The 72,089-nt window shown below is 39.3% G+C and overlaps 1 protein-coding gene across 2 annotated transcripts; it reads right to left on the bottom strand.

Annotated features, from left to right (window-relative positions):
* Positions 1-16,521: 16,521 nt before the first annotated feature.
* CPSF6 (cleavage and polyadenylation specific factor 6) lies at positions 16,522-43,133 on the bottom strand. 2 transcript variants are annotated; one of them, XM_074902888.1, is made up of 10 exons: positions 42,998-43,133; positions 34,506-34,715; positions 32,487-32,590; positions 31,621-31,766; positions 30,731-30,904; positions 29,095-29,599; positions 26,676-26,791; positions 26,189-26,342; positions 25,071-25,262; positions 16,522-17,565 (listed from the first exon to the last, which is right to left on the bottom strand). In XM_074902888.1, exons 1-9 carry the CDS (start codon positions 43,055-43,057, stop codon positions 25,076-25,078), a joined length of 1,656 nt encoding a protein of 551 aa, XP_074758989.1. In that variant the 5' UTR covers positions 43,058-43,133; the 3' UTR covers positions 16,522-17,565; positions 25,071-25,075. The 2 variants fall into 2 exon arrangements, with proteins under 2 accessions (XP_074758989.1, XP_074758988.1); XM_074902887.1 differs by having other exon boundaries at positions 25,071-25,265.
* Positions 43,134-72,089: the final 28,956 nt, after the last annotated feature.

Genomic DNA, 72,089 nt, shown 5'->3' on the forward strand with positions numbered 1-72,089 from the left:
CACCACGGTTACTGCCCTAAGGGTGAACATGCAGACACTGGGAATGGCCAAAAAAAAATACTCTGCTAAAGATAACCTTGTCTGTTTTTGCTGGCTCCTGCCTGTATGGGTGCGGGTGGCCCAGCTGCACAGGCATCTCACAGGATGCGGACTAGTGGGTGGGCTGTGGCAGGCAGGCTGTGCTCTGCAGCAGCAGCTCCTATCATGCTTTGAAGCTGTCAAAAGCTGTTGTAGGCAGAGCTGCTCTCACAGGTGGCCCCAAGGGTGATTTTGGCCATTGCAGATGTATCCAAACAGACCTGCTCACCTTGCTCCTGCTGCCTAGCACGCTCCTATGGAGCTTCTCGCTGCATGAATAGCTGCTCACTGAGCCAGGAGCAGAAGTTTTGGTGAAAGACCATGTTCAGGGCTTTGCCTTTCCCTTCTTATGACTTACCTGCCCTGTTCTGTCCTACAGACATGCCACTGTGTCTGCATCAGGGCAGTAGGAAGGAGGAGGGATGGTGACAGTGATTCTCATTTAAAAGGTGAATGTCCCAGGGCCAACTCGTGGATTGCTCCCCAGAATCAGAGCCCGTGAGCACTTCCCTCCAAAGGAACAATCCGTTACCACTGGCCACTACTTGTCTCTAGGTCCCACAGCTGTGCCTCTGCCTGGCCGCCTGTCTTGCTCTCCACTCCCACTTGCTCCACAGCTTCACCTGCCTGCTCCGCTCCAGCAGTGCAGCCACTGCAGACAGACCTCAAGCAAAGGAAGGAGCTACAGCAAGTAAAAGCAGTGCGGTTAGGGTCTTAGGAGGTACGATGAGATGGGCTGCTTCTAGGAAAGGCTTCCTGATGACCACAGCTCAATTAGACTGTGCAAGCATGGCAGGGAAAGAGACAAGCTGTAGAAAATACCTGCAGTTTGTGCCTGCTGAGACAGACTAACCCAATGGGACCCTAACCTCTTTCATGCGGACCTACTCACTTTTACAAAGCTTGTTAAATGGTTAAATGGAAATTCCACCCCATGTGCCCCCTGGACCCAGAGTCCCATGCTGTGTCCCCAAAAGTTATTTGGTCCAAGATGCTTCATAGTTGCTGCCAGTTCACACCTCTCAGACCTTCCCCAGGGCAGCCAAGGGTAGGAGGAAAAATGCAGGGATTAGCCAAGCCTTGACGTTGCCAGCGTAGCGCACACAGCCTCTTAACACAGGGACTGCAGGCTCTCCTGCACGTGTCTCATCTCTTAATTGTCTCCTACCCCCTTTTGGTTCCTCTGCTCTGCAGCAACCAGGAATGCAACCTCTTCACAGAAATTTCCTGATATTTAAAACATCACTCCAAAATTGTCACATTTCTTATACAGTGTGGAAAGCCATAGGAGGACAGAGTAGCATTATCTCAGAATAATTTTGTTTAAACTGTCACAATACCCACTGAAGAGAGCTGGCTATCTAAATTCTGCTGCTCAGATTTGTTAGGAAATCACTATCAAAATCCTGGCCTTACTGCACAGTTCCTGCTCATCATAAATCTACTGCCATTAACCACCTAACAAAAATAGCCTTAGGAGATAAAGAAAACAGAATTGACATAATTACTATGTTATCCTCTGGCTCTGCAAAGGTGGTTCTTCTAGTCAGGTGCTGAAGTATGGCAATACATCATTTGCTTATCAATATGAGCACCCTCGTCACGCTGCTCTTACACAGCATTGGGAGCAATGCTAGGTTTATCAGGGCTTGGGATGCAAGGGGGCCAGGGAGCCAGTTGCTAGTAAATGAGATGGAGCATCATGCAGGAGTAACAGGGGGAAGAAGCAGCACATGCAGCCTCCTTAACACCCATGATGAATTAACCCTCATCCAAGATCTCCCCAAATGTTGAAGCATGAAAACCTCTCTATGCTAGCCACCAGCACCTACGTATTATTCATGTTTTGATAGTGGAATTAATATGGAGAAGTGGGTTTTACAGCTAATCTGGAGCCCTGAGGTTCAGATCATGCAAGTTTTTATTTCAGCAGGTATAAGGAAGCTGAACTACCACAAGCAGATCTACTTTTTAATTACATTCAGAGCTGGTTACTTTTGACTAGACTATGAAATTCAGATCTGCTAAATTCATTTCAGAAGTGCTGCCGAGAAACAGTATGCCTGCATACAACCTTATTTGATTTGCTTTATTAGGGCACCTTTCACAGGTAATTGCAGACACTTTAATAGGTAGGCTGGAAAACTGTCGTGTTTAGCAACCTCTAAGAGATCAGACTTTCACAGCATCCCACTTCAAATCGCAACTCTATTAGAGAACAGCAGCTTTTAATACTGCCCCTAGACTCCATCTTCCATGCTAAGCCCCTTGACAATACTGACTGCATCACGATATCAGCTAGGTCACTTTAACAACTGTGAGTTGTACTTTTTTTTTGAGGATTAATGTTGCCTCATAGTCAATCAAGTAGCCTGGGAGACCTGGGTTCTCATCTGATCTCTGCTGGGGGCAATAAGTAACTAAGCAAAGGGACACCTAAATACCGTAACTATCCAGTAAAGGTCTCAATATCTTCATGATAACTGTAGCTAAAACCTTCTTAGTCTTCAAACATAGATTTGTTATCCTCATTATTTTTGTCCTCTTATAAACAAGTTGACTGTAATAACCAGAACGGTGCTGTCACCAACAGGGAAAACCCCAAAACCTTAAGACTCTTGTGCCTTGCAGTCCACAATTAGTATTTCTAAATAACAACGCAGAAATGCATAGCTTTCTGTTGGACAAACAGAAATACTCACCATTACTGCCTCATTTCCCTGCCAGTAGTCTGCCAACTGCAGATGTACCGACCCTGGCTGATCTGCTTGTTTTACTGCTGAGTAACAAATGGAGTGCCTGAAGCCATGCTTTGAACTTCAGGGTATCACAGGATGGTTGGGGTGGGAAGATATCTCAAGGTCATCTGCTCCAAACCCTCTGCCCAGGCAGGGCCACCCAGAGCCAAGTTGTCCAGCACTACACCCATATGGCTTTCAAAGATCTCCAAGGATAGAGACTCCATAATCTCTCTGGGCAACCTGTGCCAGTGCTTGGTCACCCTCACAGTGAAAACATGTTTCCTGATGTTCAGAAGGAGCCTCCTTATTTCAGTTTGTGCCCATGACCTCACATCCTGTCAACCTGCAAACCTGTGTAATCAGAGATTGCTTCACTCCTCATCAGCTATGGCCACGAACAGGAATAAATGCCTTTAAATCACAGCCCACACCACAACAGGGAGAAACACCTTGCAAGCACAGCCCCAGTAAAAATTTGACTCCTGTTTGAACTGATGCTGCTATGAAGTCTGCTGAAACAGCAGTGTGTGGCAAGAATTTTTGCAAGGTGTCCATGAAGAATGTTCTTGTTAAGCTTCTAAGGGTGATGCCCACCAATCACCCTGCCCACACCTACTTAAATTAAAAGGAAACAAAACCCCAAACATCCTTTATCCCCCCTCTCTCCATGCCAGTCCATTACTACCATCAACACCTTCTCCCTGGCCTGTGCCTCTTTTACCTCCACTTTGCAAACAACTGCACGTTCTTATGCTGCTGTTGCCCCCAGCACTGCAATGGAAGGGAGTTGCCTTGCATGTGTTGTCCTCTATTCTTTCTGCTGGTCCCTTTGTCAGTATTTTGTGGGGAACTGCATTCCCCATGCTCCTCAACAGGGCTGGACATCCCCCAGCCTGTGCCTGTGGCCACGGGAGGGAGGGGGTGTCCTGGAGCAGGATGCACTCAGAGGTGGGTTGGTGAGCGCCAGTGCTGGGAAGCAGGGCACCACACTCCCTCTCCAGAACCATTCCTCCCTCTGTGAGCCGGGCTGGGAATAGGCTGTCAGGACATCCACCCTGACACCCACCATTCCTGTGTGGTTTGTGATGGACAGATGTGCAGTTTGCCAAGACTGTAAAATAAGTGTGATACCTTAAACAAGCTTTGTGAAGGACAAAGATATGCTACAAACCCCAGCAAAATTCTTTGGATTGCCTATGGGTTATTTCACAGTAACTACATAGCAGGAGCAATAAAACGCACAAACTCAGTGACAAGGATGTTCCTCTATAGTGTTTTAGGAATGACTACTAACAATACAATGAACTGCCAGGAACAACGAGTGGCAGGAGGCTTTCAGCCAGACATCTTTCATTGCAAAATTGCAGCAACTCCAGTTCCAGTGGTATCAGCGAAATGGAAAGAAAAGAATTTGAAGAAATAAATGTCTGCTAAAGACAAAATAAAAATAGGCTAGTATTTGTCAAAGATACAAACTCAGAATTAATAGAGGACAACAAGGATTTCATACAGGAACAACTGAATGGTCTATAAAATGGCATAGTAGAAACAACAGAATTTAAGAGCATCAAAACCTTCTCTATTGGAAATACCTGATGAGACTGCATACAACAACTGATGACAGGATCTACAGGAGGCTGTAGCAGGGAAGGCATTTTCCTTTTAATGCCCCCATACAAACCCTGTTAAGACCCCATCTGGAAAAGCGTGTGTCTGTTAAAGGAATATATATTATCTCCTGTTATATGAAAAATTAACTGAAAGGTAAATGTGCAAGAACAGGGTAGGTGAGTGTCACGGTCTGTCCTAAAGAAGACAAGAGCCTCCTTAAACAAATTTACCAAAATAAAGGCAGAGGAAGTATTAACTAGTTGTTGTGAATGCCTTAAGGGGTTAAGTACAATGTGAAGGGAAATAACTAAATAGAGAACAGTATTGGCACAAGACCAAATGAATATAAACTAGCCAAGAAGAAATTCAGGCAACAGCTTAGAAGATTTGTAACCCCTGGAGCACAGGAGTGGGACAGCCTTCCTGTAGGAAGAGCAGGAGCAAACACCCCAGACAGATCCTATGAGGCTGTAAGATAAATCTTGGAAAAGGTTGTAAGATGCAGTTAGCTGCCCCAGGATGGGACTGAACTTCACATCCCAGGTGCTATTTTTCAGTGTGTATTGCTGCTTCGCTTTCTCCTGTGGCCTTGCAATGAAGTATGCAAGGCTAGAACACACCCACCTCACTCCCAACCCCTTTAATTTGCCATGTTGGGCATGACTTGTCCTAAAGACAACTGATATGGGAGAAAGAAAAACTTCCTTTTTTTTTTTTAAACCTCATACAAAGATTTGATCACCAAGATAGTACTCACAGGCTTGAATGTTTTTACCAGCATGGAAGCACATTTTTAAAGAAAGAAAATTGGCAGAACTGAAGAAACTGGCACTGGATGCGTGCTCTATGCCTACTGAAATAAAGGAAGTCACCTTGGAGCAGTCTTCAAAGCAATCACTTTCAGAGTCACAAGTAGGTTGCGGCATAGGGCCAGTTACAAGAGAAAAATCTTTGTAGGAACAAGTGGAATGAAAAAATCTGCATAACAAGATGACATGGAAAGGACTGGAAACGGATGGGATTCTTTGATCTAGACCATGTTACTTCAGTTCCTGTCTATAGCAGAGAGCTGGGGGGGCCCTGAAGAACACACGGTGCTGAACCTGCTTCTAGCAACCTATTTTCGGGGGCTGTTGATCTGCCACTACAACATAAGTGTGAGCCCAGCCTCTGCCCAAGTGTGCAGTTTAGGTGAAACTTTATCATATGCCACTGTTGTGGAAGAAATGAGCAGGATATAAGCAGCTGGCTGCTCCTCACAAAGCAGAGTCCTTCACCTGCCAACCACCCTTACTTACATTTCACAGCCTTGGATGGCACACAGATACTGGCATATTCAATAAAGAACAACTTCCAACTCCAGACTCTGAGCAAAATTACCAGCCTCAGCCTCCTTACCCAGGTTAGGTCAATCCAAGATCTAATTCCAGAATTGTGGTTTTAAATTTGCCATTTTTTTCAAGTTAAAAACAGGAGGGAACATTTAATTTTTATTTTTTGTAAGGGGATTACACCCAATCTCACAAGGGTTGACCTTGCAGAAGTGTCATGTAAGACCTTCCTCAAACTTCTTCCACGGGAGATGCAGCTGGAGGTAGCACAAACCTGGCTTCAGCAATGAACACTGTGCCACTGTCCCTCTTGCTAGCCCCAATGGTTTTAACAGACCGTTAATTTAATTTGGTGGCAATGCTTTTGCTTTTGGAAACTTGCCAGTTTTCTAAATAAAGACTGGAATTTTTAGAAACCTTCACTTCTTCAAATAATACACCCAAGCCCCTCATAGTTAAAATTCCAAGCTAGTTATTGCTGTAATTATAACCAAAAAACGCTGAAGGAAGTGATAATGTAGAGGTTAAGAGGTTTATTTCTAGATTCATTTTGAGTAAAAGGCATAAAATTACTTTTTTTAACATTATAAATAACTGAATGGAACAGTCAATGGATAATTTAAAATTAAGAGGGCACAGTAGGGATCCCACATGACAGGAAAAAAGTTATTTTTCTGAAGTATTATACTGTTACCACTGTAAAAGAAACATCAAGAAAATTCTCCAGCTGAGATGGAATCCAGCCAGCAGATAGCTTTAATCATTATAGAGAATGTATACTTACACAGAGAAGCTCAAAATACCGCTTTTCTTATAGAGAAAAAGGCTAATCACTTTCATCTGTTTTTATAGCTGGCCTTCTCTGACCTTTTTCATTCAAAGTACTTTATGTATTAAAAAAACCTCACCACACAATTTAGACATTATTTCCAACAGTTTCTTCTGCAGGGCTCTGTTGGCCATTCTACAGCCTTCACTATTTTTGTTACCCTTACACTACAGGTCTTTGAGAAAATGGGGGCTGTGGACCTACATCTTGCAAAGATTCCAGGCTAAATTACTTAGGAAAGTGAGAACTACAGTTTTAATTACATATAGGCTCCAATTAACTTTTTGAGGTGGGAGCCCTAGTCCCTTCCAGCTTGACCCATGAATGAGGATTCTGTCTGGGATGAATGGTCTCTGTTTTCATCCTCTCCCACCAGTGTGGAGCTGTAACACATCTAGGCAGAGCCACATATTTTTATAAGCGAAGCACAGTCTGGGGATTGTGAAAGGTGGCAAGGGTAACTGCCTGTCAAGAAGCAGATCGCTGAACAGGGAAAGGGAATACCAGTGAGTTTTAGGAATCTGTTTAACCATTCTGAAATACAGTAACTCTGTAGAGCTCCCTCAGGAACCCACCCATCTTCTGCCAGGTTTTGGAGATGCATTCAACAGCCAACATTTTCTCTGCCTCTGTGGACAGTATCTTCCAGTGTTTTGAGTGTCAAAGAAAGACTTCTGAGCATTTAAGTATTTCTTTCACTCCAAGGCTATTACATAGGGAAACAGACACAAGAATTTAAGAGCGGTGCACTCAAAAGGCATTCAAAATAAAATACAGAAAGTAAGGCAAGAGACAAGGACTTATTCATGAGGTGCCAAAGCAAGGACAAAAAAAAAAAATCTTGTTTTGTGAAAAAGAGGGGAAGAAGCAACTGCTCATCATCGTAAATTTAGGGTAGTTGAGGATAATTACATCTAGTTCTGCTGACAAAGCTCAGAACTCATGAGAAGGTGGGCACGTCGGATAAATGACCAATGTGTGGATATCACAGTAATTGGACTAAAAAGGGTCACAGACATAACCCATAAGATTATGAATTAAAGAGGAGTGGAGAGGTTTTTTCATGCCACTAGATGGCAGGAGGAGACCCTTTCACACCACCTGAGCACATCCACACCATTTTGACCATATCCTTTTTGTGACAACATCTAGGGGCCTAACTTCACTTTTTACAGGATAAAAAGTGAAAGTAACTTATTAATTTACTGGCTAAAAAGAGAAAATCTATTCAATGAATACCAGTTGCTAAGTAGATTCGGGTGTTTTGGAAAAAATATTCAGCTATTTATTTTTTCAAAAACAAACACGTTTACACTGGGTCATTTCTGTAAAATTGGGAAACCTTGTTTGAGAATAAATTAATTCTATTTCCCAGTTATACAAAGGGCACAAGGTTTACAAGACTTTCAGCTACTGCAGACTGATGGAAAGAAGAGTGCTAACAATTTTCAGCAAATTTCTTTTAAAGAGATGGATAAACAGATTCAGATAATTAAAAGGGATAGCAATCTTCTACCTGTGGCAAAAAGACTTACATTGCTACAAATACAAATGGTCTGCAATTCTTTTTCACACCATCTCTCCAGGAGCAGAAAGAGCAGAGTAAGAAAGGCAGAAAACTTTTGATCAGTTCCTTGAACACCATATACTTTGTGTCTCTGTGTTAAATGTGTGAACTGACCAGCTTCTCACCGTTTTCTGTAATATTATACATTGCTACATGGATAAAAATGAGCAAGTTTCTTCTGACTCACTTCCACCTCAAACTTAACCAGTAAAAATTTATCCAGCAAAAAAACCTGCTTCATTTAGCACCAGCCTTTCTCCCTCCCTCCACGCAGGGACAGCACTGCGCCTCTCAGCTTGCAACATCCTTTAAAATAAACATGCTGCCCTCCCCTAGCTGCTACTCCATCAAACTGCTTCTGCACACTGCACAAAAGCCTCCTTTCATTTCCAGTCTAAGAAAGGAAATACATTCCTACCTCAACTCATTTTGGCCTCTGCTGCCTCTCTAAAGGTTCTCTTGTACATCTCCCAACAACTTACTTTTCTTGGATGTGAACAGGCTTATCTTCCCATTTCCAGCCATTTACTCACATTTTTCAGAAGCATTCACTTGCTTTTCATCTTGTAAGAGGTAAGAGAGAAAACAGATAAAAATTCGATGTGACCAACACATTTCCTTCCTCTTGTGTCCCAGTTAATCTGTCCATCTCTTACATGACAAACTCTCCTGAGCAGCAGTGGCCTTACTTGCTCTCATAGAGCATGAATGAGCATCAGCTCAAACTCTTCACTATGTTTGGAGTAACCTCTGTTGTTAGTCAAGATGCATTCAGAAAGATAAGTTGCATCATACTTTAACTACTTAAGGATACATCAAACCCAAGGTGTTGAATATGCAGACTACATTCCTCTAAAAAATATCCTATGCTACCAGGTGGTTATTTTTGAAAAAATGCAGAGGTGAACTCAGCAAGCATCCTTTCTCAGCTGACTACTTTATTTCTGAGCACGATGATACAGGCCTTCAAGAGGACTCAGGTGATTCCTGATGCAAAACAGTTCTGTCCCCAAAATGATTAAATCAGTGTTTCCTTGCCTGGCATATCATCATTTGTTTTAGTCTAGCATTTCAGAGTAAGTTGGGTATAAAGACACTCAGATGCCTGTATCTGGTTTTCCTGTAATAATGCCTGCAAAAAAAAGGTACCTTTGTAATCATGAGCTATGCATATACGGCTGTCTTTCTTTAGTCAGCCTGCACCGGACGAACTTACCTTTCACAGTTTCACACAGACTTCGCTTTGTTGATTTTGGCATTTTATTTGCTTTCTGCTGCTCCTCTCTTTTCCAACTTAACAAATTCCGCTGGACCAGCTACAATATTATGATGAAATGGTTTGAAGGACTAACCAGGAGAGAAGATAAAGGTAGAAACAGCACTAATATTCCTGAACCTGAGCATGTCTTCCAACCCCAAACGTAACAGGGGTCAAAAAGGACACTTCTAACTGCTTACTCAATGTCCTCTTCCCAGCAAGTGCTTAGATGTCTTTCATTTCCACTGACAAATTTCAAAACCTAAAAGACTTGCCCTGATCAGAACACTCCTCTGTTGACAGGAAATGAAGCAATATGCTGGCTTTGCAGAAGGAGAGAATTCAGCCTTCAGTGAGGCTGGGTCAGAATGGGTGCAGCAGCAGAAAGGAAGACTTTCTCTTTGCATGAAGACATCCTGAGGACTTCGCTGTCCCACTGCTGGGGCTGCAAAATCCACAGCAGACACCTACACAGGAACTCCAGAGCTACCACAGAAACAGTTCCTGCAGGCCAGAAATCTCCCTTCAACTGCAGCTGGTGTAAGACCACACTGCTGACGTAAGTGACCATTTCAGGCTCCTCTGCTAAATCTCACAAATGCCTTCCCGCCTCCCTCTCCTCCCATAAAAACAACAGTCAATATTAAGGGCCAGTGAGGTTACTCAGCCAAGTACAGCTGTGCTCAAGAACACATTTATCCTGGTGTGAGTAGTTTTAGGCATTTTTTTCTTCTTGTTTGCAGCACTCAGAGGATAGGGTAGAAGGGAAGGGTTAGCTCTCTTGTCTAAGGCCAGTCAGCCTGCAGGAAGAGGTGGCAGAGAGGAAACTTCTGCACCAGTTTCCACACTGCTGGGCACTGGATGGGGGGAACAAGCAAGGACAATTTTTCTGAAGCCTCGATTCCAGCAGGATCTCTCCCTCTAGCTCACCTCAGGTTCTGGGCCTTTCAATCTGCAGCAGCTATGGAGAGGACACTGAAAAAGGCTGGAGGGAAGGTTCTTCTACGTAGAACGGAACAAGAAACACTTCTAAAAAGCATCAACTTCCTTGTCTGTAATTCAAGGGGATTATATTTTCCCCAGAAAGCTTACATGGAAAAAACCCACCAACCCATATTCAGAATTATTACTTTCCTCGTTCTTCTGATACTTTTTCAAATCAGACCTTGATAATCTGACATCCTGGTTAGTTAACCTGTACTTGAATGCTTCCACAATGAGTTCATCCATGCACTACTAAATACTCACGTTTATGTTACACATCCTGGTTTTGGGGACAGGATGCTTTACAATTCTTTCCCATTCAGCAACAGGAATTGCTGAACACCCTAACCTAGAGGAAAATCGCAACAAGGTATTTTTAAGATAAAGTTAGCAATTATTCCCCTCCAGTGCATTTCACCCAGAGGGAAGCCTGAAGTCCCCTAAACCCCACCAGCCACAGCCTGACACTCCTTCCACCTCTGTTCAATCCTTCACTGTCAATGAAGCCAAGCTACAAGCCATGCTCATCTATTTAAAGAAACAGCTTAACTGTGAAATTCAAGCATAGTGCAGTAAATAATCAGTGGCCAAGTTAGTTTTTCTATCCTGTTGCTTGCTTTTTTGAACAATTAAAATTGGAGTAATTTAGAGTGAGTTACTTTTGTTTATTACAGGTTTACAGCACTAGCAAAAGAAACCTGGGTTCATTTACTAGTGAGCATTGTTTCCTCTACACAGACCTGTACATTTGCCCACCTTCATTCACTCAGAAATTATGTTTAAATAAAACCATCAATGTTGCGATTTTCCAAGACAATCAGATTGCAGACTTCTTGAAGCTATAAAGATTAGAAAAAACTATTTTTCCCAAATGAAAGCCATCATTCTCACATAATCTTACCACTGCCAAATGCTGGAGGCCAGTCACAGACAAAAGCTGGAGCAACACCACTGCAAAATGTCACCAGTAATGTAAGATGGTACAAGAGACACAGCTCATTTTGTGCTACAGTAAATGAACTTCAACAAAGATCACCAATTATGAACAGCTCACCATTAGTATGGCACAGTACAGCAACTCTAATGATTTTTTGTGTATAACATACAGATGTGTGTTTTATAGTGTTCTGATTCAGCAGGAGAGTAAAACATTTGGCCATGAAACCACAGTGCCAAAAGCAGCTTTAAGTCATCACAGGATGGATACTGTCATTGGTACCAGACCAAATGTCTGCATGAGATGAGCTGACAACAGTTCAGCCTGCCATACAGCTGTCTTACCACTGCTGTGTTTAAGACACACATACTTTGTAATGATTAAGACTGGTCAGATATAGTCAACTCAAGAAGCCAGATTAAAATAAAAAGGTTTATCATCATTAGTTTAATGTCTCTATATGCAAGCCCACAGCTCCAAACACTAGTACATGTTTGATTCTGAAAATGTAATTTTAAGATTCTGAAATTGCTTTCCACAGCTGGCTTTTGGTTTTTTTTTTCTTCAGTTGACACGTGGGTCACTGCATTTTACAGAAAAAAGACAGACAAAAAAAAAGGTTTGCTTAAAAAAATCTGCACTTCTCAGTGATCTTAATAAAGACCAGATGAGAAAGACAAGAGCTAGTACAGAGCTATTTCTATATTCAGAAATAATTATAGCACAGAATCTGGTTATAACTACATTTGAATGTCCACACTTAAGTTTTAATGTCTGAATATTTGAGAAGATTGACATAACAAGCACTACAAAGATATCAGACATGCTGAAATGAAGACAGACAAAAGTATTTTTTATATAAAAATGGTCTTTATTTCTTCAATACAAGGTAAACTACTATTGCAGTTTAAGACCAACACAAAAGTTGGACAGCAAATTGCTTAACAGTCTCCTAAAGGCTGGAAAAAAAGAAACCCATGAAAGCTAAAAGTTATGCAGTATTTCAAGTGTAACATCTAAAAAAGAGGAAATGATCCCTATATTTAACTAAGTACCTCTGCTGAAAATGTATTAAAATCCGCATTTGCTAGGATACCATCTTACCTTGTTGAGCAATACAGGTCTCCAAAAACTCAAGTATTCAACAGACTCTTTGGCCTGCCGGTATCAGGAAACTGTTTACATATATATATATATATATATGTATGTAAAGTCCTTTGGAGTCAAGCATTCTGACAGACATCCATTTCCTTACATTTTGCACTGCAATTCTGTGTTCCATCTCAGGCAAGCCCCCCCTATTGTATTTCAAAACTATTTCTTGAATAGTTTACTCATACATCCTTGTGCAAAATGGGAATCAGGAAATGGTATGGTACAGGAAGACAATACAGCCTTTTGTTTAGAAAGTCAGCAGTGCTGGTAATCTTCATAAAAATGTTAAGGTTTACCAAATAGGAATGTATTTCATCTTTAAAACACTTGGCTTTTTTTCCCCCCTTTCATTTATTTTAAAAAAGGACACCTGCAGTAGTAAGGAAACTGAATTTGCAATCACTTGTATTTATAAAAGCACACACATTCCTCATTTTCTTACATTTGAAGATCAAAGGAATGTCTGTTTCATAATGTAGTAATAATATGCACAGTTTAAAATATTTTCTATTACAAAATACAGTATAGAAGAGGGTGAGGCCAAAGTCTATTACTGGAATATACTCCAAAGTGTTAGCACTGAATCATGTAAAAAAAAAAAAAAAAATCACATTACATGGTAGGAATAGATGGGAATTTTTACAACTTAAATGCTCTATTTCAGGGGGATCAAAGGTATACTGTTTACTATTTTCAAGAGACTTCAGTAAAACTAGTGTATTTCCAAAGAAGCTTTAAAAGATTTAAACACAAGCGTAGATCACACCAGAACCTAGAACCCACTGCAGTAACTGGGGCTACAGAAAGGATTCAAGAACTAACAAGTATGTAACACAGACAGAATGAGATGGTTTATCATATTTTGTCCAACATGGGGAGAAAAAAAAAAATCCCATGAGAACATCAAATTGGAGGAACTGCTATGCTCCAAAACACTCCTTCATAATTCATCCTCTAAAGCTAAAATTAATCTAAAAGTACATAGCATGTCAAATTTTAATTTTGAGGGACAGGACGAGGACCAAAGCCAAAAAAAAACCCCAACACCTCAACACCCCCACCCACCCCAGGCCTGTCTGCAATATTCATTGCAAGACATCATGGCAAACAGTTGCAAGAGACAGTATTGCTGTATAAATGTGACTAATTAGCATGCTACAATCATAACGTTTAAGACTTGTGCAATTACCAGAATAATTTAAATCCTAAACAAATCCATGTTGCTTCTTTCCTATGTCAAAATGCTTATTTTGTAAAGATTTCCATTTTCTTTAAGTATATGCACACTGACCTGCACTTTCCTTCTTCAAGATCCTGAAGGATTTATATTTCAACGTAGAAGCAATTTAGTGTCTTGGATCTCTGAAGAGTACCAGTGTTAAAACATGCATGTTTATAGTTATCTTAATGAGCATTATGTTAGGAAATTTAAGGCTGTATCTCAGTTTACACAAGAACCAATGACAAATTTAAGAGGCTGTGTATAAAATTATATAAATAAAAATAGAAACAAAGTCTGTTTAACCTGTACACAGAGAGCAAGTGGATAAGAAAAGGAAATCAGGAATTAAGTAATTCTATAAAGAATGCCATGTATTTTTACTGGGAACACAGGTGACAAGTATATACAACATTTAAATCTCTGATTATCCACGTACAACTAGGAAAAACATTTACAACGGTTTGGGTATTCAACTAAACAATCAGGTAAAAAAATACCGTTAGAAAAACTAAGCCTCACCAATTTCAAAGGAACAAAACCAGAAAGCACTCACTCCTTGTTAAAAAAAAAAAAAAATCAAGCTAATGCCTAAATTTAGTAAGATATCTTGTTTAACACACAAACAACAGCTATCCAAGCTTATAAGTCACCCTGTAAATAAAAATTTGAAGTTCTGACAAACATTTCTCAAAATGTAATCAGAACTAAAATTATTGGCACAGAAAGCAAAAAGGGAATGAGAAAAAAAACAAGACTGTACAATTTCCAAAATGCTATGTTCTTCTGAAGTAGTAATTTCAACCTGTTAAAACATATAGTCCAGTAGAAATTTTACTTAAAAAAACCCCACCCTCTAATTCTGAAAAACAAACCTCCAGTAAAACAACTTTTGTTACTAAAGCACCACCCCTGCTAAGTCACTTGTTGGTTTTGTCTTTCAAAATAAAGGACATGGCCTTAAGATATTATTTTTAAGATGACTTATAAAATCAATATTTGAAAGAAAAAGTATTTCCTCACAGACTATTCTGTCCTTTCATCAGCAAAAGGAGGTGAAATACAACTGGATGAATATCAAAGAACAAAGCAGTAGCCATCATGGCATCATCGCCAGTCAGTAAGTTACCAAACTGCTATTTCCTGAATGTGCACAGGAAATTGCCAGTAATGTTTAATAAACCAAAACCTGGTAAAAATTCTACAAGAGCCAGTTATACATGATGTGCATTAAGCATATTCCTTTTTGGTGTCTATCAGGGTCTTTGGAATTTTTTTTATGTACATTTTTTTGTTTCATTAAAAAATCTAACAAATTAAATTCACAATAACAAGAGAGTATTATCTAAATTGCAACACAGTACATTTATCAGTTAAAACTAAGTATCCAGAGAACAGGCAGAAATAAGGGGCTTCATATGGGGACCTCATCTCTCAAGTCACAACGATCGCTCAGTTTAACTTACGTTACTTTCCCCCTGCTATTCCCTCCCTGCTATTTCCATTGCCAGCAATGGAAATCTATATGTGAGTGAGAAATTACACTCTGTGTAAAAAGAGCAACAGTCTCCTTAAATCTATTTCAATGTGGAGTAAAATATCAGTTCCTGCATATAACGCTTGTAAATTTACTTTTTTATTTTAAGATTTAATATATCTATGCAATGGAACATTACTTACCTGCTGCCTCTCCAGTATTAGCTATTCCCCATGTAACAGCTACAGGCAGGTTATTTCTTCCTTAAACTTATTATACACAGCAGTGAACAATGGTTTTAAGTAAAGACAAAAATTACAACAGTACTGTTTGTAACCAACACCTATTCACAAAAAAGCAGGAAATGAGTCATGACTTGTTTGATACAACTTTCAGTTTTACAAAATTTTAAAAGGCAGTTTTCATTTTCAAACAGGATTAAACAAACATGTCAAATATCTTCTCAGTAGCAAATAGTTCAATAAACACCAGTGATCCCATGCATGAAGAACTGAGGTACACAATTTAAGGAAAAAAAAAAGGGGGGGGGGGGGGGAGAGTCTGAAGATGTATGTAGCCAAGCCCAACAGCATCAACCTGGCTGCAGGAAACCTGGCTGAGTGGTAGGTGAAAGTATTAGAGCATTTCAAGCTTATGCAAAACTTTCCCAGTTTTGCACAGTCTACTGGTCCCAACTCAGTAAAGCATAAGAATCACTCATGTATGCAAATAAGGTACTTAAAGCATATGTGTACATTCCTTGAAATCAGTGGAATGTAAGCACATGCTTTAAATGCTCTGGAAAACCAAATGGATTTAAGTGCTTTCCTGAACAAGGTAACATTTTAGGTTGGCTGTAAAATCTTCAAAATCGGTAAAAAAAGAAATCAACAGTTGTCTAAGAGTTGCCTCTTAAAGCCATCTGAGGTCTTGAAACTTAACTTAAAACATTAAGTGCAACTATTTGAATAAGTAAAAATGCCAAGAATAAATCTGTCACATAACAATTTACAATAGACTAAAAGTGAGCCTTTGAGCAAGGCTGCCAAAAACTAAGGTTTTGCAGCTTATATGAACTTTCTATTCATTTACATTTCACATAATGAAATTTAAAACAAATTCTTATATTTCAGGTCAGCTTTCACTATGAGCTCCTACAATTTGTTTTTAAGTAAATTTACAAAACCTCATCTGACAGATTTCATTAGCGCCACTTTTTGCTAAAACATTTGAATATTGCCCATCGCTGAACAAGGACATAAAAGTGTACCTTCTCTTTTATATGCACGTGAATAAATCCCAAAATATTAAAAAAATACCAAACCCATAAAGTCTGAGAAATGGAAACATCTGGTTTCTTCTGGCACATTTCTAATATACAACTATGTACAGACTGCTACGGTCTTGGGGATGGGAGAGGGAACACACACAAGCACTATAAAACTGTAAACAACTGCAGGGTTTTGTTTTGTCTTTTAAACTTAACCTTTCTACCCCTTATTATGGATAGTTTAAATTCATACGAACAATTTAAGTTTACATTAACTGTAGTGTCAACCAGGATCAAGGCTGTACAAGAAAATTTTCAGCGTGCTTAAAAAACACGGGCCTGGGACCACCTGTCCTCAAAACTACAGACCACAAAGAGCTGCAGTTTTTACAGTTTTATATGTCAATTAGCAAATTCACAAGCCACCTAGATAAACACTGCTAGAAAGCAAAATAGCATTAAAGGTTTTATGTAACCACCTATTTTCATATCAAAATTGAATGTGAAAGGGCAACATTAGTATGTTTAACTCACTGAATGTAAGATTAGGTTGAGGCATATGCAAGAACTATTGCGATGTTTTTAAAGACAGCATCAATGTTTTCATTGTAACATTATCTTTAAATATTGCTGAACACAAGACTTTCCCTGAGGTGTAAACATCAAATAACTTGAACAGCTTTACACATCAGCCCCATTAAACAGTTTATTACAACACTACATCTACTGTAATCAGTGGTGCTGTGTACAGACATTATCATATGAACAGTTTAACATGAACAAACTACTATAAAAACAAGCATTTACTTGACTTTTTCCAATTGCTTGCACATTATAATTGCCAAATGTATATAACCAGTAATAAAGTTGCAAAAGCTATAAGTTTTAAATCACACAGGTTTCCCTCAAATAAAACAGTTAAGCAACATAAAAAAGTAAAAGAGCTACTGGTTACCATGTATGCAGATTTGCTTTATTCAGATCTATTCCTGTTCATTTTATCCATGAATCCTTACAGGCTCAGTTCAATCACATGAAGCAAACTGCTGGACAAGCATCTTTCCTTGAAGAATGTATCTTGTCTTGCATGCTGTTCCTCTTCCTTCAGCTGTAATGTGTCAAAATTTGTGATGTAGATTTTGCTAGTCCCCATAATACACAGAAAATTGTTGGCTTATCTATACATACACAAGTCGTGCATCTACTTCACCATAATGTAAACTATCACAAAATACCCAGAAGCAGTAGCTACTTGTGCACGAAAATGTCTTCTAATACAATAGTTAAAAATAAAATTAATCTTGTTGTACAACAAAGTTGAAAGAATATAAATTTCACAGCTGAAGTATTGAATGATAAAGGAAGAAATAGCTACTGTTCCTGTGACTGATGGAAACAGTTATATAGAACATTTCCTGAAGTACGCACTCTGTAAGAGTAAATGAACAAGCACGTAATTTTGCAACAGCTAGATTTTTACATTTTTACCTGCCCACTTACAGAAGTTTTAAGCTGATTTGACATTTAAGCAATGCACTGATTGTATAATGAAGTGGATGGCTTACAGCTCAGTAATATTTAGAAGTGCACAAAATCAGATACCAGTACTTCAAAATTTTCAGACTAGTGGCAGGCAGGATGGGTTTCACATCTAAAAATACACGCTCGCGGTTTAATCATAAGAACCCACTTTTTAAATAATACAATATAGACTTGCAGGTTTCCTTGACTACTTGCCCTAGAAAAAACCCCAAGCCCTACTTCCTACTCTCATCTGTTTTGGCAAATTAAGGAACCACACCAGAGTCAATTACTGTAAGAGTTCACAAAATACTTGGGATGGTATAATTCCATTCACTGGATTTCAGTTGAATTCCATTACAAAACAATTAGCTATTTTCATTAATAATTCACAATTCCAACATTCAATAATTTCAAAATAATTTAAATCAAACTGTTCAAAAAACCAACACATTAAATTGTTCATTTGAAAAACAAGACATTTAGAGGAGCAATTTCATGAACGTGCACCAGTACACAGCTGTCAAATATTTGTCTACTAGTATAATTTCAAAGCAGTTGGGAAAACAAAGTACTCAAAATTTGCATGAACAATTGATACATTTCTTCTTCCTTTCCTGAAAGTGACTTAATTTTTAAAAAAGTGTAACCAAGTAGGCTCTATACACTACAGTGTGCACATACACTAATCCAAACCCAAAGCAGTGACTGGAATTTCTTTTGTTATTCACAGACTTTATACCCAAGTCATGAATGTATTAACCAGTAACTACTTTTAGGGAAGTTCCTTCCCCAGGGACCAATATTTCCATAGGTATTATGTACTGTTAAAATTAATTAGTAGCGAAGTGACAAAGTGCTGTCTCCACAAGAAGTGTTCAGAGTTGCAAGCTAAATTAGCACAAACAGGGGAGAATCTCAGTTCAGTGAAGAAAGTTAAGTATGACAGCTGTGAGACTGCGTGTCAGAATTTGCTGCTCTTGTCATACAATTGCTATGGCAAGAATTATGGATCTTTATCATTTCTATGGCAACAATTAACAGATCCAAAGCATCATATATATGATTTATAATACTAGCATCGGAAAGCTTTGGTTCCTGGAAATAATTTGCTAAATTTGTAAGGGTACTTATGGAACTACAGGAACTTTAAAGAACGCACGATGAACTGGATTTATAATTAATACTTTTCATTATAGAGCTCTCAAGATGGTCATCACCACACTGAACCCTCATCTTAAAAATCACAACCAACTAAAATCCAAAGCAGTGTACATTTTGGTTGCAAGTATTCTGCCACTACATCTTGGCAAAATTGGAAGCCTTTGTGGTTCCAAAAGGAAGAAATAAATCTGTATAGATTATATGTTCAATGCTCAGCCCTTTTCAGTATTCTACAAGGAAGTAGAATATTGAAGTAAGAAACAACTTTAAAGAGAAAAAATATTAAATCTCTAGTCAGTACTTGGCAATGCTGTTTTCCATCTGCCTCAAGCTCATATAAGCTATCCTTCCCAAGCATGTGTTAGGTTTGTACAATTAAACACCATACAGCAATCAGTTTCTCAGCATTTCTATTAATAAAACCCAAATTTCAGACTGCTCTATTAAATAGTTATTTTGTGGTTTAAAAGTTAAGGGTTTATGCCAGACCATTTCACAAATGACATCCCAGAACTTAAGTGATCAAACATTTTCGTATGTATGCAAGATGCAGCTTGAGCATTTTTTTCCACAAAGACAGACTTACAACAAAACCCAATAGATTTCTTATATAAAGCATCTTGCAGTAGCAACTGATTCTTCCCTTTAATTCCAGTTATCCAAATAAGCATATAAAAAGCTTTACACAGCTTTTAGAAGTGTGAAAATCCTACAGTACTTTAAAGCTGTATGTGCAAACACATCATGTTTTGTTATAGTAATTTCTGAAATTCAATTTCTGAAATTATCAATCTCCCATGTTCACATTTCAGTAAAATGCATGATACACATTTGTCATTATATCCTAATAGCTCCTAAGAATTACTTCATGTAATTCCCCTTTATTGTATTCTATACATCAAAGAATAAATATACAAAGCAAAAATCCCACAGAAAGTATCAGCTTGAAAGCCCAAATTTGTTTTAACTTAGCCTACATTGCAGAACATCAAACCTCCAAATACTGTGATGCTTCATCTATAACACAGTGACAAAGAACAAATTTCAAGCTGGACTCTCCCTGTCTTTCTGCATGTAAGCTAAGATACATATGTGATTCTGTTCGTCATATGTGTACAGACTATTTTACCACCACTAGCACCTTCTTCCACTTGTTGCATGCTCCCCCTCTCACCCCCCATTAGAGTACTTACCTGGTATCTTTGTTTAATCTTAGTGTATAATTTAAGATCAACACCAGAACAATTCCCTGATTTTATACATAAGTTTACATGAGAAGAAAAAGAATGCTCCCAAACTAGTTTCATTCATCATAGGTCTTTCTTCTACTATCCCAGCCTGTCTATTCACCAAAAATAACTGATGAACAGAGGTGTGTTCAGAAAACTCAATCTCTAGTTTACAAAGTAAAGAGATGTGAATTACTGGCAAGTATCTTTAACATTAATATATGAGGAAGACACAAAAAAGTAGATCAGGCTGCCACAGGAAAACATAAAAATGAAGATTTTTTTTTTTTTTTTTAAAAGAAATCTTAGTTCTCAAACCACAATGAGCAAAAGGAAGAAACTAAATTTGTTCGTTCTTTGGAGAACACCGCTTCAAACCAACATTTTCACTTGCAAGTAACTTATCTGTTTCAAATGCTATAAAGTTTCTTGGGGAATGTTCACATAGCTCAAATTTGTCAGAACCACCGACTTCAAACACCAAAGAAAAAAGCAGAGGATGTGGGGAACATAAAAATGTAAGCGTGTCTGAAGACACCTCAGAAGACAACAAAATTACTGCATCATGCTCATGGAAAGAAGTTAATAAAAGTTATGCAGTTATGCATTTGAAAATGAACAACAGAACGAGATTTTCAGTTTATTTTTCTTGAAGGTGGTAATATAATTCAAAAAAGAGAAATCACTGGACATTAAAAAACAAACTATTATCTTTCTGTAAAGCACCAGAGTAGCCATAAAATAAACTTTAACCAGCACATAAGAACAGTGGCAGTGCTTGACTCTCTCAGTTCATGGTGGATTTCAAATACTGAATCAGATACACAAAGCATTCTTTCTCTGATGAATGCTAGATGCAGTAGAATAGTGCCAGCCCTACATATGTGCTTCCTCAAACCCACACATTTTCAAAAAGAGAGATTAACTAAATGGCACTTGTAATACCTGTAATACTAAGAGGGTCTAAAATAATCCTAGACAGGTACTCATACCCAGGTCTTGAACAATGCTACCATACAATCACTTAGAATTCCATTATTAACTAGAAGCTTATTACTAAAATAATTACCAAAATTATTTACTAAAATAATTACCAAAATAGGCATGTTCCTATTAATTCACAAGGTTTCTCAAAAGGCTAATTTCATATTTCACTTGATGTTTACGTGGTTGTTAATATACTATTACAGGACAATTCCTACTTATAAAAGCAAAAATATAATGAATTACTTAAACTATCAGTACTGATTTTCCTTCCTGACACCAAAAAAATTTCAGCCGTGTTAGTTCTTAGATCACTCCAAAGCTGAAACTCTCAGAGACCTGAGAGCAGTTTTTGAAGAAGCATAAGCCTCAGGCTTTAAGTTACTTTGCTTACAGTGGTTTGAGAGCAGAAAAATCAGAGAAAAAACATGAAATATGGAGTACAAAGTCTACATACATATCAACTGTTACAATGTTGTGGTTTGTCTTTGCAATTCAGTCCAAATCCAGTTTAAATAGGAAATATTCAATCAACCCAATAACAAAAACATAAAATGAAAAATTTAACATTCAGCAGTTAGATATTCAGACAGATTAAGATTGGGACAATGTATCAGCTAGAAATACATCATTGAGTATCAGTTGACTAAAAATATCTGTCTAAAAATGTCAGGACTCATGCTGATGAAGTCACATTACTGTTCTGTTTGTACACGTTAATTTTGCTGGTAATCCTTCTAAGTATCATTCTACTGGATTCTTAGTTTTCTTGAGTAATACAGGTTAGACATTTGCCTTAAATCCATTGTTCTCTTATATCTAACAGGCTTTCTACAAACAAAGGCAAGATGTTTCAAGGAAACATTCAGTTTATAGTAACTCTGAAATGGATTATCGACATACATGAGGCCTTATACAAGTGAAGACACAAAGATCTTGCAAGAATTTAATTTTAAATAATGAAGTGTACAAACAGAAGTGTAAATACCTGCTATGGTACATCTAAGCTTTTTAATAAAGTTTTATTATTATAAACACATTTAGTAAATTATTCCAATTTAAGCCATCTCTATAAATGTAATACAGTACAAACTGAATTTCACTGTATACAAAAATGTTCACAATGGACCTTTAAACTCTTCTAAACTAGATGTGTAACACTTTAAAAAAAGCCAGTACAGTATCACAGTTATGACTACAGGTACACAGTAAGTATAGGTGCCGTTCATAGGTGCAGGCACAGAGGCAATTTCATGTTATCTGGCAAAACACAGTAATATGGGGAGTAGATCTTTTCAGCACTGCTGATATATATTTTATATATTTAAGTGACTGAGACTGTTAAATCCGTTTATGAATATTAATCAATGTAAAGAACGAAACAAAAAATGTATGGCAACATATATCTTAGTGAAAATGAAACATACAAACCAGGAGGTAACTATTTCTTTTATATATGTGTGTGTATAAGTATATAAAAACAAAACTACAATAAAGGCCTTCTTCATTAAGACAGCAACAAGACAAAATGTTTACAACTTAACTTTAAAAAAATATCAAATGCTTGCATATGTGAATACTAAATTCGCCCTTTAAAACAAGTTCTTAGGACCTACTTTCTTCTTTTCACAAGGGAATCTTACCTACGCAACCCCTCTGAAAGAAAACAGAAGTGCCAGCACACAAAGTTGAAGGATGTTGCACATGTAAATCCCACCTGAACTGAGACTGAAACCGCAGTCTCATTTTAAAACTGTGCTTTGGAAGTTATAAAATGCAACCTAATGCTATTTGATATGTTTTCTTGGGGTAACGAGGTAGGGAATCTGTACATGGCACAGAAACTCTGTATCTAAATGCACAACACTAAATACACAAAAATTAAAGATAGATTAATCAAGTATGCCAAGGGTAAGAAAAAAAAATAATCTTAATTTCCAGGTCATTAACAGGTTTTAGTATGGCTTGCTCATCTCCACCAGAAGGAAAACACTCTAGAAATGCATCCATCACTCAGCTCTAGGTTTACCACCTCCTCTTAATAACAACTATTTGTAAATATCACAAATACTCATTTATCATAAAAGGTAAAAATCCAGTTCAACAAAAGAAACTACATATATTTTTCTTAAATCTGTACTTTTATGTTCTGATGTTTTACAATTAAGAACCAAAGTTACTATCGTTATGCAATTCCAGAAATATTTCTACCAGTCCTTTTTTTATGACAAAAAGTGGCATTAACAGATATATGCTGCCAACTTTATTTCAGCTGTCAAGTTTCACCTTCCTGTTTAAGCCTTTGACACCCCTTCTCTAGATCAGGTACTGCTTTGTGTGTCCCCTGTTAGTATATGAACCCAAGACAACCCACTTAATACTAGACTAGAGCATTTAGTAGCAGAATTTGTCCTCTCTCCAAGTCAGTGAACACAAAAGCCTGACTGAAAAACCTGACGTTTAACCAATACAGAATTATATTTTCACTTAGGAATATACCCCACTTACTATGATTTCTAAAAATTTTTGGTCTATTTAACTTCTGTAAATGCACTTCCATGAATAAATACTACATGCAATTCTGGAAACTAAATCTGGAGGGTAAATGTAGGAAGTGAAAGCTGGGCAGACAGGCAAGTCTGTAAGCTTTAATTTTAGTGTAGATGTAATGGGAAGTTGTTCTAAAAAGGGAAAAGACCACTGCAGAGAATCTAAAGGGTAAGGTTTTTTCCAACTGTCAGAGAGAAGGTATCATAGGTAGCTTGGATTCCCAATCCTCAAAATGGTACACTGTGTAATGTGAGGAACATTTCAATGTATTTTAAAGCTCTCAGCAGTATACTGAAAAAAGCATTATTTAGCACACTACTCTTGTAGTAGCTGTCTAGACAATTGATGCATGAGAGACTAATGAGATATGGAATAAAAGAACACATTAGTTTGTGAACAACCAGAACAGAAACAATCCTTGAGTTATACATTTGTTTACTAGTCTTTAGAAAATGACTTTACTATCTGAGGGGGGAGGAAATGAAAAATCAGGGTGATAGGGAACAACTGATCGTAAGAAGGTAATACCCAAATTTAGCTAGAAGGCAGAAGATACTGACAGGTCATATTTCATAAAATAAAGAGCAAAGTCTAGCTGTAACTCCTGAATTTGAGTAAAACTCAATGCAAAAAGGAAACAAAACACCCAAACAACACACCCATGTGTGCAAGGACAGCGACTGTATACATGTGTTCCCTAACCTGAAATAATCCACACGTGACATATGAAGGGCTAAATTCTGCAGTCCTTACACAAGTAGATTTCAAAATAAAAAGTTAGTATTTTAAAATACAACCATAAATTATGTATTATCTTCTAAGGTTACAAGGAGAGCAGACTTATTCTGGCTTACTGCTTTAAGAATTGGTTTAACTGCATTTTGTAAAAACTGCAAACATTAATACCACCTAAAATTAAAAAGGCAGCAGGCAAACTGCAGAAGATAATCACACAAATACTCCCTCCCTCCCAAGACCAGTTACCTGTCATTACTTACCTATGGTCATGTCAGATGCTGCAAGAAGAAAATGATTCAGTACATACCTCAGGACCATTTAAATGCAGACATTAATAGTGTATGGTGTAAACAATCCCAAACCTAGAGTAGTTACTTTTAGTAACTCAGTAAACAGTAAAGTTCAAGAACGTGAAACAAATGCTCACCTTCTTTAACGATGACGATATTCTCTCTCTCTGTCTCGTTCTCTGTCGCGATCTCTGTCACGATCACGATGCCTCTCTCTTTCACGGCTTCTTTCCCGATAATAGTCATCGTGACGATCTCTACTACGTGACTTGTGGCGCCTACTTTTTTCTCGTGACCTACTGTGGTCCCTCTCTCTGGATCGCTCACGTCTTCTAAAAGAAATTACTTCATTAATTTTTTCTTCAAAATACATGCCATGCACATGCCAATTTTGTATTGTTTGTGAGTATGAATTTGATCAAAAAAGGATGAGAAAAGTATCTGTTTGCTGTGATGCAGGTATGTTTTTGTATATAACATGGAAGGGAGCCACCACCTTTTATAGCAGCTAAGAACTCAGTTACTGGTAGTAAGGTGCACCCACTTTCTAATCTATCATGGAAAAGCACATGCTCAGAATGGAGGATGAGATGGCTAAAATCAGCTGGGAGAATACACCATACCTTAAACAATTCATACAACATGGCTGCTAATCTCCACACTGACTACACTACTTCTACTGTATACAAAAGGACTAGAGGCTCAGCATTTGTCCTGACACTAAAAGTTTTGAAAGAAATACCAATCTCTTATTTGTACTAGTAGAAGAGTGCATGAATTTCAAATCTACCTACTCTTAAGATTGTAGGCAAAACCATTCTGACCAACTTTTTTTCCCTCCAACTCAAGCATATTTCTGCTGTGATAAGTGTGAAGAAAACTACTTTTAAGCAAAATGAAAATTGGCAAATATCTCCAATCTTAATTTTCAATAGCAAATTTTAATAAAAATTATGCACTTAACTGATAAAGGATAATTCTATTTTGAAGTTTAAAAATTGCAGGAGTACCACATAGGAAAGGATTCTAAATAAAATTAAGAGTTAAATTTAAGCTAGTCAGATCAATTTTGAAAAGAAGGTTTATTAAAAGGCAGCTAAGTTCAGGAAACACCTATTTGGTTCTTTCACACCTTTCCTGTGCAACTCAGCAAATCACTAAGCTTCTTAGAGGACAGAGTTTCTTCTCTGTGAACTAGTCCTGCACTACACCTTCCCTTTTGTAAGTAAGGGCAGATGGAAGAGGAAAGTTTTACCTGGATCCAGAACCATAAGACTTGGACTCAATTCCGTGAAGGCAGTCCTGAAGAGAGCTAATAAGTACTTTACAGCGATCATCTGCAGACACTTTGGACTGTTTAATTAAGGAAATTGCTGTTACCAAGGTCTCTATAGCACTTCCATAGTCCCCTGAAAAAAATGTAAGATTATGATCAGAAAATTATGTAAATTAAAAATATTTTTATCTGTAATAGTATTACCATTTTGAGTTATCTTCACTCCAACAGCCATTCAGAACATTTACAGTAAAACCAAATATTAAAATACTGTCCAGATCAGTACTCAGAAGGCATTCTCAGAAACTACTTAGGGCACAGAACAAAATCAGTCATAGGTTGGTACCTAAATTCAGCCTCCTATTAGGAAAACGTGGCTTTGGGGCCGCCAGTTTCCCAACAGAAATAACTATAAACTCTTTTCGGTTGGGTAGAATAGCAAGCACATTAATCGAATTTTACTAACCAGCACTGGCATCTGATACAGCTCTTGAAATGGCACTGCTTGAGATCGCCCTATTTCTATTCATGATTTCTTCAAATTCTGCTTCACTTAGAGGTGTCCTTGCTGCATCCATTTCTCTGCAAGCAATAAAACTAGTATTTAAAAGGTTAAGAAAAGCTTCAGAAGATATCATTGCAGTTTTAACAATCCAAGTTCGCAACTTTAAGCAAAGTGACAAACAGAAAAGAAAGCAGGATCTGGGTTTGGGTTTTGTTTTTGTTAAGGACCATGTTACAGTATAAAATCCTGAAAGCTAAAGAAAAAAAAAAAACGAAAGAAGGTAAAAACCAATTAAGACATTGCTGTATAAATAGTCTTATTCTTGTTCATCCCATCTATTTTGGAAGATTCAGCAGCACTTAATATTGTGCTTTACAAATATTTATAATTTCTGTAAAGCCCTCGAAAGTATGTAAGTAGATATCCCAACTGAATGGATGTGGAAATACATGTACATAGACAATGCAACTTTTAGCAAAATTAGAGATCATTTTTACAACAATACTGGAATTAGAACTATATGATCCTGTTTCCCAGATCTTAACTAAGACCAGAATGCTGTAACTTATGAAAAGCAAGTATAGTCTATCATCTTTAAAACACTCAATTTTCTGAATGATACTTCAACATTTTACAGCTAATTTTGGTTTTTTATTTCTGGTCAAGTTCAAGTTGTTCCAATTTGATCTCCAAACCAGTCACGGTAAGGAGGAAGCAATAAAGCAGAATCCTTGTACTCATTACACTTTTTTTACTTGAATTATTAGCTACCTATACAGAGTTTCAAAAGTAAGAGACGTTAACCTACACAAAAATTTTCCCAGAAGTTTTGCAGTGTCCTATTAGCCAGTCTCTGTATCATATAGATAATTTGGAGAAATGTGTTAGAGACAAATGTTGAGACTTAAACTGGCCCACTGCTTGATATTTCTAGAACAGTGTTAGTTGTTCTGGTAGAAAGAAAATGCAGAATAATAAGCAATGCTATCCTCTTAATTGCAAGAAGTGGAACAAGATCCTATAGCCAGTTTAGCATAAGAGGAAATGTCTAAAAATTCATACCTCCCTGAGTTTTGAGTATTATTTTTCGTGTGCCTCCCATAGAATGGAATATGTAATTTTTCTCTTATGGACATGTTATTTCCAGTGAAACGCCTATGATATATAATTAATGACAATTTAAATAGTTATGGATGATAGTTTTAACATTTTTAATGAAAATACTGGACAGTAAGCTATACTGTCCTATTCCCACTCCTTCCCTCCCCAGACATTCTATGAACTGCAGACAACCTCGATTTTTGTCCATTAAAAACCACAAACACCTTATCATTTTATTATATTTCAGGCAATTAAGCCAAATGCTTGAATTTATATAGTTTCTGTATGAAGACAGTATGTACAGATGCGTGGGGTTTTTTTTTAAAAATTGTGATAAAAGAATCAAAGTGTCTTTGCAGAAAACATTTTCAGCAAGTGTCTTTCATACTAGCAGTAAAATAAAGGATGAAAAATCCAAATGTAACTATGTAAAAATTGTCTTTCTTACAATTTATCCCAAAATTTTCTGTGATGAATACAAATATGGTGAAAATCAAGAAACAGCAGCAAGACAAAGAGATGCTTGAAAGCACAGATGAAAAAGATGTTTCAAACAAGATGTGAAGGACTTAAAGTCAAGTCAGAGAGACTCAAAAACTCTGTTCCGGATAGGATTAACCATAGGAAAAGCCACTGCTACAAAACACAGCAAGATTACACCAAATGAGCAGAATCATCTTGACAGGAAAGGCAGATTTTGCAAAGTCTTGCAGTAAATGCACACCTGACTTTTGAGACAAAGACTAACTTTGAATTGAATCCTGAAGAAAAAAGGGACAAGCAGAGCTGCCTGACAATGAAAATGGTATGAGCTTGGTATGGCACTGTATTCAACATACCCACATATTCAAAAAGGAGAACTCCAGAGCATTCTAAAAAGACAGCTTGCAAAGCACAATGATAAAGGTACTAGTCAAAATTTCAAGTTAAGACAGAAGCACAACCAGAAGCTGCTGCATAAGAAGTGATATATAAGTTTGCATGTAGAACACATGGAATGATGACACTGCCAAATACAAACAGTGAAGACAAACAGTTCAGAGCTGAAAAGGGAAAAGGAGATTACTGGTGTTGCATTCCAGGATTTTCTTACTGCTACAAACATCTTTGAGATTATGTCACTGAGAGAAGTGAAAAGGGGCAAATCAGAAGACTGTTGGGATCCCTTCCACCCCTATTTTTCATTATTTCTAACATTTGCATTAAAAAGGAAAATCAGATGCTCCCAACAAGAGGGGTAAAATCTGCTACCAAGCACATTACACAAAAAACCACTCACCTTCCAGGTGGCCCATAGTCACCTCTGTCATATGGTGGAGGTCGGCCATATGGGTCTGTTGGAGGTGGGCCACGGCTGTCTGAAGTAGGTATGCCACTATTGGCTGGTGGGGGGAAGAAAGCTGGATTCACATGTGGTGCAGGTGGTGGAGCACCTGGAGGTGGCCCAGGGAGATGTGGAGGAGGAGCAAGAGTCAGGGGTGGCCCAAGAGGGCCAGGTGGACGAGGGGGAAATGGACCCGGAGGTGGAGGTGGACCCTGCTGAGGTGGTGGTGGACCTGGTGGTGGCCCATAGCCTGGAACTGGTGGTGGAGGGCCTGGAGGAAGAGGCCCAAGTGGAGGCTGACCAAAAGGCTGTCCTGGGAACAGAACTGGTGGTGGTGGACGGTCACCACGATTAGGAGGTCCAGCTAATGGAGGTGGAAGGACCTGACCAGGAGGTGGAGGGCCTGGTGGGCCTGGTGGGCCAGGAGGACCTAAAGGTGGACGTGGGGGAGTTTGTCCAGCTAAAAGAAAAAGATAAAATAAAGTTAATAAATATAAAGAAATAAAAGACTTAGCAAAATAATTTAAAATTTTTGCCTTTTTTTAATATTCTTAAAAACAACAAAAACAATTCTCACTGAACAATTTGCAGCTTACACAACACATGCATGGTCTCACTTTGGGTCCAACAGCTTGGAAGATTTTTAACAGTTGCTTGACTATCAATACCTAGATAATAACATTAACTTGAAAAATGACAAATCACCCCCCAATCACTTAATCACCTGCTATTGTTACCAAAACACTCAATAACTTACAAAAATCTAGAAAACTTTGCATCCTGCTTGCACCTGCAGCTAGTCTTCCATATAAAGCATTAGATATATTATCTATTAAAAATACAGGAAAAGCTTTATTGGAGAAGGTAAATGCAGTATCCAAACCTACTTTCAGGTCCTCATTAGTAGGTTTTTTTGTTTGTTTGGGGTTTTTTTTTTTTTTTAATTTGACAATGCCCCTTTGACTGTTAGGAGACAATCTACTAGCGAATTACATTTATTAAAATACTTAAGCTGAAATAAGAACTTTACTGCAACACAAGCCTGATTGTTTAACAAAGATTTCTCTCATATCAGATACCTGACTAAACATGAACACCTTCAAATCAGTGGTATTCTAAGTGCCAACTAACTGATCTGTCAGTGAGCATGAATTAAAGCTGAATTTCTGATGATGTGCAAACTTGTAATGCAGTAAGAAACAGTTACTTTACGCTCTCACCGTGTAATGCTGGTGACACCAAGAATACACAGACATTCTCACACCATACAGCAAATCAGAAAGTCTGAACTACACTGCACTAAAGACAAGTCCACCAACTAACATGATCTATCTTAAATTTTTCATACTTTAAATATATATACATAAAGAATGTCTCTAAAAAATGTTATTATATTGCTATGAAATTTAGAAAGTACAACTCCCTAAGTATATATATCAAGACAATGTTGTTGAATCCTATAATCCAGCTGTGAACATTGATTACAGCATGTTATTGAATTGCCTTGATCTTTGTAATTCCCCAGTAAGTAAGCTGCATTAATACAAGAAAATACAAATTAAACTGAAATTCCATGTATTAATAATTTTACCTGGGAAAGGTGGTGGTGGCCCTCCTGGCCCTGCTGGTCCAGGGAATCTGTCTCCACCTGGAATGGCACCTGGAAAACGACCTCGCCCTCTGTTACTAGGTGGAAATGCTGCTCGTGAGCTCCCTCCTGGGGGACCAGCTTTACCTTCCCCAGACATCTGGCCAGACTGTGTGGCTGCAACGGAAAAATAAAAGCGTCATCACATAAATCAAAATAGGTTAAAGCTTTTCAACTCTTGATGCAGCACTAAAGCATGACCTTGTGAGTACCAATTTGTTCCCCAGTACCCAAACCCAAAGCTATTTGGGAAAGAAAAATTGCTTTACTAAAATATGGCAGTGTTCCAGTATCCCCATACTAACGGAATAGGATCTTGGGAGACTTCCTTCCATGCAGTCCAAGACCACAAAGTAACACATTTTCATGTTAGGACTGGGAAGCACAAGACAAGGTGTTGAAAGAAAACACAACACAGAATCTCCCTTCCCCATTTTATCCTAAGTACAACTTATCCAAACATCAGAATTTAGTCCAATTTCTCTACAAATGTTCAATTTCTAAATGCCGTTGTGCTTTTTTTAAAAAAAATTAAATCCTCAAGAAAATGAAACTGTAAGATAACAGTTTCACAAAGCTACAAGCTTCTCTCAGCGAGTGTTTTCTCTTGTCAAAACAACAGATCTTCAGTGTATTAAAAATAATTTTTTAAAAAAAAAAAATCACTTAAGAGGACCATCTTTAAACAAAGCTGCAACTTCATTCACCTTCCTGGAAGTACTTTATAGATATTTTAAACTATGTAGAAATTATCAGACATGGAGAGAAAAGCTGCAGTACTACTTTTGAAATTAGCTTCTATTTTTCCAAGACAGTACATGAGAAAGTCTTACTTTTCCTTGACTGCATTTCAAACTGACTCAGAAATTGTTTATTACATGGAGTCACAACAGGATTTTGCCCATGCAATTCTCTTTTAGGCAATAAATCCATCAACTTTTTGGAGGATGCTTCTGATCCCACACCCACAAGGGCAAATCTGAAAGAAAGAAGAAAAAAGTTACACCACAGTTTTTCCATTTCCTGGATATCCTGGGTGCCTCTTGAAAAAGGTAACAACACAGTAACTAAAATACTTAAAAACTAAATACAGAAACTGTCTCACAGGTCTTAGTGCAGTTTTCAGAACAGATAACTCATTCTAGGACATATGTGCCAGTACAAAATGCATCAAAATATTTCAAAGCAAAGGCAGCTTTTTGGTACAGTATCAATACACTACACATAAATGCTTATGATCAAGTTGTTATTAACCATTCAGTGTATTCTCATTACTACTAAGGAGAAAGGCACATTCATGCAAGGAAGATTGCCAGTGAAAAATGGCCTCGAGTGCTCATGTTGAACAGTTAATGGAAAACAAAGCATGTAAAGAAAGATTTACTAGTAGAGGTTGGGGGGACCTTTACACTGAGGAACAACAAATAACACCACCACACTAAATGAAATCTAGGAGCAGCCTTAATGAAGATAACCAACAAGGTTTAACTTGCAAAATAACGACACACACAAACCCATCATAAAAAAATTATGCCCAAAGTCATTAGGATGAAATTATATAGCAAATCATTGCTGGATATCAATAAACAAAGATTATCAGTTCACATACTGACAGTTATGAAAACTGAGAACTCTTTCTCCACTCCCACCCTTCCAAACTTCAGTCCATTTACAGAAAACACAAATGACAAGTTCTTACCCTTTAGACTGGCCATTAGCACGGTTTTCAAAAAATTTTATCTCCAAAATATCATTTACCCCCAGTGAATGAACTGCTTCAGTTAAGTCTTCATCTGTTGTCCACTGAAAAATATTTTTAACATTAAACTATGAATGCTTATCTAAAACACCATGAAAAGGGCAACTAAGTTTTCCATGGGGTTTTTGGTTTGGTTGGTTTTTTGTGGTTCTTATTTTGTGTATGAAATTGGTCAAGATGAATACTTTATTCAGGCTGTCAATATTTTCTGACCTTTGGAGCGCAGCCATTTATATTTTACAATTCTCAGAAAATTAATTTTCAAGATGTACACACTTCCCCATATGCTACATTGTATCAACTCCTCCACACAGTGCTACAGTATGCCAAAAAAATATTTGTATTTGAGTACAAGAGATTGTATTCTGAGTACAAGGCTTCAACTATTTCAGTAACTGTTACTTTTTCCAGACAAGATGATTTTTTTCCTCCCACTGATTCAATTGTTTCCACACAAAAGTCAATTTTAAAAGCCGTATCAACTCTTTGAGAGCTTTGACTAATGAGAGTTTAATCAGCTACGCATTATCTGTACAAAAATAGCAGTATTTACAGACAAAAGAAGGGAAACTAGTACAGAAACTATGGTTAAAAACAACTGCTTCCACTTAACCAAACTGACTTGCTATAACTTCCTATTAATTACTATGTAGTGTTTAACAATTTCACTTATGCCTGAAGACGCAAAAATACATCAATGCTTATGGTTCTCCTACTTCTGTAACTCCATCACCTCTTTAAATTTCATAGGGAAAGTGCAAACCAGGCTTTCAAGATTCTGAACTACTTATTTGATCTCTCTCAAAGCAAAGCTTCTTTTAAAAAGTCAACAAATTACTTTTCTGAGAGGTAAACACAAAGAAAACAAACACAATAGCAAGTCTAAAGTAAACAAACGCACTTTTTGTGGATAACTTCATTTATGAAGCCAAATAATGAAGAATAGGTACAAAACACTACACATTGGGCCACCAGAAATTGCGACATTTGACTTGAATGAGTTCAGCTAATTCATGTGCATTCTACTGATTCCATTCCTTTATTTTAGAAGGGTAAAACTGTTAAGTCAACTTCTTTACTTACCTACTAGCTCCTGAAATTAGGATACTGTAAGAAGTAATGAAAAAACACCTAAGCATCCATTACGCATTCTTTTCCAAGTTTAGCACTAGCAAGAAATTCATCAGATGGGGGAAAAAACCTTGAATGAGAACTTTTCATGCATGGGCTTGGAAGAATTTTATTTCACGTAAATATATATAAACTCTAGATAATTTAGTTACCGACCAGCTCTTGCACTTTGTTTGCTTAAATGCAATCAATTTTAAAATGCTTTAATTCTAACAAAAGTAAGTGTCTTAAGGGCAACTGTAGTTCAGTGTTATCCCAAATCTGTTACTGCTAGGATGGCAGAAATAAGCCTGAAGGTAAATACGTGAAAACAGTTTTGTTGCAAGTCACTGCCCTGGAAAAAGGGAAGTGGAAAAAGGGCCTGGAAAAAGGTAAAAAGTCATTTCAAAAAAATCCCAGAGAACTTTTCAGTTCCTTTTTAAACTAAAAACTTCAGCAAGGGTTTACTAAAAAGTATGTTTGTTCAATAGCCTTAAAGTATCTGCAGGCATAGAGTATTTGATAGTTTAAACTTGTCCTCCTCTTTCATTCAGTTCTCTAAAAACCTTAAGAAGATGGCAGCACAAATATCCCTTCATAACACTTAAAAACACAAGAGGAAACTTTAAACTTCATATTTACTGAAGATTTGCTCGATTTTTCAGACAAGAGAGCTTCAGACAGGCTTACTATATTTCAGGTAAAAGAAAAAAAATTAACAAAACCCCCACTTGCTCAGCTGTACTCTTAATATGTCATATAAAACAATTTTTAAGCCAAAAATATTTACAAATAATTGTGTTAATTCTAAAATTCCTCTCTACACCTCAACAGTATTAGGATACTTACCCAAGTAAGATTTCCAATGTACAAGGCAATTCTTTTTCCAGTATATGTATAGACAACATTTGGTGCAGCTCCTTTACCTACATCATCCCCAACAGACGGTGGGAGAGAATCCATGTAATCACGATCTTCTGGGGCATCTCCATTATTCGCAGATGGAGAAATTACATCATCATATAAATCAATCTGATCATGTCCACCATATTCAGCTTCCTAAAATACAAAAGACACCTTGATCATATTTAACATTAAACACTCTTAAAACTTACTTGAAACAAAACGCTGGGATAGCTGCCACGTTCCACAGACACAGTATGTCTGATCCAACACCTACACAACATCCCTGCTGAAAAGCCAACTCACAGTTTCATCCACATTAAAGTATATAAAATGCTTATGACTTCTATTAGATTCTAAACTGTCAAGGAAAAATAAAACCCATAATACCTCTGGCCACTGTTTTGCAATGCTTTTGCCCTTGTAATATTAACAGAAATCCAAAAATCCCACAAGCCCTACTCTCAGAATTAAGAGACATCAGCAACACGCAAAACGAGACTCTAACATTAATTCTCAAGCAAATCTTTTTTTCCATTAAAACATTTGGTAGAGTGAACAGACCAAGCTTCAAGAGCCCTGTTGAGAAACACAGCATTCTACCTTTCAGATTTCTACTGAATTCCTAATTTGATTTTTAGCTTCTCATTCACAGAGGGGTCAGACAGACAGAATGCTGTTTTGTTTCATTAAATTTAATAAACCCAAGGGTTCGTATTCATTAAACATTTATTTATTCATGGGCTACAGAGGGACTATTCTACAGCATCAAGGCTGCCTCTGGAACATTTTGGTTCAGAAAAGCATCGTGGGGTTTTGGAGTGAATCACTCCCTTCTCCCTTGGGTTGGTACAGGTTACAGCACAGTTCTGGCCAAGTAAACTAGATTCCTTTCAGAGGAAATGGAAACAAGAGTTTCCTTCCAGAAGCTTGGCTTCACGTGCTCAACAACTGTATACTACCAACTAAACGGGAACACATGGGTCAAGATCAATTAGTGGTCCTTCAGACAGCTTTGAATCGTAAATGTGGTAGGAATATTTGGTCCAAAAGACCAGACTAAATTTAGTCTGAAGTAGACCATGCAAACAGTGTGTTAGGTAGCCAGAGGGGCCTGAGTACCGACTGCCTCAATCTGGTGATGTGCTATCACCAAGCCATATTACTTTTTATTATAGACAGCTGTACTATCTCCAAAGACAGACAATTAAAAGAAGGATAAAACACGCTGACTGTAAATTATAATAATCTCCCTCACAAAAACACATATAAGTCTTTTTTTTAAAACACAGTGAGATCACTTAATCAGTGAGATTGCTTAATTCCAAATATGAAGCTGGGTGTTATATATTTGTGCTAAGGAACTATTTAAAAAAATACTACTTCTGATAGCTGCTATTTTTCATCTTATATACCACCACTTACCATATTCAATGGTGATCAACTCCACAACAGGATGTTGCTGTCCTTTTTTACTATCCTAGCAATCACTTACAATCAAACAGCCCAATCTGTGTGAGAGGTGCCATCTAAATGTCTGACATGAAGGCAGTATCTTCTCAGTGAATAACAGTGGTCCGACAAAAAGCTTAGGAAGGTCAAGCAGTGCTTAATGTTAACCTTCAGCTCTTATATTGACTTTCACAGGTTGCTTTGCTACATGCTAAAGCTGGACTTCAAAAGCCTACATACAGAGTGTTCCTGGAATCTTCCACCCTGATCCAGAACAGAAACAACCTCACCAGATCTTTATATCAGCAATATTTCAGGGCCTACTCTCTTGTGAATCTGTATGTAGAAACCCACACTGACATCCTACATAGAATAGTTCAAGGTACCAGATACAGTGACTAGAGGGAGTCAAGTTGGATTCCACAGAAAAGAGGCTGCAAAGCGAGGAATCTTGATAGAAAACACAATATATCCACAACCACCATCAGATGCTTTGCTGACTTGAAAATACAAAAATATTCATTATTGAATGCTATTCATACGGTGAGGGTATCACTAAAATAAAAAACCAAAACAGATAAACTAAGTTTTAGCATTGTCAATCAAGTAGATTTGATCCTCAGTAAACTGCACTGTCCCAATACACTCTAAAACTTCAACAGAAATTTTCTTAAGTTTATCACCATTAAATTAAGTGAAGGTTTTATAGTTTCACCTAGTCTGTCCAGTTCTCTGCCTCAGTTTGATTCCTCCTGTCATTGTAGCTAATGAAAGTATGTTCAAAGAACTGCTTGGGACAGGCCTAAACATGACATCTTACAGCAAGATTAAGGATGATGTCACAGGGCAATTAAGGAAATCCTCTGCTAAATGTGCAGTAATTCTAGTCATCTGTGTGTATGGATGATGACTTCAGGGAAGTAGAATTCAGTCTTGATAGACAGATCCAAACAGGCAGTCACCAGTCTTAGAGCAGGTGTACACCAACAACCTATCTCTCAGAGAAGGCTGAGGTCAGCATTGCCAAAATACTAGAGCAGGCAGCAGTCCACAGCTCTACTGCACTTCCCTAGTGGCAAGAAACTCCTCTGAAACACATCAGGTTTCTATCACATATGCTTTCAGGTCACCATCAAAGGAGGGAGAGAATTATCAGGGCAGCACAGCCTGCATGTCATCTGTGGGGGGGGGACTAAAGTGCCCGACAGCGTTGGTGCCTTAATTTAAATCAGTAAAGACCCAACAGAAGACCTGATGTTGTTCTCCACAGTCTCTTCTTACATTGTGCTGATTTTGCAGCCAGCACAGAATTCATTCAGTTACCAGTCTGTCAGCAAGGTGTGTGGCTAGATGATTAAGAATGATATGAGTCAGCAACAACAAGTGTAGATGGAAGAGAGGTTTCTTGATGGCTGTTGCACAAGATTCAACAACCCTTCCCCCTTCATAGGTGTACCATGGAAACTTACCTAAACACGCCCTTATTTCCTAGACGCAGGACAGCAAGAAAAAGAATACAGGAAGTTTTACTTCTCTCTTCTTAGCTATTTCAACAAATGCTCTGCCTGTACTAGGAATATTTTTTGACCTCTTCCAATTTCCTCAGTTAAGAGAAGACCATCAACCACAAAGAGAAATTATTTCTGCTCAATTATAGTAATTCACAATCTTACAGATAAACATGATAAGAAACAAAGTCAGCACTGTTATTCTGGCACCCTCTACAACCGACTCATGAGTAGCAATATATTTCCAAAGCCTCTGTTTTAACTAGACCACAGTCTGAAATACTGTATCATCTGCTCTGGAAAATTAGGACTTAAATTCCACATTTTGTGCTATTACATGGGACTGGGTGAATAAAATGGGTATGAAGACATATGGTCTCAAAGATTAATACCGAACGAGCTGTTACACTTCCAGTTACTCAGCCCTTCCCAGTATTTTGTATTTTAATTACTGCTTGCAGTGGTTTGCAACATTCGAATAAGAAAGCCATAAAGATCACAGTCATGTCCAGAAGGGACAAATTAGAAGTGTTATTTCTTTTTGGAACTTAGCAGCCATACCTCTGAGTTGCAGAAAACTGGTCATCCCCTTTACAAGTGCTGTTTTGGAAAGTACTTTTTTTTAAAAAAAAAAAATTTCTTTAAACTGTACCTACAGCTGAGACTTGCTTTTTCCACTCAACTCTGTTCAATTTAAGAGTTAAACACTAAATTACCCCTCCAAAAAGACATTAAAAAATAAATTGGTGATATAAATAAAAATTTTAAAAGTTTGCTAGTTTCTGAAAAACATTAAGAAAAAAAATTTATCCAACTTCTCCCTTCTCACATTTTTATTCAACTTACAGTATATGTGGTCAAGAAATCTAAATACACATTAGCATCCTCACTTGAAAAAGTTTGCAGGTCCTGAAGAATAACAAGTTAAAGACATAAGCAAAAATCTTGATTAGCTGCCTGAACACAGACAGTAGCCTTAACAAAACAGCCGGCCTTTGATGTTTCTGAAGTAGCACACTGCCTGTGGCAGTAACATCTACCAAGGTGTACAAGTTTGTTAGACTGAGATGCAGGTTTACTCTACAAGCCCAAACACTCTCAGCTCTACAACTGTCACACCACTAAAATTTAAGCAATCTGATCCCTTGTCAAATAGAATAACTAAAAATTTACAAGTAGTCAAAAGTATAAATTAAATGAAGGTAGTATTGCTGTTTGCATTAGAACAAAGATAAGGCACCATATGAGATAGTCTCGAGTCTTCTTTATAGTTCGATATTTGCAAATATACAAAGGTTATCTCTTCACCAGGTCCCTTTCGACAGATCAACAGAACTGATGAAATACATATGCAATGAGGTATTGCGCATACATTTTGTAATAAATGCAGGTCTGCCAGCTTATATTTTTCATGACCAGGACAGTGCTGCTCTTCTGAGTATAAATTTATTATACCACAATCTGTCCGTTCCCTCCCATAATGAGACAACTGTCCTCCTGATATAAAGGCTGTTTTTAATAACCTGTTTCATGCAGCCATTAAAGGCTAGCTTTTATTATTTACTACACACAAAAAAAATGTTTCTCTCGTGTTATAGACAAGAAGAGAGTAACTAACACGTTCCTAGGAATCTGTAGCCACAGAGGTTTCCAGATAATTAGCTGCTTAGCTGCTTACTCTATCTAAATCACTTTTATTATCCAGTTACAAAATACAAAGTCAAAACTCTTTCATTTCTAATTTGTTAGCATTTAAATATCAAACTAGAACACTACAGGCATGTTTAGACATATCCACAATACAACTATACAAGTATACTCATTAGAGTATAAACAAAGCAAGCACTTTTCCCACAGCATTAAAGTAAGAGATCCTTAAATTGTTTTGCATCCTCTGCTTGGTCATAAGGATTTTTATATGTATACATATGTATAGTACGTATAATAAAAGCAGTTTTTTAATGCTTAATTGTGCACATGTGTGTATGTGAAAGTAAACTGGGAAGAGCTGATCAGAGCATCAGAGAACTTGACATTCATGGCCACATAGATCTTCATGACTGCAGGGAAGTAACCCAGTTCGCTGGTCAAAGTTGCAGGCAACCTTGAGTCAGATCCAAGCTGGCCTCATGCATAGGCTCCTCATTATCTCAGTATCATGCACTCATACTCTAGGTTTTTGTGCACAAAACCACACCCTAATAGTTGCTAAAGTGCCACTAATCTTACTGCAGTCTTCTGTCACTAAGAGAATGCCAGCCTCAGCCATTTGTATGCAGATAGTGCAGGTCTTGTGTGCAGCACAGATCTTTTTCTTGAAGAATGTGTAACACATGTAGGGAGGTGATCAAAGTAAAATAAGCCATGCAATTCTTACAGGTCACAAGCAATGTATGCAGGAAGTATTAAATTTATGAGACTCTTGTCTCAAAACAAGACTTTAAATAAGTATGAAAGACTGCTGGATGAGGAAGCCAGCTTAGAAGAACAAAACGGAAAGTGACTCAACCAAGTTCACCCCTCCTCCAAAAAAAGGCAAAAAAAAAAAGCAAGCACAACTTACAAAAAAAAAAAATACAACTGGTGCGAGCCAAATTGAGTAAAGCTGTCAGCCCAAGGACAAAGAATACGATTATGATGAACAATAAGTTAATGGAAGAGGCAACACTGACAGACAGTTTTGATGAGCTCCAGATGGAATGGGAAAGATGCAGTTTCACTAAAAAGATCTGACTTCAAGTGTAGTCAGCTCATTGCAACCAACGCTAAACACAACCCAAGAGTTCTCAGTTGTCATCCATCTTAGCCAGCCTGTCAACCCATGGCTCTGTGGTCTTTATTTCACCCTTACAATCTGTGGTTCATTTAGTGCTAATCAAGCAGAACATCGCCCCCCACCTTCTCCTGGAAAAGGGCATTAAAAGAAAAAAAAAATTCCAGAAGAACCTCAAGGATTAGTACCTTGAGGCCCAGAACAAGACAAAACAACCAAGAGAAACTCATCCAGCCACAAACCCTAACCTGTTTACTACAGATGCAAACAAATATTGTTCCAGGTTATTTATAAATACAGTTATATTGTACCTACAAGAACAACAAAACTACACAGTATATTTTTCAGTTCATGCTACCGGCAAGACTAGTGGAAAGGGTTCCTATAGCTGAACTCAAACAAATACTGGTAAGTGAAATTAACATAGCACAGCACAATCAAAGAACAATAGTTTATTGCTTTACACATGAAGTAATTTCTTCTTACAAATATGGTGTTCCATAAAGTGTTGGCTACATAAATTAACAATGCAAATAACTTTCTCCATACAGCACCTTCTCAACTGTCATTTTCAGCCATCCACAGATATGCAGAATCACGTTCTGTCTTAACAATTTAAGATGTCAGCTTCAAAGAAACTGTAATTCACAAATAGAAGCTTATAGAGGACCCCTCACAATGATGTCAGAATTAGAAGTAGTAAGTAATATTGTAGAAAGTAACAACTAGCCTTCTTCCATACTTGACAGAAGGAAACAGGGAAGTGGTGTCAATCTCTTCCAGTAAAACTTCCTATTTTAAAGCAATATAGTTCAACTAAGCAGGTCCTGAGACATAAAAAGTCACAAAAACAAAACTCAGAAAAGAAACAGCAAAATTTGGGGAAAAAACCCACAACACCCAAAGCCAAGCTGAAGGAAAAGGGGCACCTAGCCTCTTCTCACTTTTCTGCCCTATATTTTGCAAGGTTCACAAACTGAAGCAGCGAACTACAGAAACACAGCCCCAGCAGGAGAGCAACTGGGGTGAATACAGTGAAAAGAGGAGAAGGGTCTCCTGACTGCTGGAATAAGCTAAACCACATTATCACAAGACTCTATTCATCTGCATCTTCATCCTCCCTTGCATCATGGCTATAGGGAATATCAATATTAACCACCAGGACTCTGTGAGCACAACACAGTACCCATCACTTTTGTTCTGGCAGTACCTGTCTGCACTATACTTACAGTACAGAACTTTTCCACTCTAAGGGCATCTGCACATATGAATTTAAACAAACACTAATGGACTCAAATTGTTTTTTTCTAAAAAAATTGATTTGTTATCACTTTTACCTGGAACCGATTAAAACAAAGCCAAGTTATACAAGAAACTGAAGAGATGCACTCTTATGCTCAATGGTATTTCTCCTAGGGTTCACCCCCATTTAAATTCATATAATGGGTTTTCAACTCTAAGGACGGAACCTTCACATGTAGAGAAACTAAGAGCAAATAAGTCCTCTCCATCACCTGCTCTCTGGTATGACACTCTTTTACAGTATAACTTCATGAGATTACTAACTTGTGAATTACTTTATCAATAAATAACTGAAGAATTAACGTTTCCCGAGATAGTTATAAATTGCTATCCAAATTAATTGTGACTTCCATAACCTATTACCTGTGTCCCAGTTGTCTGTAGGGCAGCAGGCAGGCATACACTTGGGCACTACTCGGTAAATCCAGTAAATGTGTGAAAGCATAGTTCTCGTTATTTACATTCTAGAGCGGGAACAATGCAATCTGGGGCAACACAACCTGAAGACGTGCAGGAGGCACAAGTAGGGCAGATGGCACACAAAACTGCTACGAACATCAGATTTCGGTAGGAAAGTAGGCACACGGCTTTTTGGGAAAGACGAAGGGTAAAAAAATAACTAGAAAAGTGAACTACTTGTAACCCAGGAAAGTTGTGTTTATTTCATCCACACTTCCTTACCAAAACAGAGCTCCTTCTCTAAAGAGCTGCGTGACTTTTTTAATAACTAGAAAAGAATAACAAATAATTTTAAAAAAAAAATAATTTTAAATTAAAAAGGAAGACAGTTTCTCCAGTGCTGCGGAATAAAGCTGCTCTAGTTCTGCCTCCCCCGCAAAGAGCAGCCGAGAAACTGCTACCGCTCGGCGGCTTTTTTACCCATCTGCAAACAATGGCAGTATTTCCCCTCCACCGGCGGGAAGGAGCTGCTCTCCCCACCGCATCCGGGAGGGTCCCATCCTCCTCGGCCGCCGCCGACCCGAGGCAAGAAAGGGATCTGGGGCCGCTCCCTGCGCGGGGACTTTGGGGAGGGGGGACAGGCACTCGCCCCCGGCGCACCGCGGCCTCTCTCGCGCCCTACCCGCCAGCAGCCTCCCCTCAGCGACCGCGGCCGGGCGGCACGGCGCGCACCACCGGGGCGGCCCCGAGAGGCCCCGCGGGAAGAGCCGGGCCGCGCCGAGCCGAGCCGGAGACGCGGCCTGCCCCCCCTCCGTACCCGCACAGAACCGCGCACTCGACGGCGGGAAAGCGCGACGGCGGTGCCGGCCGAACAATGGCGGCGGCAGCGACGCGGCCCGGCCGCCTCGCGTAGGGCCCTGCAGGCGGCGCGGCGGCGAAGGCGGGCGAGGGAAGGGAAAGGAGGGGAGGGGCCGCGCCGTGCCGTGCCCGCCGGCCGCGCGTACCTGGTTGAATTCCTCGCCCACATCGGCGTAGATATCGATGTGGTCCACGCCGTCCGCCATGATCCCGCCCGACCGCGCCTCGGGCCGCCGCCAGCCGCGCCCGGCTCCGGAGCCGCCGCCGCCGCGGGAAGGGGGAGGGAGCGCGCGAGGGGGTGGGGCGCGAGGCGTCACTTCCGCGGAGAGACGGGCGCTTCCGGCAGCCGCGGACATGGCGGCGGCCCAGGGGCGGGGGCCGCCCCGCCCCGCCCCGCCCCGCCCCGCCCCGCGCGGCGCCTGCCGCTCCCCCCGCCCGCGGGGGCCGCTTCCCGCCCCCGGGCCTCGTCCCGCCCCCGCCCGGCCATGTTGGGCCGGGGGCTCGCGGCGCCTCAGCGTGTTGCGGGGCCCGGTGCCGGCGGTGGTGGGCCCTCCATGTACGGTTGTCGGGGGCTCTTCTCCTCGGGGGACGGGGCTCCGAGGAGAGTGCTGCCCAGCGGAGGAAAAGCGCGGTCTTTGCTCAGTAGCCAAGGACTTTTAACTGACACCCGCAGAATAGTGCGGAGTGTGACATCTTCAAACCAGGGGTGCACACGCTGGGCGCAGGAGCAGAGTGTAATTTGCAAAAAGGCAATGAAGAAGCACACACTGTTCTGCATTTATCCAGACTCTGAAATAATATGCTGTTACAGAGCTCAGTTTTAACGTCACAAAGTGAAGAAAATTGGTGTCAAATCAAGAGGGTTTTTTTATTTCCACACATTCGGAACTGTTAGGGTTGCAAAGACAGCTTCAGATTATTTTTGAATGGATGGGCCTATTACCCACATCCGCATTTAAGCTCCACGTGATTTCAAAACCAGTGAGCATCTCCTGGAACATAACGCACAATGCGCATAATGTTCTTTCTACATCATAGATTATGTTCTGTGTTGTACGTTATGTTGTATGTCCAAAAATAAAACTGCTTTTTTTTACCTTACAAGCTGACAATAAGAACCTTGTTTCTCAGACTTCAAATAATGTAATAACATCATTTCAAGAAACAAAAATGCTAACTATTCCTTTTCGCTTGACTCCAATTTCTTTCTCCGTGACTAGAAACAGTCATGAAACAGTATGGGGGCTTTAGGAAGGACAGGCAGGTGTTTTTCTGATTAAGGATACCAATTAAACTCGGACACCAGAGTGGAAAGAGTAGGTGTATTTTACTGGTGATAACCAAATAATGTAACAGAGTAATACAGAAGACATGCAGTAAGAAAAGGCAGAATAGTGCACCTAAAGCAACAAACAGGAAAATACAGGGTAATGCATCAAATCATTACTGCATGAGAGAGAGAGAATAGTGATTAAGAAAGATGCATCACCACTTGCATGTGTTACCATCACCCAGCCCCGCAGTGGCTGGGCAGCCCCGGTTACAGCGAGGGTTTGGGGAGCCTGTTCTGGCAAGGGGGAATTCCTACGCGGTGCCTCCACCCATAGGTGAGGCTGCCAAAGTCGCTGTGAGCGGATCCAGCCTTATATACCTGAGATCGACAAGCCAGAATAGCTGGCACCTTTGTTTTGAGTGGAAGATTTCTGGTTTCATCCTCCTGTTGGATTCCACCCAAAGCCTGGCCAAGGCTTGAGGAGGGAGACCAAGGGAGTTTCTAACAAGGCCAAATAGGTGGGTTCTCAGCTTCAACAAGGCTAAACAAGGGAAGTTGGTTATATTCTCTCAGCATTTTGTCCTCACTACTGATTATATTTTAGGCCGCATCTTTCACTAGTGAGCTTACATACTTTGTTAATGATTACAGACTAAGTCAGCAGCTTCGGCTTGGGGCCTGTTGTTCAGGCTTCAGTATTTCAAAGCTTTAGCACTTTTTACATCAGCATAAGTGGTTTGTTATAACTTAGTACAATACCTCCTATCACAATGGTTATGAGTTGTAAAATATACAGGATTCATCTATAGGTCAACTCTGGCTTGGGCCGGTTGTCCAAGCCTCGACACTTCATTCGGTCCTTTGACCTATAGGTGAATCATGGCTCTCAAACCATTTCTATGGTTAGTGACATTAGTTTTCGTTCATCAGTTGATGATGTCTCGTCAGACATGTCCCGATCCAATATCGAGGAGGGTTCTTAAATGATCCTAGGAGTGAACTTAAGACACAAACAAGGTTAGATGCCATACACCTTGTAAGCTCTATTTCCCGTAACAAGTAATAATAGCGATAGGACAGAGAGAAGAAGAAAAAGTCAGAATACCTAAGCAAGCAAATGGAAGAGATGCAGCAAGATCAGTTACCACCACCATGAATCCAGTGACATCCCGTTGTCTCAGTCTCGGTGCAGGTGATAAGGTTGCTTCAAGCTCCACCGAGGAAGACATGATGTCAAAATCCCAGCCCCGAGCCCCGAGAGAGGAGTATGCAGTCCTTTTATTGTCCCAGTCCCCACAATTCCTCCAAAGAGTCTGCCCATTTCCACAGAGTTCATTGTCATACGTGCCACCCCGTGTTCTTCCATATGCACTTGCCCAGGTGTTCACGGTGGTCTTCACTTAGCTAGCACGCAAGTGCAGCTTGACAGGCACTGTCAAGGATGTTGTCGTTCTGGCTTCAGGCGGATATGGTGGTTTCTTCGGGAACAGTTCATCTCCTTCAGAGCGTACTTCTTCATGGTGACAGGATGTTGAGGCCAGGTAGTGGTAGTGATGCAGCAGCAATGTCAAGACAAGCACATTCTAACACAGTCTTATACCACCCTGTGGCTTGACATTGCTGTCCTCGTGGTGGCACAAAGGATAGATATATAAAGAGAGAAAGGACAGAAATAGCACACAACATGAAAACTAATAACATTTTTAATGGATATAAAAATTTTCCGTTAATAAACATGCAACTAATAGTATCTTTAACAAATATTAATATCATCAATTAACAAGCATATATCTAAACAACATCTCTAATAGATATGACATGCTCAATATTAACTAACTCTGCAAAACCAAAACATTTTATAAGGCTATATAGTAAATTGGAATCACCACTAACATGTGATCGATTATTTTTCCATGGTTCTGGCAATGTACCACTGAGTGTTTGTGGCCCTGGCAGTCCACACGGTCTGCTGCACTGGTTGGCCGAAGTTGGGGTCAGCATACGCAGTAGGAAAAATGGTTTCCACGCCCCCTTATCCTAAAGCACATGCGTCATCTGGGCCTAGAAACTTCTATCCCATATTTAAACAAAGGTAAATGAGTAATAACACTACAAATAAAATAATATTAACACTAGCAATGGTTAACAACATTTTAACCAAACATATAATAGAGATAACAGTAACAATAACCATGTCAGTTAATAATATTTTAACTAAACATATTTAACCACAATGTGTGTAAGGCTGGGCCTAAGGGTGTGTGAAATGCTGGGGTTTCAACCCCAAGCCCCAAATTAAGGTTGACATATGGGTGATTCCCACAGCCCTTCACAAAGGGGGGGTGAGTTTACCTTTAAGCTTCCCTCCAGGGTGCGGCCGGCCTTGCAGGGAGAGCCATTGGGTAAATGAGCCCCGGGTGTCTGCATTGAGTAAGCAAAGGTCAGGTGTCCCACTCAGGGATAACAGCTGGGACCACTTGCAGGCAGGGGCAGTGTCTGTCTGTGAGGTGGATGTACTGTGCAGTTCCCTGTTGGGGAAGGACCTCCCTCCTCCCTGGGACTGGGCTCCAGCCAGGTCTGGCTTTTGTAAATGTGGGCTGTGTAGAGATTCAGTATGTGGCTTCCTTGGTCTTATGTGTTTGGCTTGTTGTCTCGGTTGTCTCCTGTCCCTTCTATGGGAGACTGCATTTCACCATTTATTCCACCCGTTGTTGGTTGTGTGGTGGTGGTGTTGGGGTCAGTGGGATTGATGTTGATTATGTATAACTTGACTTGTTTGTACCTCCAGTGCTCACCCATGTACTGACCCTTTTGTATCAAATACAATTTGGTTGCTGGTTCATCTTTATGCTAGGCCTAATAATTGGCAAAACAATGTGCTTCTGGTCCTTAGGAATTGGTGGAAGAGCGTGGTACTTATTCATTACTAACGGTAAGCAAGACAGTTTACATAGACACTGACAAGACAAACACATACATACCACAAGAGAAAATATAGCAAGAGCTAACAGAGCAACCCCCACAAAATTAAGTATCAAAAGGGGACAAATTCTGGTTGTTGTTGTCAATTGTGGAGCTGAAGATGGTGGTCTGGCTTGCTGGAGCTGGGGTCTGCCTACACAGCAGGAAAATGTATTTCCATGCCCTAGCCCAGAGTGCATGTATAGTTTAGGTCTTGGTATTTCCATCTTGCCTTCATGGGCTCAGTAATGACCTTTTAAAGTCCAGGCCCTATTAGCAAAAGGACCTTCCCCTGATTTGGTGTCTGTTGTTTGCTCATAATACTGGCGACAGAATGACCTAAACCACAAATTTGTTTTCCTCCCGTTCTTGGTTAACAGGAATCCAGAGCTTCCCCTGCAACCAAGGGAGAAGAGAGTAGTCACCTAAAGCAATTTTGTAATGATAGACCATACATCCTAAAAGCATTAATAAGACAACATCAACACTATACAGAAATTTAGATTCACGTAAGGATCCCCTGTCATGACTCAGGATATCTGTCTCTGGAGTGTTTTACCTGCAAGAAAAAGGAAAGAAAAGCTTCAGTTGTTTTGAGAGTTGGAACTGGGTTATAATTAGAAAGATGGGATAATCTACCTTGTATTAATTTTGTGCTCCTTTCCTCAAGCATCTTTGGCTTTCCAGGTATACTTGTTTACTGGGGTATCCAGTACCAATGGTACTGCTCCCACTGTGGGGAGTTCAACTAAGACAGGTTGTTCTAGAAAAGGAGATGGATTTCTGCAGTGGCCAAGGCCATGTGGGGCTGGCATGATTGTTGGAGCCTTTGGACAGAATGCTGTGATCTTTGGGCATCCATTTACTGACACATTTAACTCCACTTCTCCTTTCTGCAGAGGCCATAAATCTAAAGCCTTATGAATGGTTTCTTTAGCTAATTCAAAAGCAGCTTGCTGTTCATTTCCCCATTCAAATTCATATTTTTTCCTTGTCACCTTATACCAAGGGGTTAAAATTTATCCCAGATGGGGAATATGTTGCCTCCAGAAGCTGAATAGTCCAAAGAATCTTTGAGCTTCTTTTTGTTTTGTGGTACAGCAAAATTTAAAAAAACGATTGTGTGTTGGGCTTTAGGCAGTATTTCTTGATGCCCACAGTGCCACTGAATTCCTAGAAACTTCACTGATACAGTCCTTGGATTTTTTCAGGGTTAATTTCCCAACCCTTCTGTTTCATGTGATCTACCACTAATTCAAGGACTTGTACCTCCTCATCGTCATTTCCTTGGATCAAAACATCATCTATAGAGTGACTTAATTGTGTGTGAGGAGGCAGCTGTATTTCATCTAAGTGTTCAGCTAAATTCCATGATAGATAGTGGGGCTACGTAACCATCTTTGTGGTAATCTAGTGAAGGTGTATTGCCCGCCCTGCCACGTGAAAGCAAATTGATCCCAATGTTCTTCTGCAATCGGGATGGTAAAAAATACGTTAGCCAAATCTATTACAGCATACCCAGTTCCTGGATGTTTCTGAACTTTTTCTATTAAAATGACAGTGTCTGGCACAACTGCTGCAAGCAGTGGAATATGTTTGTTTAGTTCTCTAAAATCCACTGTCATTCTTCAGGATCCATCACATTTCTTGACAGGCTATATCAGATTGTTCCACACTATCATGGTCAGCTTTAAAGCTCCCACATCTAATAAATCTCTAATTGTCTATGATAACTCTTCATGTCCTGGAATTCTATACTGCTTCATTGTGACTTAGTTGCAGCTGGGATCTGCACAGGAGGCATTTTTACTTTACCAATGGTAACAGGTCTGGCACTAATACAGGGTTTAACTTCAAATTGATACTGACCACCAGAAAGATTTAAAGTTAGTCTTTTTAGAATCTCTATACCTCTTATATATCCAGGAATGGGGACAATCATGACGGAATATAATCATTTTGGGAGGTTTTTTATTTTCATTTCTATTTGTGTTTATACAGCTTTAATTTACTTTCCTCCTAAACCTGTAATAATTACAATTTGTCCTTTAAATTTCTTGGGATTCCAATATCTAATATAAGGAGGCCTCTGCTCCAGTGTCAATCAGGGTATTTACAGTTTGCAAGGACTACTTGTTCTAAAAAAAAAATATTTTAAGCTCCACATGGTGTCATCGGTCCTTCTGCACCCACTGCCCCGGAGCTTGGCCTTTAATTCATTTGTACTGATCATAATATTGGTTCACTTCCTTTGCCTCATGCAAAGGGTACAAGTCAGAAAACGGTGCCTGATCATGTTTTAACCCTGAAGTGGTGATCCACTTACAGGGGGTGCAGGGGGGTCCTTCTGTGGGCAGCTGCAGGGTTCAGTTGAGGTTTGAGAAGGCGTGCTGTAGGCTGAGTTGTCCCTGAATTCCTAGTTTTAGAAGTGCAATCTCCTGCTAGGTTTATTCAGCCCTCTCTGTGTATATATTCACCACAGCTCGTTAGTTGGAACACTGTCAATTTTTTTTTCCATGAGACATGCCATCTTTTAACAAAGCCGTAAACTTTTCCTTATGAGAAATCGTATTTTCATTGTCTTCAGAGCTGTCTCGAGTATCTCAATTATCTTCACTCCCTCGGGGGTCCCACTCCCCAAGGTCACCCAGCTACTTTATTTTTCTATTGCATCACAAAGGGGATTTCCTATCTCAGTAATCAAAAGAGTCATGATAACATTTTTACAGTAGTACTGCATCTCTCACACACTCTTAGATTAAATAGATCAATCATATTACCACATAAGGAGCTCCCTTACACCATTTACACCACTAGAACAATTATGACAAATGACAAATCCAAATTTAACACCATATGTACAATATACAAATTCCAAGTCTCAGAGTCAATATCAGTGCCAATGGTCAAAGTACATGATGAATCCAGCCCTCTCCTTTTCCTATACTTATATTGTGGTACTCGCACTGTGGCTTTCTCTGCTACTGTCTGATAAGTATCCAGCTTATCAGCAAGCAACTTATTCTAGCATTACAGCACCACTATTTGACTCCATAAATCTGTTGCTCTGTCTGGGAGCGCTCTAACAACAGCCTCTCTTTACTCTGGTGGTGTTTTCTATATGCAGTTAACAAAATCTATCCTTGCTTACTTCAATTTATAGTCTCTTTTCTTTTTCCAATAGGTATCCTTTTCATACAATTTATATCATCTAATGGTTTGGCTTCTTTCAGCCAGCTCTTCCATTGTTCACACGGTCCTCTAACCTGAGCCTGTTCCTGGGCCTGTGAAATACAGGGAGGATTTTTCCAACCAGGAGTACCTGGTGGACTTGACAAATTACTTTTGAACTTAAATAATGGCATTTTTTGTCAGATCCCACTTCTGACACCCAATTTATGTTTTGCTGATTAAGAATGCCAATTAAACTCGGACACCAGAGTGGAAAGAGTAGGTGTATTTTACTGGTGATAACCAAATAATGTAACAGAGTAATACAGAAGACATGCAGTAAGAAAAGGCAGAATAGTGCACCTAAAGCAACAAACAGGAAAATACAGGGTAATGCATCAAGTCATTACTACATGAGAGAGAGAGAATAGTGATTAAGAAAGATCCATCACCACTTGCATGTGTTACCATCACCCAGACCCGCAGTGGCTGGGGAGCCCCGGTTACAGCGAGGGTTTGGGGAGCCTGTCCCGGCAAAGGGGAAATCCTGCGCAGTGCCTCCACCCATAGGTGAGGCTGCCAAAGTCACTGTGAGCGGGTCCGGCCTTACATACCGGAGATTGACAAGCCAGAATAGCTGGCACCTTTGTTTTGAGTGGAAGATTTCTGGTTTCATTCTCCTGTTGGATTCCACCCAAAGCCTGGCCGGGGCTCAGGGGGGGAGACCAAGGGAGTTTCTAACAAGGCCAAATAGGTGGGTTCTCAGCTTCAACAAGGCTAAACAAGGGAAGTTGGATATATTCTCTCAGCATTTTGTCCTCACTACTGATTATATTTTAGGCCGCATCTTTCACTAGTGAGCTTACATACTTTGTTAATGATTACAGACTAAGTCAGCAGCTTCAGCTTGGGGCCTGTTGTTCAGGCTTCAGTATTTCAAAGCTTTAGCACTTTTTACATCAGCATAAGTGGTTTGTTATAACTTAGTACAATACCTCCTATCACAATGGTTATCAGTTGTAAAATATACAGGATTCATCTATAGGTCAACTCTGGCTTGGGCCGGTTGTCCAAGCCTTAGCACTTCAGCAGGGGAGGACAAGGAGGGGGTGTCACCCTCTATGTCAGTGACCAGCTGGAATGCACAGAGCTCTGCCTGGGGATGGATGAGGAGCTGACCGAGAGCTTATGGGTCAGGATTAAAGGGAAGGCAGGGACAGGAGAAATTATAGTGGGGGTCTGCTACAGGCCACCTGACTAGGAAGACCAAATGGTTGAGGCAGTCTATAGACAGATAGGAGCAGCCTCACATTCACAAGGTCTTCATCGGGAACTTCATGGGTCTTCATGGGGAACTTCAACCACCCTGGTATCTGTTGGAGGGATAGCAGAGCAGGGCATAAGCAATCCAGGGGGTTCCTGGAATGCATTGGTGATAACTTCTCCTCCAAGTGATATGAGACAAAAAGGAGAGGTGCTATGCTGGACCTTGTTCTCACCAACAAGGAGAGGTTGCTGGGGAGTGTGAAGCTCAAGGGCAGCCTTGGCTGCAGTGACCATGAAATGGTGGAGTTCAAGATCCCTAGGGCAGTGAGGAGGGCATGCAGCAAGCTTGCTACGCTGGACTTCAGGAGAGAAGACTTTGGTATTTTCAGGGATCTGCTTGGCAGAGTCCTATGAGATAAAGTCCTGAAGGGAAAAGGGGGCATAGAAAGCTGGCTAATATTCAAGGATCACCTCCTCCAAGCTCAGGAGCGATGCAAGGAAGTCAGGTAAAAATGCCAGGAGACCTGCATGAATGAACAAGGAGTTTCTGGACAAGATCAAACATAAAATGGAGGCCTGCAGAGGGTGGAAGTGCAGACAGATAGGCTGGGAGGTATATAGAGAAACTGTCTGAGCAGCCAGGGATCAGGTTCAGAAAGCTAAATTCCTGATGGAATTAAATCTGTCCAGGGCTGCCAAGGGCAACAAGAAAAGCTTCTGTAGGTACATTGGTGCTGAAAGGAAGACTAGGGAAATATGGGCTCTCTCCAGAAGGAAGCAGGAGACTTGGTCACTCAGGATATGGAGAAGGCTGAGGTACTCGATGACTTTTTTGCCTCAGTCTTCACCAAGTGTGACATATCCAAGAACACATCCAAGTGTCACACATACAAGACACCGTCCAAGACACAGAAGGCAAAGGCGGGGACTGAGAGAATGAAGAACTGACCACTGTAGAAGATCAGGTTTGAGACTGTCTAAGGAACATGAAGGTGCACAAGTCCATGGTACCTAATGAAGTGCACCCACAGGTCCTGAGGGAACTGGGAGATGAAGTGGCTAAGCCTCTATCCATCATACTTGACAAGTCGTGCCAGTCTGGTGAGTTCCCACTGACTGGAAAAGGAAACATAGCCCTGTTTTTAAAAAGGAAAAGGAAACATAGCCCCGTTTTTAAAAAGGAAAAGGAAACGTACCCCCAGGGAACTACAGGCCAGTCAGTCTCACTTCTGTGCCTGGTAAAATCATGGAGCAGATCCTCCTGGAAGCTGTGCTAGGGCACATGGAGCATAAGGAGGTGATTGGTGACAGCCAACATGGCTTCACTAAGGGCAAATTGTGCCTGACAAATTTGGTGGGCTTCTATGGTGGGGTTTCAGTGTTGGTGGATAAGGGAACTGGCATCATCTACCTGGACTTGTGCAAAGTATTTGACACTGTCCCACACAACATCCTTGCCCCTAAGTTGGAGAGACATGGATTTGACAGATAGGCCATTTGGTGGATAAGGAATTGGCTGGATGGTTGCACTCAGAGTTGTAGTCAACGTCTTGATGTCCAAGTGGTGAGCGGTGATGAGTGGTGTTCCTCAGGGGCTGGTATTGGGACCAGTGCTGTTTAACATCTTTGTCGGTGACATGGACAGTGGGATTAAGTGCACCCTCAGCAAGTTTGCTGATGACACCAAGCTGTGTTGACATGCTGGAGGGCAGGGATGCCATCCAGAGAGACCTGGACAGGCTTGAGAGGTGGGCACATGCAGACATTATGAAGTTCAACAAGACCAAGTACAAGGTCCTGCACATGGGTCAAGGCAATCCCAAGGACAAATACAGGCTGGATGATGAGCGGATTGAGAGCAGCCCTGCAGAGAGTGACTTTGGGGTACTGATGGATACAAAATTGAATGTGAACCAGCAATGTGCACTCGCTTCCCAGAAAGCCAATTGTCTCCTGAGCTGCATCAAGAGAAGTGTGGCCAGCAGGTCGAGGGAGGTGGTTCTCCCCCTCTACTCTGCTCTAGTGAGACCCCACGTGGAGTACTGTGTTCAGCTCTGAGGCCCTGAGCATAAGAAGGACATAGACCTGTTGGAGCGAGTTCAGGGGAGGGATATGAAGCTGATCAAGGGGCTGGAGCACCTCCCTTTTGAGGACAGGCTGAGAGAGTTGGAGAGACATGGATTTGACAGATAGGCCATTTGGTGGATAAGGAATTGGCTGGATGGTTGTTCAGCCTGGAGAGGAGAAGGCTCCAGGGAAACCTTATAGTTGGCCTTCCAGTACTTAAAGGGGGCTGACAGGAAAGATGGGGAGGGACTCTTTATCAGGGAGTGTAGTGATAGGACAAGGAGTAACAGTTTTCAACTGAAAGAGGGTAGATTTAGATTAGATGTAAGGAAGACATTCTTTACTGTTTGTTGGGGGTGGTGAGACACTGGCACAGGTTTCCCAGAGAAGCTGTGGCTGCCCCCTTCCTGGCAATGTTCAAGGCCAGGTTGGACGGGGCTTTGAGAAACCTGGGCTAGTGGAAGGTGTCCCTGCCCATGGCAGGGGGGTTGGAACTAGATGGTCTTTATGGTCCCTTCCAACCCAAACCATTCTATGATTCTGTGGTTCTGTGACTGGGAGTACTTCCCAGTTCCTGGATCAGCATCAAACTGTCCTAACTTCATGTTGGGTCCAGGACTTGAATACAGGCCATTCCTGTCTACCTTGCTGCCCCCACAATGTAGTATCCATTGGAAGGAAAGATGAACAAGCCAGAAAAGAGCTGAAAAATCAGAGAAATGCAACAAGGGATATGCTGTGTAGCATATCTGCTGATAGTACAGATACACCTCAGACATGGAGATCTTGGACGTTATTTCTGGAGTTCTTATCCAGCTTGTGACATGTTTATCAGCAGCAAACCTTGTGTCATTCCTGGTGTTAATAATTCTGGAAGCCAGAAACCCTGTAATTGAGTTTGTTTTTAACTCTATTGGAGTTTCCTGGTTAAAGGAATTAGCAGATCTCTTACCCTTTGCGAAAGTACAGAGTATAACCTGAAAAACAACATTTTCAAGATGATAGAAACAGACAAACAAAAAGCCTTAATTGAACTTTTAGTGTTGGTTACAATTATGATTGATAGTACTGTGTTTGATCACAGTTCACATCTATGAATGCACAAGTCACATGTGAATTAACTGATTCATTGGTTTTGCAAGGAAGATTCTCTTCAGGATTTGCCACAGTGCCTACAGGTACTGTTAAAGTATTGAGATCTAATTGAGTTCACATGTTTGCTTAATGTTGAACTGATTTAGTAACTAGTTTTCTACAGAACAAGATGAAGCACTTGTAACAATACTTCTGGCTGCACTGAACAAAGTTACTGGTCAAGAAAACATAGGCCTTGCTATTCTAGTGATCTGACAAAAATTCATGGGAGAATTCACAGGTTGTGTGCAGCTGAATATTTTACATGTGTCTGAATATCTAAGGAAGTTATGCATAGATTGTAATGATGTTTAAAAGGGCAAGGAAATTAAATATGAATAAGAAAGTCATTACAGTAACCTCAGAAACCACCTCAGGGATTGCCACTAACATTTAAATTGCCCTGCTGAGAGTCTTTGAAGAGGAAAAGACAACACCTCCTCTTTGCTCTTTAAGATAATGAAGGGTAATCAATGAAGTCCTTGGACCCCCCCCCCCCCCATGCTGTTTTTTGTGCTCAGGAGGCTTTTCCACTTTGGAGTCTTTCTAAATAGTTTGACTTGCTAGATTTACTGCCTACAAGTATTTACAGAATAGGCTATGATAATTTTTACTCTTGTATACATATCATTAAGCAAATTCTGCAAACAGTTAGGAGACTAAATATTATGCAAGCTGTTCTATTTATTGTCTACTGTGTTTTCATTCTTTTCATAAGTAGACTTACTAAATACGTCTTCGTCTTTCTTGTGGTCAGCAATAGCTTCTTTGTGAGTTATTATCTCTCTTATAGAGCAGCTTCAGAGTTGATTCGCTCTCATAAAAATGTTAATGCTTCATGTTCTGTAGACATCAAAATTTAGACTGTATGTTGCCTTCACCCAGTAAAATTCAGAAGGCTGAGGTGGAGCATGGGCTAAAATAGAAATGTGGTCATGAGAGAAAGAGTTATCACTGATACAGCTTGGTCTGAGAGAAGAGTCCTGGTAAGGTTTGTTGAGGTCAGCAAAAGCCGTAGGTTTTGAAGTAATTGCACACCTTCCAAACCCATAGTCTACCATGAGAACAAGCAGTGGCAGATGAACTGGTGTTTTCCATCAGTTCCTCTTTCACACCATGGGATATTCTTTCATCTGACAGCAACAGCTGGAGCTCCCTTGATCCCAAAAGCAGGAGGAAAAAGGGACACTGGCAACTCTATATAAGAAAGTGGCCTATACATTAAGTCCCTGTTTCTCATGGATCCACAAGAGACTATTTATTTGTATATTGTTCCTTTGGTCTCTTGTGCAGTGAGGATGCAAATTCAAGTGTAATTCTCATTTTGAACATAAAAGCAGCAGCTGGTGCTCTGAGAACCTTATGACTCATGTTGTATTAGCCCACAAGACCTCTCCATGCTTTCTTCTTCCAGGCCTTTCAGAGCCTTTTCTACTAGGAGGTTACTGCTGCAAAACAAAGGTGAGGAATGCTTTTACCACCCATTTGTATTGTATGTGGTTACTTCAAATTACATTTAAATGTATTACTTCCAGGTAAAAGTGGCAGAACCAGTTTCAGTATAACATTTTTTAAAAGTAATTTGTTTTGCTAACATCAACACAGCAAAAATATATATTAAAAAAAAAAATTATGTTAGAAATGTCACCGAGGAATAGAGACTGAGAATGATGCAAGCATTTTCAAACTGACTTTGTATTTTAATATCATGCCTTACTGTTACAGACAACAAAGTGAAAAGATATAAGAAGAAATGATGTGTTAATCGGGATAATACTCAAAACTAGAAGAGGCCTCAGCTTAGTTGAGATCTGCAATGTATGTTTCATTGTATAAACTTGTCCTATCTATGTTAGTCCAGCTGCACTGAATATTTTTTCTTTCTTTAATTGTAGTCCTGAAGTTTTTGATCTTTCCAAAGCTGCATGGAGCCACTGTGCATGTTCTTTTATTGTTTTTATCCCAGTAAAATAATCCAAATGGTAAAAGTCTGTACACTCTAAACTGTAAGAAATTGTCTTTTCCACTGAAATGCCTCAGTTTATAAAACTGCTCAGACAACAACTGAGAAAAAATGTGTTCCAAAGGAGGTGGCAAATAGGCACAAATCCTTGACCATGTACTTGCTTTCAAAGACCAAAATTTCAAGTTTTTTAACTTTAGTGTACCTGCAGGCTGGCAAGATAATGGACAGTCATGTTCCTGTTCCCAAAGGTAGCAACAGCCTGTGCTGGGAAAGGGGGAATATTACCAAATCTTTTGGTTGTGGGCCACAGTGAGGTTGGAATAAGTGTAACATGAAACTGCATCCAAAGGACATCTACAAGACCTCCTATTGACACAGCTGGTAGGAAAATAGCAGGTGTTACTCATCTCTTGTCCAGAGTTGTCTTTTTGTAGGTATTACATTGTTGTGGGCTCATATATGTGAACACAGCCTTCCATCTTTTTATTTCCCCCTATAACTGCCCATCCATCTGCTCATTCTCTTGGTTCAGCTATTCACCCTGTGATTCAGAGCCAAGTTGAAAATTTGGGGTAATCAGGAGATGATTTGCAAATGGCATGGATATCCCAGCCCTCAAGGCAGGAAGGTAAGTAGTGTGCAAGAGTTAATAATAAATTCAGTTGCCCCATTTAAATCCACTTCTGTATGAGCTACTAATCAGAAGGCTCAGTTACCTTCCAAAAAAGTATGAATTTTCAGCTTTAAATCACATACTATTTTTTTAATATCTTCACTTTCCTTTTGTTTAAAAACCTTTCTTCAAAATTCCATTTTACCCTTAAGACTGACACTAATCTATTTTTTGCAGTACCTTTCTGCAGTTAATCTCCTCTTCTAAATTGCCTGAAACCTCTTAAATGTGTTAAGTGCATTAAATGTATCTTTCTCTGAGTGGGCTGAGTGCATATACAAGCAAAGGAACAGCACTATTAAGACCACTTCCAGATGGTTTTGATTTTTCAAAAAATTTAAGCTCTGGGATAACTTAGTTTCCATTAATTTTCTTTTCCCTTTTTAATTTCTGTTTACTTCTGATAGCAGGAGTCTCTCTGAATTTGAAAATCTTCACTGTTCACTCATGTATTGCACATGCCTTAGCACTCTGAGCCCAGGCTGGTACAACACTCTTCCAGGCTTCCTCTCTTTCAAGATCAGCTGTTTACAGATACAGTTTCAGACAAGTGAAACCTGCTCCATAATGGTTTTGATTTTTTGAAATTTGTACACATCCAGATTTCAGAAGCGGCAATATCTGTTGTTACTGTGTTATAAATAAGCAGAATTAATCTGAAACTGGAAAGCAATGTATCTTATTCAGACAGCATGCCATCCTGTCTCACACTCATCCTTGTCCATGTCTACACAGCTCTGCTGCATGGGATTTGCCCATGCTGATGGCCTCTGCTCATCGTTCTAGCTGCCAGGAACGGTGTTTTGTGTGGCGTGGCAAGTCCCAACTCCTCTTTCCTTGCTGATGTTGCAGCAGAGGGGTTGGGTGTCCCATTTGTACCACCGAGATTTTGATAAGTGGCTGTGCTGGGGTACAGCAGGCATGTGCAGTGGGATGGGCAGCACCAGGCACCTTCGCAGAAGTGCCACGGGAAACAGGGATCGCTTTCATCTGCAGCTCACCTGACGGCAAAGAGGAACGGCGCTTTAGAGATCTTCCTTCCAACACGCCCTGAGAGTGCCCAGTGGACAAGGCTGTGCAGATAGCCTGGAGGTTTGGTCTTGAGGATATTGCAGAATAAATCACTGCTGTCAGTCCCACGGCAGCTTCTTGCTGCCCTGCAATTCGGGGCGGAGAGGACTCACCCCAGAGGAGGAGCTGTCAACCGCTGCCCACGCCATAAATCATAGTTACGCATGCACTGATTACAGTTGTTACAGGACAAAGGTTTAAAGATGGCAAAGGAAAGCAAATAAGCAGAATATGAATTGATGAAAGCTGTGTGTGCTGGCAAGCTGACACAACCAGACTAACTGTCAGGATACTTGTAATGCGACAAAGTTGTGTTTTGCAAGACCATTCTCAAGGAATACTGCAGCTTTTCATGTGTCTAAATAGAACATGCTTTTGCTGTTAACAGCTTCATGCCAGAAAAGTATTCCTTATTCTCAACAAGGTTATTTCTTTAGAAATTTTACAGATATTTTAGGAATAAATAATATTCATATGTAATAACTAACTTCTGGTGTATAAAGTCTGAATCGGTTTCAGCCCAACTTCAGTTTGTGTTACAGAAAATACACAAAGTACTCATAATTATTTTACATTTTCCCAACACTTTAATTATGAGTTTATTATATAGTTTGCAAATGTTATAATATATTCATTAACTCTCTCTAAGTTAGGTAGTTATACCATGATATTTATTTTAATGAAAGGAGGCATTTGGGCTTAAATTTCCACCTACTGAATTTGTGAGAATCTGGAGTGCCAGCTACAGCAGTATTATCTGAAGCTGGTAAACACTGATGGAATTTAGCACCTTTATGCATTTGAGCTACTCAGAATGAGTGAACATTTTTAAAAACATTGATTTTCTCTTTCTGCAGGAGTGAGGTCATAAGATACCATCACTAAAGCAGGAAAAATGGAGGTAGAAAACTTCAGAAATATTGGAAGAACACCTCAATGAATGAAAACAATCACAAAAATCATATATTTTGACTCATTTAAAATGCAAGTAAGTAAACAAAAATTCCTGTTTCGTGTTTGTAACCCATCTGGGATGACTGAAAAAGAGCAAACTAGGAGAATAAATGAGAATTTATATTAAATTCATTAGAAGGGAGATATCTGATACTTTATTGAAACAAAAAAAAGGAAAGGAAAAGTATCTGTAATTTTGTTTCGTGTGTGTCTTTATTCCTTTTGGTTGTTTTTAATGAGAAATAGGTATTTTTACTGTGAGCTGAGCAAATAAATGAGGAGCAATAGAGAATTTCACAGACAAAAATAATAAATTTGTATCCATGTTTCAGGTAGAATTTTGTCAGACATTTTGCATTGAAATAAAGATCAGACATGGAAACAAAAAAAAAAGAAAAGCAAGAGAAATCAGAAAAGCAGCATCAGAAAATGTGGGATTTGTCAGCCAGATATAAAATGGCTCTAACGTCTGTTTCTATGACAACTAAAAATGAATGGCTCTGAAGATAAACTCGGTATTTTTTTTCAGCAAGGTCATTAATGTTGCTGTCTACTGGCACACACTCCAAATTATATTCTCTGCCCCAAATTTGAGCATGTAAAGATTCAGTATTATCACCATATAATTTCAGGCAGATGATCTGCAACAACTTTTAAGGACAGGGACTGGTCCCTAATGGTCTCAGCTGTTCTGCCCTGAGCAGTAAACCAGAGCCCTGATCCATTTCTCTTCTGTACTAAAGCCCACCAGTGCTCAGCCGTCTTTTATGTATTCCAAAGCCAACTTGGCAGTTTTTAACTCCTTGGAATTACATTCCCTTTCATTAAGATCAGCTTATTTATATGTCACTGCTGTGAGATTCATGATGTCCTTCCAAGACCAGTTGAAGTCCTCCAGGCACTTGAAGTGGACACTGCCACTGGAGGAAGGGGAGCTGCCCTTCTGCTACCCCTCCTTCTCCTGCCTGCAACTCCCCTCTGTGCCTGGGCAGGTTCACAATGCAGTTCAGCCCAGGATCCCCCTGACTGTGCAGGATAGATGAGACTTTGCTAATTCTGTGTCTTTCTGTCCTACAAGGTCCCCCATATTTACTCCCTGCTCATCAACCCCTTTCCTGCCTACCTTACCACAGAGCATGCAGCACATATCCACTGCTTCATGCAATAAGAAACCTCTCCTGCTAAGTTGCAACATGGCATCCCATTCTGTCAGACCCTTTGAACTTAAAAAAAGCAGACAAAAGAGTAATTATGTCTTTGAGCCACAATGGCACTATGTGTGATCTGTAGAAGACCAAGAGCCAGGTGTTTTGTGGAGAGGAAGAAACCATTCTCCAGAGGTGACCATCCGTAAAGAGAGTAGCTGCAAGTCCCTCTGCACTGCTTGGCACTCTTAAATAACAATAAGGTCATAACTCGTGTAGACTCTGGTGAACTGGGTCAGAGCAGTGGCCTGGCTTGAAATTACCATAGTAAAAAGAATAAACCTGACATGAGGCCATACCAGCCTTTGTGTGAGCAGGTGGGAGTGGCGGGGCCTGCTCACGCAAGGGTCAGGGAAGGGCAGAGTGACCTCTTTCAGTGGCAGTTCTGGTTTATGCCAGTTCCAAACAACTGTGAAATTATGGCCTTGCTTAGCACCTTAGCCTGCCTTTCAGTTTGTTAAAGATTTTTTTTTTCTCCCAGAAGTTCTAGTGCCATACCCAATGAAAAATAGCCATATTTTTCAGCTCTGGGTGCTATAAACGTGTTTGAATAAAAGACTTCCAGAGAAGAGTGTCTTTGAGCAGTAAAGTGTTTTCACACAGGCTTACTAAAATGCCCAGTGACAAACTCAACATGATGATATCGAATTCAGTCCTTAGGAAGGCCAATCTGGGACACAACCAACTTGCACCAGTCTTTACATGAGATGACCTCTCAGTGAGCTACACTGTCATGTATTTCTTTAAGGTTTGTTTTCCATTGCTCAATAAAAATTCCAACAGGGGTATCATTCACAATACAAGCAAAAAGGGCATACAATGCAGTTCACTACAGAGAGAACTAACTAGCTGTAAATCTCCACTGTCTTTGCAGTGCAGCCCTTAGCTGCAAAATGATCTGATGAATCAGCAGATGGGGCAGGCTACTTTCAAAAGGTAGGTAGCAAAAAGAACAGTCTCGTTGGTCTAAGACACAAAGCAGTATAGTCTTGTATTGAATTTGATGTTCAGTGATGCAACCAGGTGCATTTTAGATGTGAATCCTCTTGACTTTACTTGGAAGTTGATGCAAATGTTTTGAGGGAGATATGAAAAGTTATTTGGCTACAGGTTCAGTAAATTAGTGGATATTGCCTGGAGTATGAATAGAAATCATAGACTACAAATGCTCACTCACTATGAAGAATGAAGATTTCTTTCCTCGCATTTGGAAAACTAAAGCCTGACACAGAAGTAGTGCTAGCACCTTTTTCTTCATTTGCATCAATGTAGAGGGTTTCTGGAACATAATTACTTATGATCTAATGAGCATGCAGACAAATGAGATGATTGTATGTCATTGGCTACTCCACAGGGCTACCCAGACTAGAGCTGCACAATGAACACATGGGCTGTGAAACTGTGGGCTGTGTGTCAACTGTATCTGTCCTAAGAGCTGATTATGTCCCAGTCGTGATACCAACATGCCAGAAGGCTCTCTGGAGGCTACTCTATATCTGTCTCCACATTGCTTGAATCAGGGGAACCATCTCTAGCTAGCATCTGTACCTACAAGATGATTGTTGGTGTCTACAAAAAGGCAAGGTTTTAAGACCCACTTCTGTCTTTGAGATCTCAGTATCAATGTCCTGTGATATTTTACATATGCTCATCACACCGGAGCATTGGGGGATGATATGTATGGAAATGTGCAACTTAACATCCCTGATGCAGCAGATGGGCACAGAAGTCTACTCTATGGCATCTTTCTGGGGAGGAGGGGATTAAGGTTAGCAGAGAGTGCATTTAATAGAGTACAGAAAAAATCTCTCTTGCAGCAGAATGGTTCATTTCTTGGCATATCCTCTTCAGCAGCTGCACTCTCAGAAGTTTCAAAAGAATCTGTGAAAACTCCAGACCTAACAGGTACAAGAAAACCCAACAGCAGGGAAATATCCTTCTAGTTCTAGTGTTTAAAGACGGGCTTTTCTGGCCATCGTAAACTCCAAAGTAAGTTATATACTCTCAAAAAGCCTTCATTGTAGTTTGTACGTCTGCCTGGTTTCCTAATAGTGCTTTCTAACTGTGTTGTAACTCTGGATGTCCCTTCTATTTATGTTCATACGTGATACTCTTTTGAGTGCTTCTAAATTCATAGCTTGATTTGTTTACAGATACGGTGGAAAATAATTGAAAAATAAGCTCAGGACAGGGAAATTTTATAACATCTGGACTACCTACTACAGTAGATGGCACTATAACTTAAGTCAAGTGAGCAAGTCAGCTGAACTGGGGTTGTACAGACCTCTAAATAATGTGATTCTTTGTGCAATTTTAAAGAGCATTCCAACAAAATAAGTAAGGATCAGACCTTTGGCATGCATCTGTGTTGTGGCCAAATTCCAGTTTTAGATTTTTCAGGTCAAATTTTTTCCTTAGGAAAACGATGAATCATGCATTTGCATAATAGTTTTTCCATCTGCTTGCATTTCTCCACTGAGAGACTTATTTTTGTTCCTTTTAATATTTCACCTGAAAAGACATGTCGTCTTTATTAAATTCTGTGAAAATCTTTGGATTTCTAACATACCATATAATGATCTAATCTTTCTATCTTGTTTTTACTAACCTAAACTATCACGCCATGCTGTAAATTGGGAGGTTCGCATTCTGGAGTGATACTGCACATACTCAATATTTGCATGTTAATTTGATCTATCTGACCCTATACCTATAATAGTGAAGCACCCCAAAATGATTTACTACTTATGTTCTCATAATATACCAGGAGGTAGTATAGCAATGTTATTCATATTTCCAAATAGAAAATCAAAGAACAGATAAACCAAACAGCTTCACCTCATTCACACAGGGACTGTGCTGGAATGGAGGCTTGTATTTTTTATGGAATATATCTATATCTCAGATATACATAGAGCACATTTTTGTTCTGTGTATCCCATTGGAAGAAAATAGTTCACATTCCTCTGCACTGGCATTTAGGTTGTTCTGGTGTTTTGCAGAATGAAGGTTTGGTCTGAAGCAAGTCTTGCTGTTAAGCCCTATATACTTTGGAGAAGGCCCTAAATACTGGATATCTGAAATAAAGATGGTTGCTTTAGGGAAACCTAAGGCATTTGTAGCTGTTACTAAACCTCTTTCTTGTTAGTAAACTTCTTTTTGGTGATTGAAAAAAATCAGAGCTGTACATAAATTAATTCCCTGGCTTGATAATGTATGTAAAAGACAAGCTGAATCTCTCCAAGAAGCACAGAAAGAAGTAATTCCAATAAAGCATAAGAGATGTAAACCTTCCTACAATGCGTCATTTTATTGTCCAGTGTATATTGAAATACAGCTGTGGCAGCTACTGCATTCCATCAGGGTCACTGCTTTCTTCAAGATAATTTTAGATATGTATGGACCTTTGTTTCTTCAGTAAAACACAGCCAAAATAAATCCAGATCTTGAGGTGTAAGGTTTTTTGTTAGTGTTGAAGAAGAAGTGCAGAAAGGACTCTGGCATTTTTTATTATATTTCATTGGCGTCTATATGAACGTGTTCATCAAACCAATTATGCTGCTGGTAGTCCTTCTTATAATGCAAGAACATGCTTTTCTAGTATAAAAAAAAATAAAGACAACGAGCTGAATCTGAAAGTCAGGGAGAATAAGATATTGCTGCCTTAGGAATATTATTTGTTGGTAAAGAGCTCACAAAGTCTTTCCAAAAGCTAAATCTTCTGTGATTGAAGTTTGAATTAGGGTACACTAGATTGCTAGAATAAAAGCAGAGAGCACACTTTTATGAAAACAAGGAAAATCCTCAGTTCTGAGATTGAATTTTTTTCTTACCTTGCCACATAAACAATCATGTAGGAAACCTCAAATGAGCAACTATTTGAGACATAATTTGAAACAGTAAACAACGGCCTGGGTAAGCCAAATAATTGAAACAATAAAAGAGTTAATAAGTGCAAACTGCAGGCATGTTTTTTATCCCCCAAAAAAGCAGTTACCAAGGACTATTTTAAAATAAAAATTTAGAATGTAAATTTTGAAGGAAATTTTATCCACTGTGAAATACAGTAGAGTGGAATCATCTTTAGTTCCACATGTGTCTTCTTTCTATGCAACCTGTCTTAAAAGTGAACCTAATGAGGGTTTTCATATACTTCATGTTTAAGGTCTTGTATAATTATTGGAAATAAGCTTCTAAGCAATGTTCCCTGAACTGACCTGCAGAGGAGCCTCACTCACTCCATTAACAAGGGGCTCCTGAGCTAGATGCCTTAATTCAAACACTGTAAGTGTACTTCTGAGGCTGCTATGATTTTATAAGATATTTCACTGAAACATTATATTCTAATAACATGTTTACTGGATGATAACAATTACATCATTAAACTACAAATATGTAATAAAGGGTCAGAATACTTAGATCCAGGGTACTGCTTTAAGAAATGTGTCTCTGAAAAGTTTGTGGTTTAATATAAACCATTTATATGTATAAGTGAAAGAATAGTATTGAAAATATGTTCTTATAATAGTGGTTGTATTATTTTTATAGGCAAATAGTTCTTTTCATCTGCCATAACAGATTTATGAATTAAAACAAGCTCACCATGGATGTACTCAAGCTATTCTTTGATTCAGATAATTCTGGCAAAGCAGAAATCCCTTATTTCTTCCACAGATACTGTGAGGTTATGAAAATACTTGAATTATTCACTACCAACTCCATATCAGTAGGCAGTGTAATTGCCTTGGTTTTGACCCCCTGAATAATCTAGGATGACTCAGACTCACAACTTTACTTTTGGGAAGGTTCATTTTAGCATGCATATATTGCCTTTTCTTTAACACATTATTTGCACATATCTTTTCTAACCCCTCAAAACTTGCATTGCAGTTTGTTTCCTAAAAAAGAAATTTAAGTAGGCAGTGCTCATCCCTGATCTTCACTTCTTTTCCACTTCAACTTTCTCATCATCTGGGGCTGAAAAAATTTAGTCCTTTATATTTCTTTTGCAGGGATGTAACACCTGTGCAAAACTGGTATTAATTTGAGGCCTTATGATTTAAAATGTTGGCTAAAAAGCTGAATTTGTTACTGAGCTACTATACATTCTGACTCGGTTTTAACTTGACAGTAGGTGAAATTTTCTACCTATATGATCAGGGAAATGTAGCGCACAGATCAAAATGAAAATGGTTATAATTCCCGTTATGGAAAGCAAACATGTTTTCTCATACAGTAAAAGGAGCTTCTTTATCTAGAATTACTTTTTTTTTGTTTGTTTTTTTTTTAAAAAAAAAAAGTAAAAGTAATTACAAATGCTTTATATTTCATTTAACGCACTCATCAGAAACAGTAAGTTTATAATAATTCTTTCATTTCACATATTACCTGACACATGACCACTGACCATGACTGACATGGGAGTTACTGACATTTTTTTGGTTTTCTTTACTTTTTAAGGGAAATTCAACATTTGAGTTCTCAGTACATGACTGCTTTCTTGTAGACATGTTGATGTTGCACTTGTGGTGAATTTAACAGCCATAAGCCAAAAGAAGCACACTCACTTAACAAAAAAGCTTAAGAACTGTACAGGAACAGAGGGAAGACTTTAGTGTGACACTTGCATTTGGAGACAGTGGTAACAGGCAATCACATGTTTTCTTGCATTTGTAGTTCTTGGTGCTATGCCAAAGTGATCAGAGTTGTCAACTGATTTTTTTCCCAACTTCAAAAGCATCTCCCAAATCCTCAGCAAGCTCTTTAGCCTTAATTGAAACGGCCTCATTGCCTGTGTTTTCTGAAAGGAGGAAAAATGTCAAAATATTTATCTTAGAGACAAATTATTGGATAAATGGTGCCCTGTAGATAATTTGTTGGGACAACAGAATACTTGGTTGGAAAAAGGGGGTGATTATGTAAAAAGGATTTATGACTTACATGATTCTCTGGACTGGAGTCAAATATACTAGTAAATGAGCTTTTCTTCTGGTTCTGTCTCATGCCATGTAATTTTCATGCCTATGGTGGTGGAGAGGGGGAGAACATCAGAGAGAAATATTCTGAAGAAACAGCAGACATTTCTGTTTGCTTTCAGACACTTCAGTTAATGCTTTTCTACCTTAATAGGTGTGAGCTTTTATTTATTAATAGGATCTCAAAATAGGCTAAGCATGGGGTAAGCAGATAGAAAATTAATACAATTGCTCTGGTGATTTAGCAGCAGCATTTCTAAGTCATACAAACCTCAGGAAGCAAAAGGGCTTCTTGCTGAGATGAGACACAAATGGTTGATTAAATCTAGCAGAGGAATAAAAGGTCCACTTTTGTAGGAGGTAGGCGATACCTCTCCCAGTTACAGCAGAGTGCATGAGTTTCTTAAAAGAGCTTTTGTTATGTTCCTGCTCACATGGGAAATGCTTAATGTGGGTAATCTCTCTAATCACTATGCAATCTGAAAGTTTATTTTTTCTGGAAAGGTCACTGCAAGAGCGCTTGAGAGAGAGGATGAAAAGGGTGTGATCTCTGAGAAGTCGTGAAATCCTGTCCTCGCTGTGCCATGGGAGGGAACAAAAGGAGGAAGGAAGATGAACCAAAGAACAGAGGGGAATACAGCAGAAGTGTCACAAGCAGCATGAAATGTCTTCTGTAAGGGAATCAGTGGGAGTTGTATGCTATCGGTGTTTAAAGCTGGCAACAGAGACTCTTAGGACACCAGTGAACACTATTTAACTGAGGAAAGTTATCACCAGATGTTGTTCCTTTTCTCCTGCATTCATCATTACTTTGTCTGTTCTGATTTACCTCTCTTTTGTTTATATTCTCTACTTTTACCCTTCTGTGTGTGAAAAGGTACACCTATAAAAGCATCCTTAGCCACATATAGTGTGAACTTGCAGTTACGGTAATTGGAGAGACTAAAATATTTTCCCTATGCATTTCAGGGGGGAAAAAGATAACCTTAATGTGTATTTTTAAACATATTTTGTAAAAATATTTGCACTCTATGCATTGTTAGGTTGAATAGTTAAAATTATCACAAACACTGTAACTTCAAGGAAAAACAAGATACTGTATTGGCTTATAATGTGGCAGTGTGAAGATTATCTAATGCTTGATAGCAGAAGTCCCAAACCCACTGAAAAAAAATATTTACATGTATCTATTTTCACTGTCTAGTCCTAGAATCCCAGGATTACATGATAATTGAAGCTGGAAGGGATGTCAGGAAGTCTACAACACAGTCTCCTCCAAGCACCATCAACCATCAGACCAGACCAGGTTATCCAGGGCTTTTTCCAGTTGGATCTTGAAAGCTTCTAAAGATGGTGACTGCACAGCCATCTATGGAAAACCTGTTCCAGTGTTTGACTCTCCTCAATGTGAAAAATGTGTGTGAAAATACTGACATATGCCAGTGAGCCAATATTGTTCTTCAGGAAGATATACAGGTCAGAAGCATACAAGGGGTTCATGTTGATACTTCAAAATATTCATGCCAGGATTCCTTAATTAAGTTTTTTAACTCTGCTGTATGTGTGTAAGTACATATATTTGTGGAAGGCTGCAGAGAATGCAGAGGACTACTGATTAAACAGAGAGCCTCAAAAATACCCAGCTGGCTAATACCCAAACCAGATTAACGTCTAAAAAAGGCTAGAATTTGTACATTCAGGTGAGTATTTTATGATATGTATTACAAGAAACACCTGTGGCTCCAGCCAGCTTTTCGTGAAAAGAAGCTCTGATTACAAAGCTGTCATAGCAGTATACGCTAATCTATATACTTAATGGAAATTTCAAGGAGAGGAGAACACTGAACTGTTCTCACTCTCTGGAGCTGGAAAGTGATGTGAATCGCAACCCTTCAAAACCCCAGAGACAGAACCTAATGGTTCATGAGATCAGTTTAAAAATAAGGGGTTTAAAAATAGTAAATGTTCTTTTTGTTGGCATGCTGGTTTTAATCCATATAGTTCACATCTTCTGGCCACACAGGCCTGAAATCTATTGAAAAATGCAACTACTTAAAAAGCTAACAAATAGCAACAGAGACCATTGTATAATCCAATGAAGCTATGAGCTTGGCTTTATACTGATGAATGGGGCCTTTACACTGCAAAAAGGCCTTGGTAAGAGTCAGACCCAGGAGTTTTAGTCCAGCCAGATCAATACTTTCTACAGCAGGATGATAATTAAACCCACAAAACCTAAGGCATGAGTTTCTGCTTTTTATTAACAGAAATCTCAACTCAGGAGAAAAGAAAGCGAGACTTTCTTCTGAAATGCTGAACTCCTGATCCTGCTCTACAGATCATCCCTCTTTCCTAAGTCATGTAGAGGGGCCAACATTTCATTGCTACCCTGCTCACCCTAAGAGCTCGCCTGGCATCAGTGCTGTGTGCTACAACTGTAATTCTGACATACCATCCTCTACTCTGTCCTTGCAATGCCCTTTGCTCTGTGACTTGGTGGGATTACTCAAAGACATTGACAGCTGTTTTCCTTAGTGCCTGCCTGTGCTCCAGAAACCATCTCTGTTGCAGATGTTTAGGACTCTTCCAAAATACTTCTCATTTTTTTCAGGGTGTAAAGATTTTAGGGTGCTGGTGAAAATCTTGTGACAAACCAAGTCTTAACATCCTTCCTCAGATATTATTTAAATTTAACTCAATCAAAACTCCCACTGACTTCACTAAGTCTTTTGAGATTTGGCCCTATCACATTAGCATATTGCAATCAGCTATAAAAGCAGCAACAGTGATTCCCAGAGAGTAACATCAGAGTACATACATTATTTCCATCCAAATAAAAAGATCTGGGATTTTCTTCTCTGGCCAAATCTAAAGTTAAACACATTACTCATCCATGCACAGGTCTGTTTGCTTTCCAAGCAAAACTCACTAGAAAAACAGGAAATAATAAGATTGTGATATATAAAACTAAGTTGCTGTGCTCTGTTAATTTGTCAAAGCTACAGAATGCTTCAGAGCTTTCAAATGCTTCAATGCTTTCAAAGCTCCATTAGCTTTCAAATATGGGGTGAAATGTTTAGTGCATCTGTCTACTCATCAGTCCGTCCATCCATCCATCCATCCATCCATCCATCCATCCATCCATCCACCTTATTTTTCCTGAGCAGAGCAAAAGTTCAGCACGGTTTCAGCTATATTTCTTAGAGTCTTTGGTTTAGAGAAAGCAGCTGACATCAGAATTTAGATTGCATTTGTCTCTTACTGATAAGACAATCTCTGTGAAAGGGAAGTAAAACAGAGTCAAGAACCTCACAATTAAAAGTATGGTTCTGCTGGTACCAGTCTCAGTGGTTCAGAATGCACGGTCCTTCCTAAACTCCTTCCTAAGGGCAGCTAAGGGTGAAGGAAAGTCATTGGAAAATCCCATAAATTTCAAAGTGCACTGCATTACTCCCTACAGAGCAGTGTTCACCCTTCATTTCCACACTCCTTAACTTGCATTTGCTCAGCATGCAATAACAAACGCCTGTAGTTCTTTATTTTCTGACCATGTTTTCAGAACTGAGTGATTTGGTGACTGGTGATTTTTTTAAAGACTTTTAGAGAGGTCGTCTTAAGTACGTATACTGCATTTAAGCCTTAGAGACTGTGGCAACTTTGGTAGTCTATGCTGAAAATGGAACTCCACAAATTTAATATGGCTTGCTATTTTTGTAAACTCTAAAAATGTATAGATGTGGGAAATTATCATCACCAAGTCTCAAACACTCCAATTTTGAACAATTAATTTTACTAGAAATACAAGGCTTTTTTCACTAACACATCTATATTTGTTGTGCTTGTAATGACTATACATGAGAAATCAAAGTCCCATTTACCTGTAAATATATTAATCCTAAATATAGAGCCCAGGCAATTCTAGTTCAAGTTTTCCTCTTAAGTTACTAAACCTTTAGACAATACTAAACCATGTTAAAGTGTAAAAATGTTACTGATCATGCTGTTATAATTGCACCTGAATAGACAAGCAGATGTATTTAGGCTAACTTTAGTATGACTTGAATATATACACAGTAATTTTTAAAGAAAACATTTTTTCAAGTGCATACCTTGTCCTGTACTGAACATGCTTGGGTAGGTAAGCCTTTACTGGTGATACGGGTCTCTATGTCTGTTACCTGATCCAGTAGTCTTTGGACATCACAATTTTAAGGGATTAAATTGTAAGAATCTACTGTGAAATTAAGACTGGGTCAGATAATTAAATGGCAAATGCTAAACTAGGGTCAAATGGTTTATCAGTTTCATGAAATTATTCCAATCAGTCCTTGTCTTCTTCCTGTGTTCTCTCCGAAGTTCATATTTTACGACAGAAAGGTGAAATTCTAACACCAGTATGTATGGATGACAGGGTCAAACACAAATCTTTGCATACTTTATCAGCTTCCCAGATCCACAAAAATACAAATTCAGTCTTGCGGATTAGTCTTTACAGTAGACAAAGAAGAGAGAGGAATTACAACTAAGATGTAAATTGGGTGATTGCTGCTGGCAGTCCTTATAAAACCAAGTGAACTCTGGGAATGCTGAATGTGTCTCTAAACAAATGTCTTGAGCATTCAATAGAGAATACATATACAAAGTCACTAAAATAATATATTAGCAATTTTTCCCCTACAAAGGCGATTTTTAAAAAGGCAGAACCTATAATGAATTTTAGGACTTTGATGAGGATCATATAGTGACAGTACAGCTATGATTCTGCAATTAGGTGAAGTAAAAAAATGTCATGACAGTGGAGAGTGCGTGGAGTTTTTCTCAGGGCTAACCTCATCTTGGTCTAGGTGAGCTACAAATGTGAACCTGAAGCTAAGTGTAGGCCTGGCCTCGTGTGAGAAACAAACTACATTTTCATATAGTAAGTATGTAGGTATTTAAATCACTGTGCCAAATTTCTTACTGGCATGTACAACCCATTGCAAACAAGTATATGCTACATATACCCTAGCCATGTAATTACTATTATTAGTATTGCTTATTTTTGAATAACAGTTTATAAAGCAAACCCAAAATTTGCAGCTGATGTATGTTGCTAAATGCCATACAGTCCAAAGAGTGTCCAAAAGTCTTAAGCAATTCCACAATTCTTCACAGAAGAAGATTCGCAAGATAGGACCTGAAAGCAGAGCCAAAATATGCCCCAAATTGTGCCCAATTTCTGTGGCAGGAACATATTCTTTCAGTAGTAATTGAGATGGGTTCAAATGTGCTATTGTACCTTGGCCTGGATTTTTCACATCTGAAACATCATATACTGGTGATCACATCCATTCCTAAGGCTGAAAGACCAGATCATGTGAAGGACTTTGGTACCTGTAGTGGACCATGAATACCAGCACCCAAAATTACCACCCTTCAGACCAGTGACCTCAGCTGGGAGGCATCTAAAATCCCGGGCTTTTCAAATGTCCTGAAGGTTCAGTCTCTGTACACGTGCAGAAGCACTTCAGTTTTGACAGGGC

This window comes from Athene noctua, chromosome 3, assembly GCF_965140245.1.
Source record: "Athene noctua chromosome 3, bAthNoc1.hap1.1, whole genome shotgun sequence".
NCBI classification, from domain to species: Eukaryota; Metazoa; Chordata; class Aves; order Strigiformes; family Strigidae; genus Athene; species Athene noctua.

Excerpts from the sequence above, each read along its gene's own strand:
- CPSF6 (XM_074902887.1), bottom strand. The coding sequence starts at position 43,057 with ATGGCGGACGGCGTGGACCACATCGATATCTACGCCGATGTGGGCGAG. Across the intron at positions 34,716-42,997 it reads TGGGCGAGGAATTCAACCAG|GAAGCTGAATATGGTGGACA; the intron begins GTACGCGCGGCC and ends TTTGTATTTTAG. Across the intron at positions 30,905-31,620 it reads TGAAATGCAGTCAAGGAAAA|CCACACAGTCTGGCCAGATG; the intron begins GTAAGACTTTCT and ends TTTCCGTTGCAG.